This window comes from Dipodomys merriami, unplaced genomic scaffold, assembly GCF_024711535.1.
Source record: "Dipodomys merriami isolate MVZ:Mamm:240054 unplaced genomic scaffold, mDipMer1.0.p SCAF_22, whole genome shotgun sequence".
In the NCBI taxonomy this organism is placed as follows: domain Eukaryota; kingdom Metazoa; phylum Chordata; class Mammalia; order Rodentia; family Heteromyidae; genus Dipodomys; species Dipodomys merriami.
In genome coordinates this window covers 19,352,246-19,424,334 of record NW_027203604.1, presented here as the reverse complement: position 1 = coordinate 19,424,334, position 72,089 = coordinate 19,352,246, and the positions used below count along the sequence as shown (strand labels likewise).

The 72,089-nt window shown below is 42.1% G+C and overlaps 1 protein-coding gene and 1 pseudogene across 1 annotated transcript in view; both read right to left on the bottom strand.

Annotated features, from left to right (window-relative positions):
• LOC138834844 (cytochrome P450 3A9-like) overlaps positions 1–3,901 on the bottom strand; it is a 21,045-nt gene extending 17,144 nt beyond the window's left edge. Inside the window, exons 1-3 of the mRNA XM_070033610.1 lie at positions 3,702–3,901; positions 1,549–1,642; positions 414–466 (exon numbers count right to left, since the gene is read on the bottom strand). Of these exons, the coding sequence (XP_069889711.1) occupies positions 414–466; positions 1,549–1,642; positions 3,702–3,772 (218 nt within the window). The 5' untranslated portion in view covers positions 3,773–3,901. The remainder of the gene's footprint in view (positions 1–413; positions 467–1,548; positions 1,643–3,701) is intronic.
• A 10,427-nt stretch (positions 3,902–14,328) lies between these two features.
• Positions 14,329–42,128, bottom strand: LOC138834846 (cytochrome P450 3A9-like; annotated as a pseudogene).
• Between the last annotated feature and the right edge of the window lie 29,961 nt (positions 42,129–72,089).

Sequence of the window (72,089 nt, the reverse complement as noted above, 5' to 3'; positions counted from 1 at the left end):
TTCATTCTACTCACTTTAAAGAACTTGTGTAGTGCTGGGTGTTGGTGGCTCATGATTATAATCTTAGCTAATCAGGAAGCCGAGATCTGAGGAACATGGCTCAAAGCAGAAAAATCTATGACAGTCTTATCTCCAATTAACCACTAAAAAAAAGCCAGAAGTGGCTCAACTGGACAAGTGCTAGCTTTGAGTGAAAAAGCTCAGGGACAGTGACCAGGCCCTGAGCTCAGGCTCCAGGACTGTCACAACACGTACATATACAAATATTGGTCACAGGTGAGATCTTCATAAGGAAAAGCCTCCACTAGAATTCATAATTCATCAGTGTGGCTCAAGAGGCTCAATTCATCAGTGTGGCTCAAGATTGTCTAATCTTCACCAATTTACCCCACGGAAGTTTCCAGATTACTTACCCCCAGAGTTTTCCATATTTTTTATAACATTCCACATCAAAAACTATAACACCCTGGGAAGAGAAATAAAGGTAGCTATTACTTGTTTAAGACCTCATCCAAGTACATTCTCTCTGATCAAGTTCTAGAACAAGTTTGTACATACAGTATATCACTTCAATTTGCCTTTCATACAAGATTTGGCAGGGGTGGGGGGCGGAGGGGGAGTGGGGAGCTGGGCTGGCTTCAAACTGCATTTCCTGGGTCCTTGGTTCTCTAGTAGCTAAGCTTGTAGATGTGAGCCACAGTGCCCAGCTGATATGTCCAATTATTTTTCGCCAGTACTGGGACTTGAACTCAGGGCCTGAGCACTTTCCCTGAGCTTACTGCTCAAGCCTTGCACTCTACCACTTGGCCACAGCACCACTTCTGGCTTTTTTCTGTTTATGTGTTGCTGAGGAATCGAACCTAGGGCTTCATGCATGCTAGGCAAGCACGCTACCACTAAGCCACATTTCCAGCCCCCAGCATGTCCAACCTTTATCTTTCATCTCCTCATGCAACTTGTTTCTTGTTTACAAATGAGGTCCCTGGAGGTGGGATGTTCAAGTCACCTCTTCTGGCATAGAAAATTAATGTAAGACTCCGGCAGAAGTCAGAGTGCAAGTGAAGGCAAAGGGAACTTGCTCAATAAGAAAAGATAAGAGTGATGCCACCTCTACCCATAATACACCACAATTTAAACATTTCCTCTGAGGTTTTACTTCTGAAGGTGACAAAAGAAAGGGAGAGGAAAGAAAAAAGAAACCTTGCTGGTGGGAATTCTCAATTGTGGTATGTTAACTGTGTAAATAAAAGTCCCAAGGGCTATGAGGGACCCTTTCTGGAATTGGCGCTGCTAGGGAGAAAAATCCTTGGTGTTCACAAAGTCTAACTATCAAGTTCTCAACATGAGTGACAAGATGCTGCAAATTTAAGTGGATCTGCTGATGCCCAGTGGATAGTTGGGACGGCTGGACACAGAGTCCTGCAGTACATCTGGCCATACTCTAGGGGAGCACACACAGCTTTTGAAAGTCAGCACTTCTTTATAAATGGAAAGGAACCAGAGTTTGCAACCAGAAAAAGTAAAATGTAGAGCTGAAACAACACTCACCTTACGATAACCAAGAATAGTTCCAAAAAAGGGCAGAGGTTTCGGGCCAGGAATTCCCAACTTCTTAAAAACCCTATGTGGATAGGTCCCATATCTATAAATATTCAAAGAAATCCAGATCATAAAGATACACACACATATGTACACACATCCTGTACCCATGAAGGGTAGCCAGTTACTAACTTAAGAAGTAGGACAGTCAAATTGAGATGCCAACATGTAGTGAGTGATAACAAGAAACTCAAATGGCAATGATGACCCTTGTTCTTCACTTCCTTTCTTACAGCTCCAAACATGACAAAAACGAGCTAAAAGTAGCTGGAGTCTTTAGGCTCCCCAACCTACAGTGGATAGTTGGAAAAATCTACAACCTTGTTTTGAGTGATCTTGTAGATTCAAACTAGAATTTTCCAAGTCCTTTCATTTCCATGCGTCATTTGATGTGGACAGCCAGGAATCAGAAGTGGGGCTTGGAGCTCTGACCTTAAAGGAGAGGAATATTCATTGCATCCTCCTAAATCCTACCTGGGTGTTGTTTTTCATTATTGGCTTACCTTCTTCCTTCTCACCTCCACAGAAAGATTAAGATAGCCTGCTGGAGAGGAATATCAATATACAAGGGAGATTCCTGCTTATGCACACTTATTGCAGCTCTATTGACAATAGCCAAACTTAGAATCAACCAAGTGCACAATAACCAATGAACAGATAATCATATGCACACACACTATGGAATATTACTGTGCTAAGTGGAAATTATGTCATTTAGAGGAAAATAGAATGGGAAAGCATCCTCCTATTGGGTAAGATGTATCACGTTATGAAAGCCAACTATTGCATGCTATTGCTCATCTGTGAAATGATCATGATGATAATGATGATGAAGGTGATGATGATGGTGGTGATGATGAAGATGAAAATGATAGCAATAATAATAGGACATAAATAAAAGGAGGATTATCTGGGGGCATTTGTGGAATGGGGAAGGAAGGAAGGATACTGAGGAATGAAGAACACTGGAAGGTGTTACACATGTGTTACACGTGTTAGATTGTGTGTGTGTGTGTGTGTGTGTGTGTGTGTGTGTGTAAAGATAACACAATGAATGCAGTAAACATTGTTTGAAAAGATAGAGGGAGGAGAATAGAGAGGCTAGGATGGAGGAAGTAAATACGTTCAGAGTTCATTATACCAATGTATGAAATTATCATAATAAAAACCCCATACTAATGTATGTTTGTTCAAAAATAACAGAAAATGAAGTAAAACAATGTGCTTATAAGGCAAATTGTAAGCTCTATATGTAGATGGGCATCTGGTAGTTCACGTCTGTAATCCTAGCTACTCAGGATACTGAGATCTGAGGACTGTGGTTTGAAGCCACCTGGACAGGAAAGTCTATAAGACTCTTTTTTGAGGTCTTGGGCTTGATCTCAGGGACTAGAGACTGTCTCTGAGCTCTTTTTGCTCAAGTCTGATGTTCTACCCATTTGAGCCACAGTGCCACTTCCAGTTTGGGATAATTGAAGTCTCACAGTCTTTCCTGTCCAGGCTTGCTTTGAACCTCAATCCTCAGATCTCAGGCTCCTGAGTAGCTAGGATTTCAAGCGTGAGCCACCAGTACCTGGCTGTAAGACTCTTCTCTCCAATTAACCACCAAAAAATTCAGAAGTGGAGCTGTGGATCACATGGTAGAATGAGAGCCTTAAGCAAAAAAGCTCAAGAACAGTGCCCAGGCCCTGAATTCAACCCCCAGGTCCAGTATCAAAATGAACAAACAATAAAGACTGTCTATCCCAAGTATCCTGAGATCTCTTCAAGGGGGATCAGTTGTTCAAATACTGTTTCTGTTGAATTTGAGTCATTATTTCTGGCCCAAACATCAACTTTGAGATCCTTTCCAAACAATGCCAGTAAACTTCCCCCTCCACACAGAAATTTGAGAGTTCCATGAAAGAAGAATATTTATTAACTCTCTCATTGGATCTCTACAGGATAAATAATAACCTCATAAGGTGTAGGTTAAATTTGACTCTTGAGCTTTCCCATTCCTTCTTCTCTTCAAATCTTCCCAATAACAGACCATAGTAATCCTCACTCTGAATCCTAGGTTAGAGGGTGGTGGGAGGAGCAGAGTCTAGACAGTTACTCACAGATAGAGGAGCACCAGGCTGGTAGCCAGGAGGACCCAGGTTTCTAGGGAAAAGTTGGGGATCAAGTCCATGGTCACTCTCGTCCGGTAATTCTCTCCTCTGATTTTTCCTTTCAGCTCTGGGTTGTGCTGGCTGCAGAGTGGACTCTGCTGAGCTCCTCTCAGTGCCCAGCTCTGATGAGGGAGCTGAGGCTCCTGCAGTTTATGGGCTGGGAGAGGAGGCGGGGCTGATGGCACAGACAGTAGAAAACTTATCTGTGCCCACACCTGTGGGGTACAACAGGTGTCACTTTTGGAAGTGGACAAAGAATCATGGATGTGCTACTTTGAACTTTGGCTTCACATTTGATAAATGTACCAGTAAATAAATGCAATCATTAGGGCCGAAGGTTACAATTGTTTGCTAGAAAATGAAGTGCAGGCATTCACTCCTCTAAGCTCTTATCTCCAAGGTGGATCTTATTCCAAAATACTTGAAACTTCCCCCAAATAAACAACATCTACAGGTGTTTATGGTTGCAGCTTTTCTGCTGACACGGTTTGTTCTTTGAAGAATGGGTAAGTTTTCCACAGGTAGAGAGTAAACCCCAGGAGCTGAGGTTGGAGGTGTGGCTCAGGTGATAGAGTGCCAGCCAATGAGTGAAAGCGTCAGATACTAATATAAAATCCTAGTCTCAAACAAACAAAAAGAGCTAGGTTGCAAGGAGCAATCATTACTTGTGACCCTCCCTGATCCTAGGTCCCTGATGGGAGAGATGTCACAACTAGTTGTATAAGAATAATACTGGCTCATGACCTTTATTACCTATATGCTATATCTACTTAATCTGAGAAATGAAGGGTCAGGTGACAGATAAGGCCTCAAAGTTCCTAAAACACAAAAGAAATAGAAAACTTTTCATCTGGGTACATATATACTTCCTTGTTTCCCTTCTTCCTCTGGCAGAAACTGATACTCACTCTATCGAATCATTTGGCCTAGGAAATACCAGGTTTACCCAGCAATTTCAGATTGGATGTGAGGTTGCCCCTAAAGACTCATTGAATGCTCAGTTCTCATCATAGATTGCTGAGGGGCTTGGCCGAGAGGACTCCAACACCATGGTGAGGTTTCAGCTGGATGGGGGCCAGGAGATGGGGCCTGTGTGTGGGAAGACAATGCTGGGCAGCATTGCATCAGTACTGTCTCGCTCTGTCTGTGTGTCTGTCTCTCCTCTCTCTCCCTCTCCTCTCTTTGCATCGCTGTCTCTTTCTCACTCTCATCTCTCCCTCAAGCTCTTTGCTCTCTGTCCCTCTCCTTTATCTCTTTCCCTCTCTTTCCTTATATCTCTCTCACTGTCTCTCTCCTGCCTTCTCATCTCTCCCTCTTTTCACTTTTTTCCTTTTTTTCCAACTTTGTATTTGATCACATCAGTACACACATCCATGTGATGATGTTTATCCAGGAAAATTAGTTCAAAATGAACATTACAAGAAAATTTTCCAAGGTGGAAACAAATTTCATGATAACAGTTTCTTAGTACGCAGACAGGATATCTCAATCCTGGAGTTTTCTAAGTCTGGAGTTGAAAGGCTGAGAAATGTCTAACTATGCATAGGAGATGTTTTGTTTGCTGCTGTTGGTTTTGTTTTATTTTTTTGTTTTTTGTTTTGTGCCAGCTCTGGCACTTGAACTCAGGGCCTTTGGCACTGTCCATGAGCCTCTTTTTGCTCAAGGCTAGCACCCTACCACTTCAGCAACAGCAACACTTCTGGCTTTTTCTAGGTAGTTTGTTGGAGATAAGAGTCTCATGGACTTTTCTCTGGGGTTGGCTTCAAACCATGATCCTCAGATCTCAGCTAGGATTACAGGCATGAACCACTGGAGCCCAGCTCTCTCTATATATATTTTTTAAATTTCTTTTTCTTTTTATCAGTTGTGGAGCTTGAACTCAGAGCTTAGGCACTATCCCTGAGCTTTTGTGCTCATGACTAGCACTCCACTACTTTGGGCCACAGTGCCACTTCCAATGTTCATTCCTATCTGATAAGGCCTTCTTTCTACTCCTTCCTTCACTTCCCCAGTTACTTACCACATTTATTGTCATTCCTGACATTTACTCTGTGCAGATCTGAGCTGGGTCTATGGCCTTCGCTGAGCATTGAGTCTCTGAGGAAAGCTCAAATAACCACCAAAAAAAAAAAAAAAAAAAAAGCTGGGCACCAGTGGCTCATGCCCATAATCCTGCCTACTCAGGAAGCTGACTCCTGGAAGTTTGCAATTTGAAGCCAGCCAGGCACAAAATCCGTGAAACACTGTCTCTAACCAACAAATGTCTGAGTTGGGAGTATAGCAGATGAGTAAGCAAGTATGAGTAAGTAATGAGTAAGCAAGCAAGCTAACAAGAGTGTCAGGTTCTGAGTTCCAGCCCCATGACTGGCAAAAAAAAAAAAAGAAAGAAAATCAATACAGTTGCTCCAGGTCTTAGAGCTTATATTCTCTATGATGGAATTGTAGAATGAACAGGACTTGATGAATTCGTGTCTGGGCTGGTTCTTCAGAGCTGGGGTGTCTGGGATCATGTTCTCCATGAGGAAGAGGCTCAGACACTAATCCTTTAAGTCTCCCTTTGGGGAAGGGGATCCTTTCATCTAAAGAGCTATAGTCCTCACTCAGGTCAATGGGAGGGTTAAGATTTGTATTTTCAGAAGTACAACGCTTTACTCTCATGTGTGATCCTATTGGTTTTCCCAAAAGGTGAGTAGGGATGTTTATTTCTTCAATTTATGCTGATCCCCAAGGAGATCCAGCTGCCCACCACAGTGATGAGCTTCGCCACCTCTTTTCTCTTTCATCTCTGTCTGTCTTTCTCTCATCTCTATTTTCTGTCTTTCTCTCTCCCCTCTCATCTCTCCCCCTCTCTTTTCTCTCTCTTCTCCCCCCTCTCTCTTTCCTTCTTTCTCCTTCCAAACTACCATGAATTGAACACTTCATTCCACCATGGGGTTTCAGTCCTGCCTCGGTCTATGGGAACGGATTCCCTCAAAAAAAAAACAAAAACATTTTCTCCTTTACATGGTTTCTCTTGGGTGTTTTGTCACAGCAATGGAAAGTTACTAAGCTGATGTCTCCTTGGTAAAATGTGTTAATTCCCAACCAGAACTTTGGGTTCAGTTTCTTCCCCTGGGAGCTTGTGGAACAGCCTGAAGTCTCCAGGGTGATAGGCATTCACCTTTGGATGAAGCCTCTCCAGGGAGAAACGCCAGGTGAATAAATGCATACACCTATTTTATATTTTTTCCTTTTCTGAAAGCTGGTGCTCTACTGCCTGAGACACAGCTCACCTTCTGGCCTTTTGGGGGCTCATTGGAGGTAAAAGTATCATGGACTTTCTTGCCCACCACTATAAATTGTGATCCTCAGAGCTCAGCCTCCTGAGTAGCTGGGATGACAGATGTGAGCCACTAGCACCAGTGCATTTATTCATCTTAATTCAGGGCCCAGTGAATAAATGCCTTGGGTACAGTGCCAGGGATGGAGCAGTGTAGGGCACACGGGCAGCAAAGATGGCGCTAAGAGGGAGTTGAGTATGCAGACCCCGGTTTGTTTATGTTCAACAGCTCCTGGAAGCTTAGGTTCATGATAGGGTGTGACCTTTACAGTGATTGGTTTTTTTTTCCTCCCCTCCCATGCCACATGGTCTTTTGCTTTAAAAAAAAGTGCTTGCTGTGTGGTAATAAAGGAGTTCCTGCTTGACTTGACTCCCTGCTGCCTCTGATTGTCTCTGGGGCTAAGGGAGGCTGGGGACTGGGCGAGCTGCACAAGTACCTTTCCTTGGACTCCAACCGTCTTCCGCAGGAAGGAGGAAGACCTGACAGAGCAGGAGCCACACAGCCCTATTTCTCCAAAGCAGCTGAGTAGGAAGTATACATAAATGAGTCACACCTGTAGAATTTTGGTGATTGGTGGATTCCAATACAGTGGTAATGAAAGAAAAAAAATGGCAGTAAGCCTGAATATCAACAAGTCAGAACCTAGGAGGCAAGACCTAGGAACAGTAGGATTAAAGTCCAGTGAACTCCAGTACATTCCTGCCATCTTGCATTCGTTTGATCTGGCATTGTCAGCTAGGGCTCATGCTTGAGTAAGTACTTACATTTGTAGAAACCAAGACGCAGTGACAGCAAGAGCCTTCCAGAAAGCTGTCTAGTAATGAAGACAAAATGTCTGTGAAGTTAAGAAAGAAGGGAGATTGCAAATAGCTCAGCTCTACCAGTGTTTGATAGATGGTACTCCCCAATGGATGTCAGTAGAGGAAAATAGTGGGATTTAGGCCTGCAGCCACCCTGGAGATGAAATTCTGATTCCTCCATCAAATGACTTCTACGGAAGCTCCAAGATGTTTCCCACAATGAAGGGTGACATTTGTTCTTACTGGAAAGAATAGAGAATCTAAATCGTATGAATAGAAAGGGCACTGGCATGTAAGATATTCACCTTCACATTCTCCATCGGAGCAGTAGACAAGGAAATACATTACTGATGGTGAATGCTACTATATTTCAAACAGTGAAATATTGCATACTGGTTGCTATTGATGGCTTAATGAACTCACTCAAATCCCAAACTTTCCCTATATATGAAATGTTTGTCAGGTATGGGGCTTAAACTCAGGGTCTGGGCACTGTTCCTAAGCTTTTTGCTCAAGGCTAAGGTTCTACCAGTTTGAGCCACAACTCCATATCCAGTTTTCTGGTTGTTAATTGGAGATGAAATGTTATGGAATTTCCTGCCTAGGCTGGCTTTGAACCATGATTCTCAGGTCTCAGCCCCCTGAGTATGTCCCAAAAGAAATGAAATAAATAAATAAATAAATAATATTAAAATAAATGTTCTATACCAAATAAACAAACAGAACCAGCACTCTGCCTTAACCAACACAAAAGGTCTTACTCTATAGAAAGGATGATGAAAGGAGACAACTCCTTTGTGAATTTAATTATATATTAGTACTTGAAACACACATATGAAGAGCTGTACTGCACATGTCCCAGAATTTAGTGTTTGCCAGAAGAATGTTCTAATGACATTTGTTCTCTCACTGGCCCATATGCTCATTGAGAAGTATTGTGTATTGTTTTGTTTTTTCTGAGACTGGAACTCGAACTCAGTACCTGATGTGTTCACTCATTGGCTAATGCTCTCCCAACTGAACCATACCTTCCAACCCAGGCATTGTGTACTTTTAAAGATCCATTGTATACAGAGTACGCAGATGAGAACAATCAGATAAAATTCTGGGTTTCAGATACACAGATGAGATCATTCCTGCACATTCAAGGACAAATTAATCATGCAGGTATTAGACACATACATCTCACATGGACACTACTTTCCGGTCTCTTTAACAAAAGGTGACAGTTCAGTTAACACTCAGAGGGTAATTGTATTATTGATCCATTCTCTTGGTGGTACAAAGGATTTGTGCTGGTCACTCAAATGGCCCTTCTCATAGGAAGCCTGTCTTGATTTTCACTGAATGAATAAATTGTATTCAGTGTGTGTGTGTGTGTGTGTGTGTGTGTGTGCATGTGTGTGTTCTGATATACATATTAGATTCAAAGTTTACAAGTCACAATTCTGATTGCGCCAGGAAAATAAAATAAGGTTGCTTCATTTAGGTAGGTACCAGTTTTTCTCAGTTGTGTGAAATGTGATTTGCTGATTTTCAGGGCCTCATTTTGGTTACTGGAGAAAGGGAGAGACAGTTCTTATGAATTTCCCATAGCCTCTGTTAGTACTGGATGTAGTTAAGACCCTTATTTTCCTCCTTGCTGTGCAAGAAGGTTTGGTTGCATGTGTGCCATGTTCTCGATATGTATTTGGCACTAAGCATGGGGGAGTCTGAATCCTAGACCTCATGAACTACAGCCTTTCACAGGGTAGAGAAATATTAACCGAATAAACATCAAAAAACAAATATTGAAGGCTGGGTGGGGGTCACCTGAAACTAAACTGGTCTGACTCTGTCTTTTATCCACTTTTAGACAAGAGCACTTTACAACTTTCACAAGGACAGGATTAGTTAGATGTCCCAACCAGGCCCACAGCTGTTTGTGCACTGTCACTGCTCGGGCTGCTGTGGAAGGGAGGGGACGCAGCCTGAGGCCTGTGACTTTAGCCAGATTACTAAAGGACCAAACTAGGCCTGCAACTGCCTGTGCCTTGACTCTTGACTGCTGTTGCAGTAGGTCTGCGACTGGACCCAGCTGGAGGCTGGAACTTTTATTTCCCCAGAGATGTCCAAATGAACAACAAAGACACAGAAAACAAGGATCCATATAGGACAGAAACATGCTGGGTCAGCCTGGCCCCCAAACCTCCAATGCCAAATGGCCTGGTCCTCAGACCTCCGACATGGCAAGACACAGGGTAGTTCTCACCCTACCATGGCCAGATTCGGTGGGGGGGGGGAGGGGCTGATCCACAGTTTGTACCATGGCCAGACACCAGGTGGCCTGGTCCACAGAACCTCTACTATGGCCAGATGCCAGGTAGTCTCTCAGTCTACCATGACCACACAGAACCTGCTCACATTGTCAGAGGAAGAGGAAGAAGGGCAAGTTCTAAAGCACATCTTCTGCCCTTATCTCTTTAATTTCCAGAGGGATCAATCCCCAGATACAAGAAAAATATGCAAACAAAACACAGACACACAAGCAGACACTTACTCCAAAGTTCTCCTGGAGACAATTACCAGAAAACTTTAAAACAATTTTGGTAACAAGATATATCAGCATACAAATTAACCTTTAAACACTTGCTAAAAGTGGAGGGAGAGGGCACACCAAAATCTACCACATGGCCAAAATGGCAAAAAGCAAATCAGGATGGTAAGAGAATGTGGTAGAGCTCTGTTAAGTAAGTAAGCAAGCAAGCAAACAGGAGACAAACAAGCAGAAAGGGAGAAAAGCAGGGTCACGCAGAAACAGAGTGGGTGTACTGGAGGACAGACAGAGGGAGACAGACAGTTTTAACTAAGAGAATTTAAGTTAGGATGGCTAGCCTTGAGAGGAAACCTAGAAGAGGGTCCCTGAGACCCTGCCTGGATCTTAACTCTCAAGGGCACCAGCAGAGAGGCAGAGAGAAGGAGAGGGAAAGAAGAGAGAGAGAGAGAGGGAGGGAGAGAAGAGAGAGAGAGAGAGAGGAGATTGAACAACTACAAGAATAGGAAAGATTTTAGAGGAGACAGCTTGGGGGGCTTATAGCAGAGGAAAACTTGGTATGCAGGGCTAGACAAGGAGGTGGAGGATCTGAAGTAGAAGTAGAAGGCTTGAGTGTAGAGGCCTTGGACCCCTCTCTGTTTTGTTGCTTTGAGTCAATCAGCAGTAATGTCAAAATTGAAAGTACTAAGACCAGATGTGGGTACATAAGCGAGTTAATTTTGGAGGCTGTAAATCAGTTAGCCCGAGAGTTTTAGAAGGTTTGGCAGGACTATGGTAAAGGGTGTCTGGCTGTCAGCAAAGTGTGAGAGACTTGTGGAGCAAAAGAAAAAAATTCAGTGAAAAACACTGCATTTCCAGTTTTCGCAGTGACTCCCTGTACTGGGTTGAGCTGGTCAGACCATGGGTGTGCCTGCCCACTTCACAAGCACCAATAGAGAACCTCCCTCAAGGAGCTGTTCTACAGAACCATCTCAAACTAAACTCTCCACTCACTTTTAATCATGCCTTATATTCTTTTTTTTTTTTTTTTGTCAGTTTCAGGGCTTAAACTCTAGGTGATGTCCCTGAGCTCTTCAGCTCAAGATAAACGCCCTGCCACTTGAGCCACAGCACCACTTTGGAATTTTCAAGTGGTTCATTGGAGATAAGAGTCTCATGGACTTTCCTGCCCAGGCTGGCTTTGAACAGTGATCCTCAGATCTCAGCTTCCTGATTAGCTAGGATTATAGGCATGAGCCACTGGCAGCCGACTTACCTCTTAGATTCTTATAATGGTAATTCCCCCATGTGACTAAGACATGACCTGCAAAACCAGGACCTGAACATTGCCACCGCACTGCCACCAGGTGACCCAATTTCCATCATCATCTCCCAGTCTGTCATAGAAATGGGGGTGGGGGGCTTAATCTCAAAGTCTTGGTGCTCCCAGTGGGCACTACCACTTGAGCCACAGCACCACTTCTAGCTTTTTGTCTGGACTGATTTCCAAGAGTGATCCTCAGATCTGAGCCTCCTGAGGAACTAGCATTGCAGGTGTGAGCCACAGGTGCTTGACTTGCAGTAAGTTCTTTTGTAGCAGGAAATAAAACAAAACAGCAGCGCAAATTTGATTATTATTTCTTCCAAGTCTTCCTTATAGTCCTGAGAACTTTATTTTGTCTGCAACTTTCTAAACATTGACTATTTTGAATATTATGAACTCAGAGGCCAGGATTGAAATTTTTTTTTTCAGTTTGGGTATGCTTGATGGTTTCTCACCGTTTTCAATTAGGGTTGCCTTCTTGGTAGGAGACCCCCAAAATGGTGTGTATCCTTCCATAATCCATCAGATGTCCCAAGCTTGACAGATTCCATTCTGAGAGTTCTATTGGATTTGTGTGTGTGTGCCCATCCTGGGGCTTGAATTCTGGGCCAAGTTTCTGTTTCTGAGCTTTTTTACTCAAAGCTAGCACGCTACCACTTGAGTCAGAGCTCCACTTCTGGCATTTTAGTGATTAATTGGAGATAAGAGTCTCACAGACTTTCCTGCTTGGGCTGGCTTTGGACCACAATCCTCAGATCTCAGCCTCCTGAGTAGTTGGGATTATAGATATGAGCCACCAGTACCCAACTTATAGTCTATATTCTTGATAATGGCCATTTTGATTGTAGTTTTGCTTTACATTTCCTCATTGAGAAAAGATGTTGAATAGTTTTTCATACAACCACCAGCCATTTGCATTTTTAAAATTTTTTCCTTGAATGTCCCTGTAGTTCATTTGCTCGATATTGATTGGAATTCTTGCTCTTACAAAATTCAAACTGTTGATAGTTAATACATGCATGCTTGGTTATTAAAAAAAGTATCTATCTGTTTGTCTGTCAATCTATCTATCCACTTATCTGGAAAAGCATTCATGTACACTGCCATATTCTACTCCACTCTCTCATGTTTTTTTCTCTCTGAAGAGGTGACTTGCTTCATCAGCAGTGAGTGGTAAGTGCAGCCTCTCTTATCTTTGATATATTTTCTTATTTCATCCATTATGGGGCCAACTTCTATGCCTCCATGCCCTCCTTGAGGCACGGCTGCCTTTACCAGGCCGCCCATCTGCGTAGCTTCATTTCATCTTGCTTGGGTTCCCACATCCAGGCCAGGCTTCCCCTCCATGTGGGGGAGTTCCTGGTCCTACTTTATCTCTGACTTGAAGCCATCATGACTCCCTTCTCCATTGCACGGTGTACCCACCACCTTGGTGTGCTCTAGAAGCTTTGGGACTAAATTATGAGCAAACAAGGAAAACAGAGAAGAGAAAGCACTGAGTGAAAGCATTGGAACTGAAGGGGAGGAAAGGATGATGTTTGAAATAAGTGAGTGCTTTTAACATTGCTGTTGAATCAATTGACCAAGCAACTATCTTTATTCGGTGTTCATTATATTAACACAGCGAGGAGATGAAAATGGATTACAAAGGAATACTGGGGGGAGATGAGATAGAAACATTAGATCAAAACCTAATGCAATACATCTCAGTAGAGTGGTACAAAAACATGAGCTTAGAAATGGTAGCATCAGACGAGCAATACACCTTCAATGAGGAAGGACTCAGCAGATAATTCTGTGGATGATGAATAATCTAATTGGAGACTTGAAACAGATCCAAAGCAATCATTGGTTCTGATGATAAAAATGGAAGATCCTCTTTCAGCCCCTCCTGTGGGTGGAGGCCTCATAGTCATACTCCTTGCAGAATGGAGTTTGTTATCAGCTTTCTTGACACAATTCACATAGTAGAATGATGCAAATAAAACATTAAAGATAGATCTTTGCAACGGGGTCATCACAAGAGCTCTCCTTTTCCTAATTGCTGATAAGATTAGTGATAAATGCCTGCGCTCTGATCACAGCTCTGAGAACGACAAAGATGACAGGAGAGAGAAATACTAGAGAGACTAGAAGTCAGTTCCTTTATGACACCCAGTAGATAAAAACCCACACAGGAGGGAGGGAATGAGAGGGAAAGAGGGAATAGCTAACACCAAACAAAAGGAAAGAAATGTACATATCACCAGATTTGCAAGAAGTAGTTTATTGTCACAGTTGATGGAATTAATGAAGTTTATAGACCATGATCAGGACAAGTTGCTTTGTGAAGTTGAAATGTGTTTGTGACTTTAAGTATCACTATCCTACAGTACTGTGATATTTGCAAAATTTATGTAATCAGTTAATCTCAATAAACCTTAATGTAATTTAAAAAAAACCCCACACAGCCATTGAACAAGCTTGAAAATGTCCAGAATTGCTAATCAGGAATTCAGTGCAGAAGACCATGCCTGGTTACATTTCTGAGGGACTGTTTCCCCCATACAATCAACTGATTTTCTAGTGCTCTTGGAAACAATGTCTTTGGAGAACACAGCAGAAAAATCTTTGCAGAAAATCATGCTCCACTTACGGTCCCATCTCTTGACACAATCTTTAGGACAATGGGTTTTTCTGGTTGAAGAATTCCTGGATCACTTAATTTCAGAGGAATCTGCAACAGTCAAAGAATTATAATGAGAAAACAATCAGCTATGCACTTCCAATCATAGCAGCAAAGAAAAAAGATAAAGGTAATAATGATTGACAACTAGTTTTGACATTGCCTGTCTTGAATTCTTTCTACTCATTCATTAAGCTCTGTCAAGACTGGGGTCGGAAAAGTATTCTTTCATCTGTTCACTGGGGAAAATATAGGTATTTATGTTATGTTACTTTACTGATATAATTTTAAGAAAAAAAGAATGAGTTTAAAAAATTGAACCATCCAGATAATGGTGGCTCATGCCTGTAATCCTAGCTACTCAAGAGGCTAAGATCTGAGGATCACAGTTCAAAGTCAGCTCAGGCAGGAAAGTTTGTGAGGCTCTTAATTTCAGTTAACAACCCTAAAGCTGGGTATGGATCTGTGGCTCAAGTGGTAGAGCACTATCCTTGAGGGGAAAAGCTCAAGGATAGCACCCAGGCCCTGAGTTCAAGTCCCAGGACTGGCACAAAAAACACACAAAATTTAAACCAGATTCTTAGCCATTAAGGCAAGATATTTTTGAAAACTCATAAAAAGTTTCATTTTGGATTTGTTGGATCAGTCAAGGATAACCCTGAGAAAGTAGTACACATTTCAATTTCAGAAACAGTCTTCAAATTCTAAATAATCCAGTCATTCTTCCATTTGAGCCAATGCAGTTTAATGAGAGAGACTTCAAGAAGGACTTGCTTGTTTGCTTACTTTCTCTCTTCCTTCTTTTCTTTTTCCTTCCTTCTTTCCTTCCTATTGAAGAGGGGGGTATCTTGGGGTTTGAACTGAAGGCCTCAGCATTGTTACTGCACTTTTTGTCCAAGGCTAGCACTCAACCACTTGTGTCACAACTATACTTCGAGCTTTCCAGTAGTTAAGTCCATGAGATATGGGTCTCATGGACTTTCCTAACTTTGCTGGCTTTTAACCATGCTCCTCAGATCTCCAAATCCTGAATGGCTGGGATTACAGGCATGAGCAGCTGGTACCTGCTTTTCTTCCTTCTTCTCTCCCTCCTTCCATTTCTTTTTACTTTTCTATCATGTTCTTTTGATATCCCAGTGTAGTGGGAAATAGGGAATTTCTGAGTACTGCACTAAGTACTCCATACTGTGAGTAGGTTTTCAGTAGTGGAGGGGTGGCCTGCCTATCCCAGAACAGGGAAGACAAGCATGTCGTTATGAAAGTGAACACTCTCCAATCTGGAAAAGAGATGCTCTGGGAACCTATAGAGCATCTGTCCCATTTCATGTATACTGTGGCCCCCTTTTTCTTAAGGTTAAGTTACTTGGTTGCACACTTAATAGGAAATTGACACAGCTGCCCCAAAGCCATACAAGAAGCAGAAACTATCTATCTATCTACCAATCATCTATCTATCAATTATCTATCTCTCTATCTATGTTCCCTCTCTCTGGCAGGAATCACACTATCATGCAAGAGCAGAATTTTAAATTTGTGAGCCTTGGAAATAAGCCTCTATCCTTCAGGAAACAGCTGTAACCTTTGTCAGAAAAGAATCCTCTCAAATATCACAATGACAAGATCATCATATATAATGATCATATGCCATGCTTTCTAATTCCAATTGACAGGAAGTTCAAATGCACTCAGGTCCAAGATCCTCAGCAGAGCCATGGCATGCTAATCTGCCTATGTCGACACAAGCTTTCTACTTTGATTTTGCCAAATAAATTATCTAATTCCCAAATTGGGGAATCCAAGAAATGGAACAAAAACAACAAAGATTCTTTTGGTTCATCAAATATTGACAGATGAACAAATATATACTTGTATGACAATAGGCTTCTCAATTAAAAAAAAAATAGGCAAATCCCCAAATCTCCCATAAAGCCAGGCACCCTCAGCTCATGTGGATAATCCTAGCTACTCAGGAAGCTGATATCACACTTTCAAGTTTGTCCAGGATAGAAAAAGTCCCTAAGACTCTTTTCTCCAATTAACCAGCAAAAACCTGGAAAGTGGAGGTGTAGCTCAAGTGGTACAGCACCAGCCTTGAGCAAACAACACAGTGAAGACTGTGAAGCCCTGAGTTCAAGCCCCAGTATTCAGTCCCGAACAAATGTCATGAAGTATTATCTACCTAGGAAGTATACTGACCTGGATCTCCTTACAAGGTTGGAAGGAGAAATTCTGCATGAGTCTGACAAGAGCAAGTTTGATGTTCATGAGAGCAAACCTCATGCCGATGCAGTTTCTGGGCCCAGCTCCAAAGGGCATGTAGATGTAAGGATTGATGCTTCCCTTGTTCTTCTTGCTGAACCTGAAACAACAAAAGTGGGGAAAACATGAACATCTCAAGAACCCAGCTATTTGTGGCTGAACTTCAGACATCCCTAACCAGTACTAGATAGTACTGATCAATGAAATCCTGCTATGGTTTGTTCTCTTTCTCTCTTTATTTTTGTGGGTTATAGAGCTTAAACTCAGTACCTGGGCGCTATCCCAGAACCCTTCAGTTCAAGGCTAGTGCTCTACCACTTTGAGCCACAGTGCCACTTCTGATTGTCTGGTGGCTCATTGAAGATAAGAATCTTGTGGGGACTTTCCTGCCTGGGCTAGCTTTGAACTTCAATCCTAGGATCTCAGCCTTCTGAGTAGCTAGGATTACAGGTGTGAGCCACCTGGCTCCTTCTGTGGTTCTGCACGCAATAGTACAGCATGACTACATTAGTTCATCTTTCTTCTCTCCTTTTCTGCGCTTCCTCTAAGAAAAAATTTACAGGCACAGGGAACAACTAATACCATCATCATCAACAACAACTACAGAAATGTACTCATTATCTGACTTAGGAAATGGTAGCCTAGTTACTGTACAATACCTTAGTAACAACAATAAAATTGTATCTTAAAAATGTCTAACCAAGGAAGGAACTTCCTGAACAGAGTCCCAGGGTCACAACAAATTGGAGAGAGACTCGACAAATGGGACTACCTTAAAATAGTAAGCTTCTGCACAGCTAAAGCTATAAGCAACCAAGCTAGAAAGATAACCAACTAATTGGGAAAAAGTATTTAGCAAAAATATATCAGACATGGGGTTAATATCCAGTATATACAGGGAACTCAAGAAACTAATCCCTCCCAAACCTAACAAACCAACTACTAAATGGACAAGGGAATTAAAGAGAGACTTCTCAGATGAAGAGATAAAAATGGCAAAGAAACACATGAGGAAATGTTCACTATCCCTGGTTGTGAAAGAAATGCAAATAAAGACAATCCTGAGATACCACCTTACCCCAGTCAGAATGGCCTACATCCTAAAATCAGCCAATGACAAATGCTGGAGGGATGCGGAGAAAGAGGAACCCTATTACACTGCTGGTGGGAATGTACACTTATACAACCACTTTGGAAACAGTCTGGAGGGTCCTCAGAAAGCTAAATATTGACCTCCCTTATGACCCAGTCATACCACTTCTAGGCATCTATCCTGAACAACAGGAACCAGTATACAAGGACACGTGCACCTCCATGTTTATTGCAACACTGTTCACAATAGCCAGGATATGGAAACAACCCAGATGTCCCACCACAGATGAATGGATCAAAAAATTGTGGTATCTATACACAATGGAATATTATGCAGCCATCAGAAATGACAAAATAATGGCATTTGCAGGGAAATGGATGGAGTTAGAAGAAATCATGTTGAGTGAGGTAAGCCAAGAGGAAAGAGACAAAGGCACATGGTCTCCCTGATAAGTGGATGTTAAATCCAAAATGTTAGGTGATACGACAAAATTAACAGAACTTAAGAAACAAAGGACTTCCACTCATCTGGTCGAAACACTACTAAATAACCCCATGCTGCTGATCACATGTATGGTATATATGTGCACACCGGAGGGAAACCAGGAGGATGACACAGAACTAGAGGGAATCAGGGAAAAACATACACCAGTGGGACCCATCAGCTGCACTGGACACTGATCAAAATGAACTAAGCAACTCAATGGCAGCAATGGGAGGGAGGGAACAAATGGGAAAGAGGAACAGCTGATGCTATGCAAAACAAAAGGAATGTACATGTCACCCAATGTGGAAGAAATAACTGTACCACAAAGCTCATAGAACTCATCAATGTTATAGACTGTGATAGACAATTTGCTCCAGGAAAGTTAGAATGTGTTTGTGACTTTAACTGAGCATCACTATCCCACAAAACTGTGAAATTTGGGAAATTATGTAACCACAATCACAATAAAAAATTTGAAAAAAATAAAATATAAAAAAATGTCTAACCAACAAAAAGAAAGAATTGTAAACTATACATCTTTTCCTGTCTCCTCACCCTAGAATTTTCCAGATGCATGGACATGTAGAAGTGACATATTTATAGGCAACACTGCAGTTGCGTGTAGCACAATAAACAGTGGGTTTTCTTATCTACACTTTCCTTCTCGCTCCTTCAACCAGAGCGAGGGGCACACTTCATGCTGGCTCTAGAGACAGCACAGCCCACAAGACAAGGCCTCTGCCACCAGGAAGACCCCAGTTCAGGGACAATTGAGGTCAAGATCACACATCTTCTGATCTTAAAATCCCATTTTAAAATAGTTTACCAACATAACAATGAAATTATTTCTAGATTGTACACTGCGCCCAAAGCCTGCCCTTAGCTCCACATTTCCAGGAGAGCTTGCTCAATCAACACCAGAGGAAGGATGATTCAGGAGCTGCCCCAGGATAGCAGCCACACATGGGGCCATGAGGACCCACAGTCTGCTCTGGCCTCAGCGAGGTTTCCTGAACCATCAGGCCCAAGACATCTCAGGTCCTCAGTCTGCATTTCAGTGCTCACCCTGGAGGGTCAAGGACCAATGACTAATCAGTGCAAGACAACTATGTTTCCCAAAATGGGGTGGTATGGTGAATTTAGACAGCTAAAGGAAGGGAAAACCAGAGGGAATAAAAACCCCCAACACCTAAATGCAGAGAGTATAGAATAAATGATGGCAGATGCATACAATCATCCTAAATCTTCATACACACCCACCTGTCACCCACGTGCATACACACACACACACACACACACACACACACACACACACACACTTTGCCCTGTCTATGGAGGATTAGTTGCAACATCCAAACAAAACATAATCCATAGATGCTCAAGGCCCTGATAAGAAATGGCAGACTATTTGCAAAAGACGTTATGTCCTAGTGTATACTTCAAATCATCTCTAGATTACATACAATTACTCCTGTTAAATACATTCAGTATAATACTTATATTTTTCTGTTTTGTATATATTCAATACTGCTGTATATACTAAATACTGTTTCTTTTTTTTTTTTTTGTCAGTCATGGGGCTTGAACTCTGGGCTTGGGTGCTGTCCCTCATCTTCTTCAGCTCAAGGCAAGCACTCTACCACTTGAGCCACAGCACCACTTCTGGTTTTCTGGTAGTTTATTGGAGGTAAGAGTCTCACAGACTTTCCTGCCGGGGCTGGCTTTGAACCATGATCCTCAGATCTTAGCTTCCTCAGTACCCAGGATTACAGGTGTGAGCCACCGGTGCCCAGCTTGTTTCATATGTTTCAAAGGGTTTTGAGCCACAAGTAACTGAAATACAGGTGTAAATTACAGTCCTCTGTAATTACAGAGTGATCAATCAATCAATAATTCAGTCTGTCAGTCCTCTATCCAACCATGTACCTCTCTCTCTCTCCCCCCCACACACACATATGTTTATATAGTATATTAACACAGGATGGTAAGCAGTTCTTTAAAAGTAAAGTCCAGCTGGGAGCTGGAGAATCATGTCTGTCATCCTAGCCATTCAGGAGCTTGAGATCAGAGAAACTCATTTCAAAGCCAGGACTGGCAGGAAAAGAGATTCTTATCTTCAACCTAACCACCAGACAACCAGAAGTCATTCCATGACTCAAAGTGGTAGAGCACTAGCCTTGAGCGCAAAAGAGCTCTGGAACAGTGCCCAGGTCCTGAGTTCAAGCCCTATGACAGATAAACAAAAACAACAAAACAGAAAAATAAAACCCACTACAATTACATGCATAGAAGTATGCTCCTGGATATATATCCATAGATGTGACATCATTAACAAATGATTATTTCTAGACTTAAGAATTTGTATCCCTTTTTTCTGGTCCACTTTTACAATTTTGTCCAAATTTGTCATGCTTGTAATATTAAAAAAATTGCTGAAGATAAAGACATTTGTGCAAATCATTGAACAAGAACACTATGCCTTCTATGTTAAGGGGCCACGCACGTGCTGGAAATTACCATGTCAAGGAAGGCATCTTTCCCCCCAGCCCACTTACCTCTCAGGGCGGAATTCCTCAGGCTCTGGCCAGTACTTGGCGTCACGTTGAAGAGCGTAGGTTGGTACCATCACCAGGGTGTTTTTGGGAATAACCACTCCGTTGATTTCCACATCTGCCTTACAGACCCTCTCAAGTCGGCCAGCAATGGGGTACAGCCTGAGAACCTCGTTCACCACCATGTCCACATACTCCATATCCATCACGGCATCATAGGTGGCAGGTGCCTAACAAGTTTGGGATGTAGTCTGAACTCAATCAATGAAATTCTGCCAGTGTTATTAGGAGCTTTGAAGAATAACTCTTGTTGGTAAAGAATCTTAACTTTCACAAGGTGTTTAACTAATAATTACGTCCTAGGATCTGCTCGATGGTCCATGGAAAAACACAAGTAGGAGGGATGGCTATGCTAGTCCATTCCATGGGTCCCAAGCTCATTGTTGTCCTGTACTGCTTTTCTTTCTCCTGTGAGGGAATGTGACCAATAGCTGAAGACAATGACCCTCCAGTCAAATACACCAAAGTCAGTGTTACATCTCACCAGAGAGAGAACAGAGGTTATAGTGTTTAGAAAAGAGAAATCCTATTCCATTTAGTTGAAATAGCCTGCATGGCCACTTTTGTGATTATATAACATACATGGATACATTATAGTACATATATATTATATATACAATATCATATTTCGTATGCAATTCTATAACTAATCAAGGGAGAAACTAGTCCTTTTTGTAATTGGAAAATAATTATATAGTATAAATATATAGTATATAGTATAAATCATATAGTATAAATATATAGTATATATATAAGGATACTACCAGTAAACATCCTTTCAGTTCTAGTAAAAGTTCTAAAGAGGATACAAATGCACAGACTCAGCCCTATCCTCATTGCTGGACCAGTCCATTGTTGTTCCTTCAGAGCTTGATTGCGGGCTCAGAAGAGGAGGCCGTGTACCCTACTGACTGCCAGTCCAGCTGCCCACAGAATCTCAGTGGTGTCAAAGATGTGAGCACAGAGTGACAAATGTGTGGTTGCCACTCTGTGCTCTAATGAAGATCAGCTTAGATGCCAGATGCCTGGGGTCATAGCTTAGCTTCCTCAACTCTAACTCTGACCCAGGAGACTGAGTCTTGAGTCACCTGTGCAGCCTAGCCAAGTCCATCCTGGTATGAGCACAGCACGTCTAGCACCTATCAGCATCTAAATACTTAGTTCATATGTGCTTATACTTCTCTGCCATGAGATTTTTGCCTTTTTGGGTGGGCACTAGTACTTAAACTCTGGGCCTGGGCACCAGACCTGAGCTTATTTGCCCAAGGCTAGTGCTCTACCATGTGAGACACAGCTCCACTTCCAGATTTTTGTGGTTAATTGGAGATAAAATCTCACTGACTTTCATGACTGAGCTGGCCTTGAACCATGATCCTCACATCTGAGCTTCCTAAGTAGCTAGGATTACAGGCATGAACCATCTGTGCTTGCTGTAGCCATGTTATTTTTAATGACAGATCATGGATGCAGTTGGAAAAAATGAGCTTTTTACAACAATCATATTTCTTTGAGTAGCACTTAATACCTTTATTTCCCTTGCCTTTTAATTTTTTCTTCAAATTCTTCCCAAAAAATTTGAAGAAGCCTTCTGTGCTTACAACCTTGTACAGAATTCCTCACCAGAAGTGATAAGGAGACATTCTTGCAATGCCTCATCAGTTCCCGCCCTCCCCAGGTGCCTTGCCCTCACCTTATTGGGTAAAGTCCTGTCAACTTCCTCTTGCAGCTTCTTTTGGACATCAGGGTGAAGGGCCAATAGATACATAGCAAAAGAAAGAGTGAGGCTGGTGGTCTCATAGCCAGCGAAAATAAAGATAATTGATTGGGCTGCTAGCTCCAGGTCAGAGAGACCTAAAGGAAAAGAAACATACATTTTAGGTCAATGAAGTCAGTACACAATGCCACAATCATGGTTTATAAGACCACTAATTCCTAAGGATAAGACATAGAAAAGCAAGGTAATGTCACCTAGTCACCACATTTGACAAGAGCTAAAGAGACAAACTAAGTTCAATCCAGTTTCCCAAAGGTCTGCACTACCATTGCCCATCTTGTCTGTGTTCTCCATTTGTGCCACTTAGAGCTGGGTCATTTAAGAGACCATATTCTATCTAACAGGTGCCACCAGAGCAGTGTGACCCCATCTGTTTGATTGGGGGACATTGCATACACATATGGAAACAGCAAGACAAAACCCCCTTGTACAACTACTTAATAACAATAGAAAGAAAAGAACATGGAGGAGTTCCGGGAAGATGGCGGAGGAGAAGCTGGAATCTGAACAAGCTCTCACATAGAAAGCAGTTTTAGAGTTCCAGTGAACAGTCCTAAGCCAGAGAATCACACCAAGTGTGCCATCACAGGACAGAGATTTAGACAAGAGAGGGGAAGCCAAGGCAAAAAGACACATCTGAGCGCCTGCCAGCAGCCGCCGCGGCGGCGGCAGGGTCGCGGCGGAGAACACAGCCGGGGCCATAACTGAACGCTCACACAGAGAGTCCAGGACGAAGGAGCCAGACGCAGCGGGCAAGCGGATTCTACTCAACACCAGCAAGAACCGACAAGGAGCGGACATCTTCATCCTGCAATGTGCAGACCAGAGACGACCCAGGATCCAAGACTCCACGTGAGTAGAAGCCCGACGTCCTCACTCCTTCTTAGGGAGCAGAGGAGGGAAGGCCACCCCTCCCCCCCAGCACTGGTGATCTCCATCTTGGATACCGACAAAGCTCGGAGGAGCTGCCAGCTCCAACCCAGGCCTTGGAATAAAACGAGTCACTTAGCAGGTCACAAGAACTTAACGGCGAAGTGACCTGCCAGACTCAGCTCCATCCAGGGAAAAGTCACCCAGCTCAGGCACCAGCCATTGGATTGGCTTTCCTCACTGGGTAACCAGAGCCAGAGGCTGCCCCTCCCTCTAGCAGCCTCAACAATCAATTGAAAAACAGAAACCCTGAGAAAGGCTCCAGGCTGGGCTCTGTGAGTTTCTTTCACAAAATAGCCCCAGGAAAAAGCTACTGATTGTTGAAAGGCCTCAACTCTACCCAGAACCTAGCCTCACCACTGCATCCCCCTCTTTTGTGATTCTCAAAGCAAATCACCCTCCCAGTAAACGAATCTGGGAGGGGGATCTCAAAAACTTGGGTAAAGCAGAGCATTTTTCTGCCTGTTTGAACAAACTGACTTAAGAACCAATCAAGCCACAGGACCTCAAGCTGACCAGAGACTCCAACAAGAGACTGGTTACAGACAAAAGGGAGATACAGGATTCTTCCCACCCCTCCCAAAAAAAAAAAAAAAAAAAAAAAAAAAAAACCCAAAGAACTTTTTTTTTTTCTTCCTCTTCTTTTCTTTTTTTTTTCTTTTTGGTACCTTATATATATGTAAATTTTTTTCCTTTTCTAAAAATTTTATTAATCTTTAATTTTCGCCTTTTTTGAAAAAATAATTGTTTTCCAGTAACTTTTTTTTCCTCTTATAATTTTTATTTTAGGAATACATGAATGTGCGTTTTCCTTTCTTTTCTTGTCTTCTTTCTCTTTTTCTTTCTTTCTTAACTATCTTTTTGTTTTTTTGTCTAGCTCTACTGAACTTCTGATCTTTTTTTCTCCCTTTCTAATCCTTTTCACCTTCTCCTCTCTTTTGATCTTCTTTATGTGACTTAACTCTTGCCCTGCACATCCTCAGATAAACCCATAGTTAACTAGTAGACCCTATCCCCCAATGTGTACACACTTAATCCACAAATTTATTACTCAATTCAAAACCTCTGAGACTTAAATTCCTTAATAGCAGTACTACCTCTTTATACCTATATAATATTTTAAGCATTTTTTTAAGTTTTTCACTTCTCCTCTATGTCCCTACCCTTCTATTAATATACTCACATTCCTCTCTAAATAGATGGTCTTTTAATCTCCATAATAATATTAATTTTTACGTTTCTATTTTTTTCTGGTCTCTTTTCATTTCCCTTTCTTCTTTTTCTCTCTCTCTCTACATGCATCCTACCCAACCTATTTCCTGCATTGGGATTAGGACATAGTTAACTCTCCCTGTGCCTCCCCACACCAATCTATTCCTATTTTTTACCCACATCTCTCCCTAACCCTAATAATTTCTGGTTTTCCAAATTCTTCTCTGCGGTTCGAAGCCCATTAACATATAGTTGTTTGATGCTGAATAGATGTATCTGTTGAACTAGATTGTATCTGTAGACTATTGACTGTACAAATGCAAACTTTGGTTGATGGTTGCCTTAAGATAGTGTTCTAGCACAAAACTGGTGCTATTTTCATCTCAAATGGGCAGAGTAAGCCGAAAAAACACTAGAAAAAATGGCAAATCCGGGTATCTCAAATCCCAATCTTGATAATCAGGGGTAAGAACAGATAATGAATAATCCAGAGGAGAGTTCCCAAATAGCTCTACAAACACTGCTGGCAAACATGATAAATGAGAAGTTTGACAACTTACAAAGGACTCTGTATGAGCGTGAAAGGGAGAGAGAGGAGGCATCCCAAAAGCTTATACAGGAATATCATAAGCGTGAGGAAGCTACTCAAAAACTGATACAGGATTTGCATGAACAACTTGAGAATACTCAAAGAGAAAGGGAGGAATGGCATGAGCAGGCTGAGAACACTCAAAGAGAATTTCAGGAATCCCACGAACGAGAGGAAAGAGAACTACAGGAATCCCACGAATGGGAGGAAGCTAATCAAAGAGTAATACAGGAATTGAGAGACCAGGTAGAGAATACACAAAGATCACTAAAGGCATTCATGGAATCCATTAACAAAGAGCTGAAGGAAGTCAGGGAGACCACAAAGGGAATGCTGAATGGAACCCAACAGAAGGAATGGGAGTCCAAAGAAACCATAACCAATCAACTAAGTGATTTGAGAACAAACACTGAACACCAAATTAAGGAAGTAAAGAAATTCATACAAGACCTAAAACAGAGCTTCAACAAAGAACTTGAAGCCATCAAAGCTGACCAATTAGAAGGAAAAGAGATAAAAAACAAAGTAGAGAGTCTTGACAGCAGGTTAGACCATGCAGAAGATCGAATCTCAGGGATTGAAGACAGCCTAGATATTATAGAGAAAGAACATACAACCATCCAAGACAAGTCCAAGAAATATGATAGATCTATCCAACACCTGGAAGACACCATCAGAAGGCCTAATCTAAGGATAATGGGTGTAGAGGAGCACCTAGAAACAGAAGTTAATGGTCTAGGAAATTTGTTTAACAGGATCCTAGCAGAGAACTTCCCAAACATACAAAAAGATAGGCCTATTCAGATACAAGAAGCTTTTAGAACCCCAAATAGACCAGACCAGAATAGGACATCCCACCGTCACATTATAATCCACACAGGATCAACTCAGACCAAGGAAAAGATCCTTAAAGCTGTCAAGGAGAAAAGGGTAATCCCCTATAAAGGGAAACCAATTAGAATCACCTCAGATTTCTCAGCAGAGACAATCAAAGCAAGAAGAGCCTGGAATGATGTATGCCATGCCCTAAAAACAAACAACTATCAACCAAGAATACTGTACCCAGCTAAACTCTCCTTCATAACTGAAGGACAAATAAAAACCTTCCATAGCAAAGAAAAATTGAAACAATACATCTCCACCAAACCAGCCCTACAAAAGATTCTTAAAGATGTCCTACACATAGAAAACCAACAAGACCGCAATAAAGGCCAAGAAACTGCACCCAAACTGAGAATCCAAGAACCTTAGGAAGAACCCAGTTTTCACAGCCCCCAAGAAGGTGGATAGCATGGCAGGAACTCCCAAATACCTCTCAGTCCTATCTCTTAATGTTAATGGACTGAACTCTCCAATTAAGCGACATAGACTGTCTAGTTGGATTAAAATACAAGACCCTTCTATCTGCTGCCTGCAGGAGTCACATCTTGCCCGTAAAAACAAACACATTTTCAATGTTAAAGGCTGGAACAAAATCTACCAAGCAAACAGCCCCCATAAACAGGCGGGAGTTGCAATCCTAATATCAGATAAAATAGACTTCAAATTAAAATTCGTGAGAAGAGATAAAGAAGGTCGCTCCATACTAATTAAAGGATCTCTCCTTCAGGAGGATATTACAATTCTAAATATCTATTTGCCAAACAATGGAGCACCCAAATTTATCAAAGAAACACTACTTTCCCTCAAGTCCCATATAGATCCAAAGACATTAATTGTTGGGGATTTTAACACACCACTCTCCCCACTAGATAGATCAACTCAGCAAAAACTCAACAGAGAAACCGCAGATCTAAACGGCTGCATAGATCAACTAGACTTAACAGACATCTACCGAACATTTCACCCAGCAGCATCAGAATACTCAGCAGCACATGGAACGTTTTCCAAAATAGACCACATTTTAGGCCTCAAAGCAAACTTGACTAAATTCAGAAACATTGAAGTTATACCTTGCATCCTCTCTGACCACAAGGGAATAAAATTAGAACTCAACACCAAAAGCCACCAAAGAAAGTCTGGCATCACATGGAGGCTGAACAACACACTGCTGAATCATGAATGGGTCATGGAAGAGATTAGAAAGGAAATTCAAATGTTCATGCTATTCAACAAAAATGAACACACAAATTACCAGCTCCTCTGGGACACAGCAAAGGCAGTACTCAGAGGCAAGTTTATAGCTCTGAGCTCCTACATCAACAAATTGGAGAGATCTGAAACTAACAATTTAGTGACACATCTAAACCTCCTTGAAAAAGAGCAGCAAGATAAACCCCAATCCAGTAGACGGAAAGAAATAATCAAAATTAAATCAGAATTAAATGAATTAGAATCCAAAAAAACTATAGAAAGAATCAACAAAACAAAGAGTTGGTTCTTCAAAAAACTTAACAAAATTGACAGACCCTTAGCAAATCTTATCAGAAAAAGAAGAGAACACACCCAAATTAATAAACTCAGAGATGAGAATGGAAACATCACCACGGAAACAACCAAGATTCAGAACATTATAAGGGAATACTTCTCAAAACTTTATGCTAATAAGTTTGAGAACTTGACAGAAATGGACCTTTTCCTAGCAAATATTGACATGCCAAAACTAAACCAAGATGAGTTAAACTATCTTAACAGGCCCATATCAAGCTCTGAAATAGAAACAGCAATAACAGACCTCCCAGCTAAGAAAAGTCCAGGACCAGATGACTTTACAGCGTAATTTTACAAGGCCTTCAAAGCAGAGCTCACACCAATACTCCTCCAACTCTTCAATGAAATTGAAAGAGAAAGCTCACTACCGAACACATTCTATGAAGCCATCATAACCCTCATCCCAAAACCAGGCAGAGACTCATCAAGGAAAGAGAACTATAGACCCATTTCTTTGATGAATATTGATGCAAAACTTCTCAACAGAATTTTGGCCAATCGACTTCAACAATTTATCCAAAAAATCGTACACCACGATCAAACAGGATTCATTTCAGGGATGCAAAGCTGGTTCAATATACGCAAATCAATTAATATTATTCATCACATCAACAGGAGCAAGAATAAGAACCACATGGTTATCTCAATAGATGCAGAAAAAGCATTCGACAAGATCCAACACCTCTTCATGATGAAGGTTTTGGAAAAATTAGGAATCCATGGAACATTCCTCAATACAATAAAAGCTGTATATGACAAACCTACAGCCAGCATTATACTCAATGGTGAAAAACTAGAGCCATTTCCTCTTAACTCAGGAACAAGACAAGGATGCCCACTCTCTCCACTTCTCTTCAATCTAGTATTAGAATGCCTATCTACAGCAATAAGACAAGATGCAGACATAAAGGGGATCCAAATAGGGAAAGAAGAAATAAAACTCTCCCTCTTTGCAGATGACATGATCTTGTATTTAAAGAATCCCATAGACTCCACTCCCAAATTACTCAAGCTGATTCAAAACTTTGGCAAAGTAGCAGGTTATAAAATTAACCCCCAAAAATCAATGGCTTTTCTGTATGCCAACAATGAGAAAAATGTGGCTGAAATTAGGAAAGCAAATCCATTTGTAATAGTCCCACAAAAAATAAAATACCTAGGAATTAACTAAAGAAGTGAAGGACCTCTATGATGAAAACTTTAAAATCTTGAAAAAGGAAATCAACACAGAGCTAAAAAAATGGCAAAGCCTCCCATGCTCCTGGATTGGCAAGATTAACATCGTGAAAATGGCAATACTTCCCAAGGCTATCTACAAATTCAATGCAATACCTATCAAAATTCCACCCTCGTTCTTCAAGGAAATAGAAGAGGCAATCCAAAAATTCATATGGAACAATAAAAGACCCCGAATAGCAAAAACACTCCTCAATGGAAAGAACACTGCTGGAGGAATATCAATACCAAATTTCAAATTCTACTTTAAAGCCATAGTAATCAAAACAGCTTGGTATTGGCATAAGAACAGACCTCAGGACCAATGGAATAGAATTGAAAACCCAGAAATGAACCTACAGACCTATAGCCATCTAATCTTCGATAAGGGAGCTAAAACAATAGAATGGAAGAAAGACAGCCTCTTCAGTAAATGGTGCTGGCAAAACTGGTTAACTACATGTAGAAAACTAAAGCTAGATCCTTATATATCACCCTGCACCAGAATCAACTCCAAATGGATCAAAGACCTTGAAGTCAAAGCAGACACTCTGAAAACATTACAGGATGGAATAGGAGAAACCCTAGGTCTCCTTGGCTCAGGCCGAAATTTTTTGAATAGAGACCCGGAAACACAACAAATCAAAGAAAGGTTGGACAAATGGGATTGCATAAAGTTGCAGAGCTTCTGCAGTGCAAATGACATAGCTAGCAAGATCAATAGAAAGCCCACGGATTGGGAGAAGATCTTCACTAGCCATACAACAGACAAGGGTCTCATATCTAAAATATACTTGGAACTCAAAAAATTAAACCCCGCAACAACAAATCCTCAAAGAAACAACTGCCCAATAAATAAGTGGGCTAAAGACTTAAAGAGAAACTTCTCTGAAGAAGAAAGAAGGATGGCCAATAGACACATGAAGAAATGTTCAACATCCCTAGCCATAAAAGAAATGCAAATCAAAACAACATTGAGATATCACCTCACCCCAGTTAGAACGGCAAAAATCAAGAACTCTAACAACAACAGATGCTGGAGGGGATGTGGACAGAAGGGAACCTTACTTCATTGTTGGTGGGAATGTAAACTTGTTCAACCACTTTGGAAAGCAGTATGGAGGTTCCTCAAAAGACTTCACATAGAACTCCCCTATGACCCAGCAATCCCATTTTTGGGCATTTACCCAAATGTTTACAAACAAGACCACACTAAAGCTACCAGCACAACTATGTTTATTGCAGCATTATTTACCATAGCTAAGATATGGAACCAACCCAGATGCCCCTCAGTAGATGAATGGATCAAGAAAATGTGGTATATATACACACTGGAATTCTATGCCTCCATCAGAAAGAATGACATTGCCCCATTTGTTAGGAAATGGAAAGGCTTGGAAAAAATTATATTAAGTGAAGTAAGCCAGGCCCAAAGAAACATAGGTCCCATGGTTTCCCTTATTTGCAATATCTAGTATATGTATGAGTCAAGCGGAAAAGGTCAGATAATGTGATGTCAGGAAAATGAACCCTTAGATATGTATTTTAATGTTTTTTTCTTTCATGCATGTGTTTCTAATGCATTTATAAGATTATCTCTTTGTTGCTTTGTATGTCCCTCCCCCACAGTATAACCCCTGCTTTCACTATATTTGATGTCAGTATAACTTGAGGAGGAGATGGGGAAAAACCAGTTGTTTAAGGATACAGGTGGACCTGTTGCAACAATGAGAAGTACAAGTTGTCATGTCCAAAACGAGCTTTACAAGTCAGTGCGGGGGGGGGGGGGGGAAGGGGGGGAAGGAGAAGGATTGGGATTGGGGGGGAGGGGGGAGGCTGGGAAGGGATGTGAAGGGTAAACAAAAGGAGGAGGCTGCAATGCTTGGTAAGAAATGTACGCATTATCCTGCCCATGTAATTGTAACCCCTCTGTACAGTATGTTCACAAATAAAATAAAATAAAATAAAATGTATTAATGGCCAGGCGCTGGTGCTCACGCCTGTAATCCCTGCTACTCAGGAGGCTGAGATCTGCGGATTGTGGTTCAAAGCCAGCCGGGGCAGGAAAGACTGTGAGACTCTTATCTCCAATAAACCACTCAGAAAACCGGAAGTGGTACCATGGCTCAAGTGGTAGAGCTCTCATCTTGAGCTGAAGAGCTCAGGGACAGCGCCCAGGCCCAAAGTTCAAGCTCCACAACTGACAAAAAAAAAGAAAGAAATGTACTCATTACCTTGCTCATGTAACTGTAACCCCTCTGAACAGTATCTTCACAATAAAAAATATATTTTAAGAAAAAAAAAAAAAGAAAAGAACATGGAGGGATCTTTTCCATTGACACATATTCGAAGGATCTAAGGGAATCCTAGGATCTAAGGATGGAGAAATCAATAGGTTGCCAGGTTCAAATGGTGCATTCCTGTAATCCTTGCTAGTCAGGAGGCTGAGATTTGAGGATTGAAATTCAAAGCCAGCTTAGGCAGAAAAGCTCCAAGACTCTCATCTCTAATAAATCACCAAATGCCAGAAGTAGGGCTGTGGCTCAAGTGGATGAATGCCAGTCTTAAGCAAAAAATCTAAAGGATAGTTTCCAGGCCCTGAGTTCAAGCTCCAGGATTAGACAAAAAAAGAAAAGAAATCACTATAATCAATTTGGATGTTAAGAGGTTATTCATATGTAGTCCAGGAGTATCTTTTTACATTTAGCTCAATTTGTCTATGAAGCTACAATTTCTCTAAAATACCATGTACTTAAAAATATGGAGAAGAGCCAGGTGCTGGTGGCTCACGCCTGTAATCCTAGCTACTCAGGAGGCTGAGGTCTGAGGATCTCGGTTCAAAGCCAGCCCGGGCAGGAAAGACTGTGAGACTCCTATCTCCAATAAACCACCAGAAAACCGGAAGTGGCACTGTAGCTCAAGTGGTAGAGTGCTCGCCTTGAGCTGAAGAGCTGAAGGACAGCGCCCAGACCCAGAGTTCAAGCCCCACGACCAACAAAAAAAAAAAAATATATATGGAGAAGAAGAAAAGACTCATGAGCTCACATGAAAGGGTTTTCAGTGAACAAACATGAGAGAACTTGAATATGAAAATAATAATGATAGGAAGAGAATAAGTGTGTGTGTCTGTGTGTCTGTGTCTGTGTCTGTGTCTATGTGATTTCTGGGGCTTGAAATCAGGGCCTGAGCTCTGTCCCTGATCCTTTTAGCACAAGGCTAATATTCCACCACTTCAGTCACTGTTCTACTTGTGGTTTTTCAGTGGTTTTTGAGATCAGAGTCTCTTTTCTACCTGGGCTGTCTTTGAATAATGATCGTTGGATTTCCCCTTCTTGAGTAGCTAGGATGACAGGCATGAGACACTGGCACCTGGCTGTAAATGTAATATATAAGACCATGGTAATGAGAATGCAATTCCCTTTGGCTGCCATATATAAAAGCAGAGCGTGGATCTTTCTAAAATTCTGCAGAAATATACCTCTATGTGGAAAACTGACTTCACATTTTCCTCATGAGTAGACCCCAAAAGATTCCTTGTTACCTTTGTGGGACTCCATGTCTTTGGAATTCTGAGAGTTAATCATCAGCTGCAATAAATCCACTCAGTGCTGGAAAGAAGACAGATACATTTCAAAAACAGAAGGTAATCCATGAAATGAGAAGTAAATCAGAAGAGCAGAGCTTAGCCTCCCTCTGTGAATATACCCCATGTAACTCCACACATCTTTCTTTTTTATTTATTTTTCTTTCTTATTTGTCAGTCATGAGGCTTGAACTCAGGGCCTGGGCACTGTCCCTGAGCTTTTTTGTTCAAGGCTGACACTCTACCACTTTGAACCACAGCATCACCTCCGGGTTTCTGATGGTTAATTGGAAATAAGTCTCATGGCCTTTTCTGGCAAGGCTGGCTTTGTACTATAATCCTTAGATGTGATCTCAGCCTCATGAGTAGCAAGGATTACAGGTGTGAACAGCCAATGCCTGGCCGAAGATTGCCTGAATCACCATAGAACAAGAATATCTATTTAATACTTTGGTCAGATCAGGATCTTCTCCTAAAAGAAAGCCAGGTGTCCTGACCAACAGCTTTTGGTCTTTGCTCTCCCCAGCTCTGACATTCTCTGACTTCTAAGAGCAAACTCTTGGCCCAGGTAGGATGTGGCTTCTTCTCCCATCACATCTGTTTGCTCACAAACAACACCAGGACTTCAGTCTTTTTTCAGACTTCCTTTGTTGTTGTTGTTGATTATGGGGCTCTGGGCTAGGGCACTGTTTGTGAGCTTTTCAGCTCAAGGCTAGTGCTCTACCACTTGAGCCACAGCGCTGGTGGCCATAATTAGCCACCAGTTTTCTGGTGGCTAATTATAGATAAAGTCTCATGGACTTTCCTGCTCAGGCTGGCTTTGAACCACGATCCTCAGATCTCAACCTCCTGAGTAGCTAAAATTACAGGTATGAGCCACCAGAGCCCGGCTGTGCACATTCTTCTTAATGTAGAGTCCACAGATTCATCTCTTTAGAGCAAGCATCTGGAAACACATAACCATTCTGGAATGTTACAGATTTTTCAGTGACACTTGGAGGAACCCAGTACTGTCTTTCTGCCCTACAGACATCCTTGTTCTGATGTCTAAGCTGTAGGAATCAGATATTCAGACAAGCCTTCAGGGGCTCAAATTTAAACTAGACACACTTCAGTAGATGGCCTATAGCCAAGTGAAGCTTGGAAATAAAATAATCACGTGTGTGTGTGTGTGTGTGTGTGTGCGCGCGCACGCGTGTGTGTATACTAGGACTTGAACTCAGAACCTGGTTTCTTTCCCTCTTGTTTGCTCTAGGCTAACACTGTACCACTTGAGCCACTTCTGGCTAACTAGAGAAGAGGCTCACTGACTTTCCTGCCCAAGCTGGCTTCACACCATGATCTTCAAATCTGATCTCAGCCTCCTGAGTAGAGCGTATTACAGGCATGAGCCACTGGTGCCTAGCATTTATCTTTCAATTTTAAATTCTTTCTTTCTCATATATTTTATGCCTCCATTCCCAGCCACTAAATTCTTCATTCTCCCTTCCAATCTAAAAATTCTTGATCTCAACCTAGAGTTCTCTATCTAATTTTAGAAAAGGACAAACAGTTATATAAAACATACATCTAGAGCCAAATAACCTTTGAACGTCCTTAAGTAACCATCACCAGCTTTTACCTTTGCTTTATCTTTGAGGCGACTTTCTTTCATCCTTTCTACAGAAGTTCTTAGGAAATCTGTAACATCCTTTGGAAACATGCTGATATTTAATGCCTCATAAACAGATGTAAGGAATGGAAATAGTACTACAGCAGAAAACAAGAAATAGAAACACAGTGAAAATACAAAATGTGCTGTTTACACCATGGAATATTATTCAGCCATACAAAGAAGTAAGGTACTAATACATACCTCAAGATGGATGAAACTTGAAAGCATAATACAGAAGCCAGACACAGTTATAGAAAGTGAGAAAATAGGCAAGTGATCATTCAGGCCTGAGAGAAGTAGGAAAGTACAAGCTAAAAAGTACAGGGCTCCTTCCTTCTTTCTTTTCTTTCTTCCTTCCCTCTCTTTTTCTCTCTCTTTCTTTCTTTCATCAGCAACTTGAAATCAGCACCTAGACACTCTCTCTTGTTTGTTTTTTTTTGTCTCAAGGCAGGTGCCCTAGCATTTGTGTTATAGCTCCAATTGGAAATCAGGGATTCAGATTTGCCTGCCTCAGGCAGGCTTCAAACCACGATTCTCAAATCTCAGACTCCTGAGTAGCTGGGGCTATAGGTATGAGCCACTGCCAGGAAACAGCTACAGGGTTTCTGTTTTTGCCAGTCCTGGGGCTTGAACTCAGGGCCTGGGAACTGTCCCTGAGCTTCTTTGTGCTCAAGGCTAGCAAATCTACTTCTTGAGCTACAGCCCCACTTTTGGCTTTTTCTGTTTATGTGGTACTGAGGAATCGAACCCAGGGCTTCATGCATGCTAGGCAAGCACTCTACCACTAATCCACATTCCCAGCCCAGTACAGGGTTTCTGGTGAAAAAAAAATGTTCTGCAATTAACAGTGGTAATGGCCACATATATCTTTATATGCAGTGAAAAAAAAATCATTGAATTATGCAGCTTAATGAGATACTTATATGTAAGAATGAATGAATTATACCTCAATGAAGTAGGGTTTGGCTTTTTTTGAGGCATGGGGCTTGAACTCTGGGCCTGGGCACTGTCCCTCAGCTCTTCAGCTCAAGGCCAGCACTCTACTACTTGAGCCACAGTGCCACTTCCAGTTTTCTGAGTGGTTTGTTGGAGATAAGAGTCTCATAGAGTTTCCTGCCCAGGCTGGCTTGGAACCACGATCCTCAGATCTCAGCCTTCTGAATAGCTAGGATTACAGGCCTGAGCCACTGGTGCCCAGCTTCGAACTAGGTTTTTTTTTAACAAAGAAGAGAGAGCGAAAGATCCACGAACCTACTGAGAAAAGCAATGGATTAAAGAAATCAGCTTTTAAAAGCCTCTTGACTTTTTCCACAAAGATGTCCTGTGGGTTGTTGAGAGAATCGATGTTCACCCCAAATGATGTCCCTGTGATCACGTCTAAGCTGTAGGCTCCAAAGATGCTGAAGAAGAGAAAGACACAGGACAATTAAAACTTGCACTTCTTTTTCCCCTTTTTCCTTTCTGCTACATGGGCAGCAAAAAGTGGGAGTGAATTCCTGTGTCAGGCAAGAGATTAGGAAACTGTTCTCTGTCAGAACTGCTTGAGGGGTCATCAGAAGGATCCAGCATCCTCCACCCCCACCCCAAGGTCTTTACCAGGAGTCAATTGTTCCACAACTCTGGTGCAAGGGTTGACAGGAAAATTGGTTGGGTCAGACTCAAGGAACTCAGACTCAGAAAACAGACAGACAGACAGACACACACACACCAGACAAATGACAGCAGTAGAAATGCTATGTACATCATAGCTTGCAGCAGATACTGATGGATTGTAACAGGTAATAGACTGGGCAGGCCAAGGGTAGAGTAATTTACACACACATGCTCTCTCTCTCTTTCTCCTTCCCTCCTCTCTCTCTCCTTCTCTCTCTCTCCCTCTCTCCCTCCCTCCTCCTCTCTCTCCTTCTCTCCCTTTCCCCTTCTCTCCCTTTCTCCCTCCCTCCCTCCCTCCCTCTCTCTCTCTCTCTCTCTCTCTCTCTCTCTCTCTCTCTCTCTCTCTCTCTCTCTCCTTCCTCTCTCCTCAGATCTCAGACTCCTGAGTAGCTAGGGCTATAGGTATGAGCCACTGCCAGGAAACAGCTACAGGGTTTCTTTTTTTTGCCAGTCCTGGGGCTTGAACTCTCTCTCTCTCTCTCTCTCTCTCTCTCTCTCTCTCTCTCTCTCTCTCTCTCTCTCTCTCTCTCTCTCTCTCTCTCTCTCTCTGTTGGTCCTGGGGCTTGAACTCTAGGCCTGGGCTATCCCTGCGCTTCTTTTACTCAAGCTTTCTACCACTTGAGCCACAACTCCATTTCCAGCTTTCCTGAGGGTAGTTTGTTGGAGGTAAGAGTTACACAGACTTTTCTGCCTGGGCTGACATCAAACCGTGACCATCAAATCTCAGTCTCCTGAGTGGCTAGGATTACAGGCATACATCACCAGTGCCCAGCAAGTACTCACTCTCTCAACGCTACAGGTTTGCCTTTCTCTGCTTGTGGTCTCAGGTTTTTCACCAACCCATCAGAAAACTCACGAATGATGGGGAACATCTAGACACAAAACAAGAGAAGTTAAAAGAGAAGACTTACATCCCAGCGGCCATGACACCACCCCCCCCCCCTCAAAAGATGGAAAGGACATTCCATTTATGAGAATTCATGGAATTCTGGAGGACGTCCTCTTGGTAAAGCCCTCTGATCCGCCTGTCTGCCTGTCCCCTGATTCATTCTGGAATTTTTTTTTTCCAGGGCTGAGAACCGAACCCAGGGCCTTGCACGCGCTGGGCGGGTGCCCTTCCGCTGAGCTAAACCCCCAGCCCCTCATTCTGGAATTTTCCAGCACCACATTCTCAGGTTTGATTACCTCCTTCAGTTTCCCACTGGTGAAGGTGGGGGAAAGCAATGTTCTTATTCTCTTCCAATCTTCGTCCACAGAGATGGAGATGGATTTTTTCATAAAACCTGTTGGGCCAAAAGGCTAGACGCCAAAGAAAAACAGATTTTTGCTCTATGTCAATTGAAGATCTTGAATAGTTGTATAAAATTGGTGAATTGGCAGCATTTAAAGAACTTTCCACTGTCTACGTGAACAGTCGGTCCTCTGTAAGAAACTCAAAGTATATTTATCCCAAATGTCTAGTTCCATGTGAGGCCCCCAGCCACCTCATATGATTTCAGGATCTCATATTCTAGACACTTCTCTAGCAACATTTACCTATTGTCTTCTTTATAATTATCTTATAAACAGAAGGGTTTTAATCCAACATGTTGATTCATGAACACAATGTGTCTTGATCAATATTACTCCTTTCAACATTCTCCCCCACCCATTTCCACAGAGCTTATAATTCTTTCATAATAAAAACAGGGAAAATATCTATTTTGTTGATAAATAAATATTACAATGTGTTGTTTTTTTTTTTAATGGATGCCTACCCAGCGGTTTGTGAAGGTAGAGTAGCATTCTTTCACCAGCACTGTTTTGATCATATCTGGATCTGTAATCGCCAGCAAGGGCTGCCGACCATCGTATAACCTGTGTGTATACCAAACACAGCTGAGTGAAAAACCTAACCTGCCAGGCTCTGCACCTTGAGCCAGGACAAAGAAATCCAGACTGTGATCATACTCCAAGCTCCTCAACATATGCCAATAATAGCTAGGGATTTTGAACACAGGGGTCCACAGAATGAAGGCCAATATACTGAGGTACAGAGGAGACACCTAAAGACAAAACAGATCTTCCAAGAGCTTATAATCATTGCGACATTTGGTTAAGTTCAGGCAGTGCATACATGAGTTTTATCCATGCCAGTCACCACGGCTTTTAATATGTTAAAAATATTAAACATGGGGCTGGGAAGGTGGCTCAGTGGTAGAGTACTTGCCTTGCATGCATGAGACCCAGGGTTCGATTCCTCAGCACCATATAAGCAAAAAGAAAAAAGCTGGAAGTGGCGCTGTGGCTCAGTGGTAGAGTGCTAGCCTTGAGCTGAAGAGCTGAGGGACAGCGCCAGGCCCAAAGTTCAGGCCTCACAACCGGACCCCCCCCAAAAAAAATATTAAACATATCTGACACTGGTGTCTCACATCTGTAATACTGGTTACTCAGGAGGCTGAGATCTGAGGATCACGGTTTGAAGCCACTCTGAGAAGGAAACTATGAGACTCTTATCTCCAAATAACTACCAAAAAAGCCAGAAGGGCAGCTGTAGCTCAAGTGGACAAGTGCTAGCTTTGAGCAGAAAAAGCTCAGGGACGGTGACCAGGCCCTGAATTCAGGCTCCAGGACTGTCACAACATGTACATACACAAATAGTGACAGGTGAGATCTTCATAAGGAAAAGCCTCCATAGAATTCATAATTCATCAGTATGGCTCAAGACACTCTGGGCTGATAGTGTCCCAATAGAATGGATTATCTCATCTTCACCAATCTACCCCATGGAAGTTTCCAGAATACTTACCCCCAAAGTTTTCCATATTTTTTATAACATTCTACATCAAAAGCTACAACGCCCTGGGAAGAGAAACAAAGGTAAATGTTACATGTTTCAGACCTCATCCAAGTACATTCCCCTTGATCACGTTCTAGAACAAGTTTGTATATGCAGTATGTGACTTTGAAGTGGCTTTCATCCAAGCATTTGCGGGGAGGAGGGAGAGCCTGGGCTGGCTTCAAACTGTAATTCCCAGGTCATTGGCTGTCTAGGAACTAAGATGATATATTTAAGCACAGTACCCAGCAGACATGTCCAATCTTTTATCTTTCATCTCCTCATGCAACTTGTTTTTTGTTTACCAAATGAGGTCCCTGGAGGTCGGATGTTCAAGTCACCTCTTCCAGCATAGAAACTTAATATATGACTTTGCAAACAAAAGTCCCTAGACCTATGAGGGACCCTTTCTGGAATTGGCACTGGTCTGGGAAAAAATCCTTTGTCTAAATATCAAGTTCTCAACATGAGTGTCAAGATACAAGAAATCTGAGTGGATCCACTCACGGCCAGTGGATAGTCAGGTCAGCTGGACACACAGCCCTACAGTACACCTGGCCATACTCTAAGGGGTGCACACACAGCTTCTGAAAGTCCGCATTTCCTCTCCACCAACAGCACTTAAAAAAAAAAAGTATTGCAATGATACAGTACAGAGAGGTTACAGTTACATGAGTAAGGTAATGAGTACATATCCTATCAAGCATTGTTACCCCTTCCTTTGTTTTTACCCTACCATCCCTTCCCTCCCCACTTCCCCAACTCCTCCCTCCCTGCCACCAAGTTGTAAAATTTGTTTTCGACATAGTGTCCTGTACATCTCATTGTTACAATGGGTCAGCTGAACAGCACTTTTTATGAATGGAAGGAAGCCAGTCTTTGCAACCAGAAAAGCAAACTATAGACCTCAAGCAACACTCACCTTACGATAACAAAGAATAGTTCCAAAAAAGGGCAGAGGTTTCGGGCCAGGAATTCCCAACTTCTTAAAAACTCTATGTGGATAGGTCCCATATCTATAAATATTTTTTAAAATACAGATCATAAAGATGCACACACATATATATATACACACACACACACACACACAGTATACATATGGAGTGTAGTCAGTTACTAACTCAAGAAGTAGGACAGTCAAAATGGGATGCCAACATGTAGGCAACGATAACACCAGAAACTCAAATCGCAATGATTTCCCTTGCTCTTCAGTTCCTTTCTTACAGCTTCTGAGAGAACTCTGAAAGTCACAAAAATTAGCTAAAAGAAGCTGGAGTCTTTAGGCTCCCCAACCCACAGTGGATAATTGGAAAAGTCTACAACCTTGTTTTGAGTGATCTTGTGAGATTCAAACTAGAATTTTCCAAGTCATTTCATTTCCATGTGCCATTTGATGTGGACAGCCAGGAATCATAAGTGGGGCTTGGAGCTCTGACCTTAAAGGAGAGGAATATTCATTGCATCCTCCTAAATCCTACCTGGGTGTTGTTTTTCATTATTGGCTTACCTTCTTCCTACTCACCTCCACAGAAAGATTAAAATAACCTTCTGGAGAGGAATATCAATATACAAGGGAGATTCCTGCTTATGCATGCTTATTACAGCTCTATCGACACTAGCCAAGCTGTAGAATCAACCAAGTGCACAGTGACCAATGAACAGATAATCATATGCACACACACTATGGAATATTACTGTCCTAAGTGGAAATCATTTGCAGGAAAATAGAACTGGAAAGGATCCTATTGAGTCAGAAATGTCATGTTCCAAAAGCCAACTGTTGCATGCTATTGCTCATCTGTGAAATGATCATGATGATAATGAAGGTGATGATGATGGTTGTGATGATGATGATGATGATGGTAATGAAGATGACAGCAATTAAGAATGGGACATAAATAAAAATAGGTTTATCTGTGGAGATTTGTGTAATGGGGAGATTGGGAAGGAAAGGACTAAAGAGTATTGAAAGATGTTACATCTGTGTTACACATGCTAGATTTTTATGAGTTTATGTGTATATATATAAACATAACACAATGGGTGCAGTAAACACTGTTTCAAACAGATGGCGGGAGGAGAGAATGGAGGATAGAATGAAGGAAGTGAATGTGTTCAAAGTTTATTGCACCCATGTATGAAATTATCATAATAAAACCACTTGTATTACTAATGTATGTTCATTCAGAAATAAAAGTAAATGTAAACAGCCAATGAATTAAAACAATGTGCTTATGAGGTAAATATATATGTGGTGGTTCATTTCTGTAATCATAGCTACCAAGAATGCTGAGATCTGAGGATTATGGTTTGAAGCCAGCCTAGGCAGGAAGTCTGTAAGACTCGTGTGTGTGTGTGTGTGTGTGTGTGTGTGTGTGTGTGTGTGTGTGTGTGTGTGTGTGTGTGTGTGTGCACCTGAACTCAGGGGTAGGGCTTGAACTCGGAGACTGGGTACTGTCCCTGAGCTCTTTCTGCTCAAGGCTGATGCTTTGAGCCACAGCACCACTTCCAGTTTTGTAGTGGTTAATTGGAGGTAAGTCTCATAGCCTTTCCTGACCAGGCTGGCTTTGAACCATGATCCTCAGATCTCAGCCTCCTGAGTAGCTAGGATTTCAAGTGTGAGCCACCAGCACCTGGCTGTGAGTCTCTTCTCTTCAATTAACCACCAAAACATTCAGAAGTGGACCTGTGGCTCAAGTGGTAGAGTGATATAGCCTTAAGCAAAAAAAGCTCAGGGACAGCACCTGGGCCATGAGTTAAAGCCTCAAGTCCAGCACCAAAACAAACAATTGAGACCTTCTACCCCAAGTAATCTGAGGTCTCTCCAAGGGTGATCAGTTCATATTCTGCTTCTGCTGAATTTGAGTCATTAATTCAGGCCCAAACATCAACTCAGAGATCATTTCCAAATGATGCCACTACCCACATGCACACAGAAATTTGAGAGTCGGGACTGGGAAGGTGGCTCAGTGGTAGAGCGCTTGCCTTGCATGCCTGAGGCCCTGGGTTCGATTCCTCAGCACCACATAAGCAAAAAGAAAAAAGCTGGAAGTGGTGCTGTGGCTCAAGTGGTAGAGCGCTAGCCTTGAGCTGAAGAGCTGAGGGACAGTGCCCAGGCCCAGAGTTCAGGCCCCACAACCGGACCAAAAAAAAAAAAAAAAGAAAGAAAGAAAGAAAGAAATTTGAGAGTCCATGAAAGAGAAATATTTATTAAGTCTCTCTTGGGATCTCTACAGGATAAGCTTTAAATGTGTTGGTTAAATTGTCCCATTTGTTTTTCTCTTTAGATATTCCCAATCAACAGACCATAATAATCCTCACCCTGAATCCTAGGTTAGAGGGTGGTGAGAGGAGCAGAGTCTAGACAGTTACTCACAGATAGAGGAGCACCAGGCTGGTAGCCAGGAGGACCCAGGTTTCTAGGGAAAAGTTGGGGATCAAGTCCATTGTCACGCTCATCCAGTAATTCTCTCCTCTGATTTTTCCTTTCAGCTCTGGGTTGTGCTGGCTGCAGAGTGGACTCTGCTGAGCTCCTCTCAGTGCCCAGCTCTGATGAGGGAGCTGAGGCTCCTGCAGTTTATGGGCTGGGAGAGGAGGCAGGGCTGATGGCACAGACAGTAGAAAACTTACCTGTGCCCACCCACCCCACAGGTGTTGTGAGGCAGATATTCTGTCCTCATTGGGCAGTGGACAAGGAATCATGGATGTGCATACTTTGAACTTTGACTTCACATTTTATAAACGTATCAGTAAATAAATGCAATCACTGTTATCATTAGGGCTGAAGATTTATGAATTCGCTCATAGAAAGTCAAGTGTAGGTATTGGCTCCTCTAAGCTCTTATGTTTAAGGTGACTCAAAATACCTAAAACTGCACCCAAATAAATGATATCCACAGGTGTTTATGAATGCAGCTTCTGCTGACATGGTTTGCTCTTCAAAGAATGGGTCATTTTTCCACGGGTAGAAAGCAAGGCCCAGGAGCTGGGGTTGGAGGCATGGCGTATAGGGTAGAGCACCAGCCAATGAGGGAAAGCATCAGATACTAAGTTCAAGTTCTGGTCTCAAACCAAAAAATTAACAATGGAATAGGTTAGAAAGAGCAATGATTCTAGTTCTCACCCCTTGCCACCCCCAAGAATCCTGATGGGAGAGATGTCACAACTAGTTGTATAAGAATAATACTGGCTCATGACCTTTATTACCTATATGCTATGTCTACTTAATCTGAGAAATGAAGGATCTGGTGACAGATAAGGCCTCAAAGTTCCTAAAACACAAAAGAAATATAAAACTAGCATATAAGACATTCACCTCCACATTCTCCATCAGAGCAGTAGACAAGGAATACATTAGTACATTACTAATCTTACCATAGTTCAAACAATGAAACACTGCATTAATGGTTGCTGTTGATGCTTATGGACTCACCCAAACCCCATACTTTTCCTATATATAACATTAATTTTTATCAGACGTGGGGCTTGAACTCAAGACCTGGGCACTGTTTCTAAGCTCTTTTGCTCAAGGCTACCACTACCACTTTGAGCCACAGTTCCACATCCAGTTTGCTAGTGGTTAATTGGGGGGGGGGGGATAAGAATATCATGGAATTTCCTGCCTGGGCTGGCTTTGAACCACTATCATTAGGTCTCAGTCCTCTGAGTATGACCCACTAGTGCCCAGTATAACTTTTTTTAAGCTATTGAATCTCCATGGAACTAAAATTATACCATCTTCCTCCAAAACACTTATTTGGCTGCAATGCTTTAGTGATGAGAGCAATAATGACATTTTTGCGATTCTACCCATCTCCATGCCATGATCAAACTAGTTGAAATTTTATAACAACAAAGATGGGCTTGGCATTCCTTAAGACTAAAATAGGAAAGCTTAAAAACTAACAAACAGCTGGGAGCCAGTGGCTCACGCCTGTAATCCTAGCTTTTCAGGAGGCTGAGATCTGAGAATCATGGTTCAAAGCCAGCCTGGGCAGGAAAATCCTTGAGACTCTTATCTCCAATAAAACCACTAGAAAATTTGAAGTGGTGCTGAGTTTCAAGCAGTAGAGCACTCACCTTGGGCTGAAGAGCTGAGGGACAGCACCCAAGCCCTGAGTTCAAGCCCCACAACCAAAAAACAAACAAAACAAAACAAAAACCTAATGAACATTTTGCTATGGTTGAGATTTTTGCTCTATTTTTCATGCATTGAATTGAAAAATACCCAGGAAAAGAGTAAAATTTCTGCCCCATACTGGTGGCTCATGCTTGTAATCATGGTTGCTTAGGAGTCGAGGTCTGATGAACCTGGTTCGAAGCCAGCCCTGGCAGGAAAGGCTATGAGACTCATCTCCAATTAACCACCAGAAAACTAGAAGTGGAGCTTGGCTCAAAGTGGTAGAGCAATAGCCCTGAGCAATAGAGTCCAAAGACAGTGCCCAGGCCCTGAGTGCAAGCCCCATGAATGACAAAATATAAAGTAACAAATTAAATAAAGAAATATATAATTTTAAAATAAATGTTCTGTATCAAACAAATATATTCAGCACTATGTCTTAGCCAACACCAAATGTCTTGCTCCACAGAAAGGATAATGAAAGGAGACAACTCCTGTGTGAATTTAATTATATATAAGATAAGGACTGGATTATGAAGAGCCGCACTGCACATGTTCTAGAGTTTAGTGTTTGCCAGAAGAATGTTCTATTGGCATCTGTTCTCTCATTGGATCATATGCTCATTGAAGGCCTTGTGTATTCATTTGTTTTTGGTCTGAGACCGGAACTGACATGTTCACTCACTGTCTAATGCTCTGCCAACTGAGCCATGCCCTCCAACCTTGGTATTGTATACTTTTAAAGATCCATTGTATACAGAGTACACAGATAAGAACAATCAGATAAAACTCTGGGCTTCAGATACACAGATGAGATCATTCCTGCATATTCAAGTACAAATTAAACACACAACTTACATGGACACTATTTCCTGTCCCTTTAATGAAAGGTTGACGTTCGCTTTCAGATAACACACAAAAAATATTAGACTCAGCTGTCCCAGTTATTGGATTACTGATCCATGCTCGTGGCAGTGCAAAGGATTTGTGCTGGTCACTCAAACGGTCCTGCTCATAGGAAGCTTGTCATGATTTCCACTGAATGAATGAATTTCTTGATTAATACTGAATGGGTAAATTGTATCCACTGTGTGTGTGTATGTGTGCACTAATCTACATACTAGATTCAAATTTCATGAGTCACAACTCCAATTGTGCCAGGAAAATGAAAATAAGGTGGTTTCATTTAGCTAGGTGCCCATTCCTCACAGTTGTGTGAAACTTGATTTTTGCCAATTTTTAGGGCCCCATTTTGGTGGCTGGAGAGAGGGAGAGACAGTTCTTATAAATTTCCTATTTGGGGGAGGCATGGAGAATGTCAAGCCCTTAAGATTAAGACCCTTATTTTCCTCCTTGCTGTGGCATGTCGGTTTAGTTTTATGCCTACCATGTTCACACTATATACTTAGCACTAAACACAGGAAAGTCTGAATCCTCGACAGGGTAGAATCCTTTCACAGGGTAGAAAAACATTAACCAAATAAACATAATCAAATATAACAGCAGTTTTTGAAATTCAGGTGCACGATGTAGGCTGCTAGTGAGAATTTTCTTTGTAATTCCATTAAGAAAGCCATTTTCTCATCCTCTTTGCATTAAAGTTTAGGTATATTAGCAATGTGAATTTTATTAATTCCATTCAAATGATTTCATACCAAACAAGTGTCTTCTCCTTAGAAGATAGGTGTCATATTAGACTACATAGATTTCCAGTTTAATTTTTTAGCTGCTTGAATTGTGTTATTAGACACTAATGTGCTTTGCTCTGTTCTATACATCTTATGTGTCTCACCAACAACAAATCATATATCCTTTATAAAGCTTACTATTTGGTTAAAAAGACAATTTAGAGTCAGACTCTCAAGGACAGAAATGGCTATAGAGATTTGCCAAGTCAAATATTCCTGTAACCATTAATAATTACATAAGGGAGTAGTATGAGAAGAAAAAAAATGAACATAGTTGATAAATCAAAAAAACTGATAGACGTGAATATGATGGTTCATGTTTTAATCCTAGCTGTTTGGGAGACAGAAGGAGGAAGACAACAACCTAAGCAAAAGTTACTGAGATCTGATCTTGAAAACAAGTTAGCCATGTGCCTCATAGCTGTAGTCCCAACTACTAAAGGAACTAGAAGTAGAAAGATCATGGTCCAAGGTGGGCCTTGGAAAAAGTATTATACCCTACCTGAAAAGCATGATAAAGTAAAAAGGGCTGGAGGTTAGGTTTAAGTGGAAGAGCACTTACTAGGCAAATGCCTGAGTTTAAACCCCAATACCATCAGAGAGACAGACAGACATACAAAAAGGCAGACACACAGACAGAGATATTGATAGAGGAGCTACAACCTAAAGAATGTGCAGAACTGAATATATACTGTAGGAAAAGAAAGAAGAGGCCAGTTCCAGGCAAAGAATGAGGAAAAAATTGATAGAAATGAATACAAGAAATTCTCAGGATAGTGAGAACAAAAAAAAGAAGTCTGGTAGAGCAGAGAATACTTACTGGAGGGAGGATAGGAAATAAAACTGGCAGGAAGGGAGAGAAAAGGTGTGGAAATTCAACACACCATGGCATAGATTTTTAAATACACATTAAATTGACTGCCTAACGCTTTCAAACCTTGATCAACCTTGCCCTTCTGGGAAGTCCAAACTAAAATACTAACTTACAGTGTAGTGAATGGTTAAACCTAAAATGAGGGATTGTCTAAAATCAAGAAAGCCTATGTCATTCCATGAGAAAGCACAAAACTCATTGAATCCAGTGTATTTAACAACCCCAACAAGGATAATTGACATATTTACAAAACACAGATTTTTTTAAAGAGAAATCTCCACTTTTCCCACTTTTCTACACACACACACACACACACACACACACACACACACACACACACACACACAAACACACACACACACACACACACACACACCCCTTTTGAGGAGAAAAAACATTAAGGAACAAAATGAAAAAAATAAATATTGAACTGTAAATTGGGGGGAAAAAACGTGATAAACTAAAAGAACAGCTTAGGTCTAAAGATGCCAATACATTCCTCAACATCCAAATTTGAAATGAAAACTCATTTACATATTTGGGTGCCAGCAGATAACCACAACTACCCAGGAAGCTGAGATCCAGAGGATCATGGTTTGAAGCTAGCCTGGGCAGAACAAACACAAGTTTGTGAGAGTTCATTTCCAACATAACTAGCAAAAGCCAGGCTGATCGTGTTAAATGAAGTGAGCCAAGCATAGAGACAAATGGTGCATGTTTTCTCTCATATGTGGAAGCTGGACCTAACATACATGGGAACAAGATAAACTGTACAGGACTCTAAGCATTCACACACAGTAAGACCAAAGGAGGATACTCCTATGAGAGAAACACAAAGGTGCAATGGCTATGTGCCTCTGATCACATAAAATAATATTTATCAAAATGAACTCCAGGGCTGGGAATGTGGTTTAGTAGTAGAGTGCTTGGTTAGCATGGGCCCTGGGTTCAATTCCTCAGTACCACATAAACAAAAAAGCTAGAAGTGGTGCTGCAGCTCAAGTGCTAGAGTGCTAGCCTTGAGCCAAAGAAGCTCAGGGACAGTGCCCAGACCCTGAGTTCAGCCCCAGGATGGGAAAAAAAAAAAGAACTCCAGGAAAAGGGAAACAAGAGTTTTTTTTTTTTTTACTTTGTTACTATTTTTATTTTCTTTCTGTCTTGTCTTCTTTGCTCATTTATCTTTGGGTGTGTAAGGGAAACACAGAAATGGAGGGACAGGTGAACAAGTGCAGCAGTGGTACTCACTGGACATTATGTTAAAAATGAACTATACTGGAGAGGGGGACGAAGATGGGGATGGAACAGTAGGGAAACATCACAGCACTCTTCAACCAGAGATCAAGTTCCAATGCTTGGTTTCCCCAAGAGACCAAGAACAGCAAAAAGGCAAACACTCAGAGAAATACAGGAAGTGAAAAAAGAAAAGAAAAAACTTCATAATCTACACAAAGATGGAAAAGCCTGAAGACTCTTCCCCCACCCTTCACTGGTGCTGTGGCTCTGCGCCAAGTCACCAAAGCACACGGCCCGCAGCCAGTGGGGACCACAGAGCCACAGTGGTCCATAGCATGTCAATGCAGAAGACTCCCACAGACACAGACAGTGACAACAAGAGAAACCACACACAAGGTACTGCCAGATCCAAAGATCCCACCACCACCCGGCCCAGCTCACCATCATCTCAATGGAACGCAGAACACAGGGGTGACCAGTAACCTACAAGACATAGAAACCTCGATCTGCCACAGCACCACTGGACTGCTCCCAACCAGTTCCAGGATAAGAGAATACCCCATAGGGGATGCCCCCCCCACCTCCTTGGGAGACTAGCTCTGGGGGTAACCCCCAGAGACTGACCTGGATTCCTCCCCCTAGCACCCAGGTTACTGGTCCCACTAAAGCTGGGAAATGTGCAAGCGCCCCAGAAACCGGTGCAGCCCACCCAGCCTGCCAGGCTTGACCAAGAGCCCCCTGGGAGGGAACTCAAATGTAGCTGGTCCCTGGCTGTAGCCAAGAACTGTGCCTGTGGGCCCCAACAGCCAGCAGTGGAAGAAGTCTGACCTGTGTCCCAGGCAGGAGACCAGCAGCAACTCAGGTCCAGGAGTCCCTGGCTGAAGTCAGGAACCATGCCCGCAGGCCTCAGGAGAAGGAGCCCAACCTGTGTGTCCTGGGCTGGGGATTGGGCAGCTCAGGCCACCAGTACCTGGCTGAAGTCAGGAACTGCAAGTGGGCTTCAGCAACTGGTGGAATACATCTAGACCACCAGGTTTTGCCAAGAGCATGAACAGACTGCGCTGCTGAGGCTGCTGGTCCTTGGCTGAAGTTTGGAACTGCCTGTGGGCTCCATTAGGGGCTGAACGAGCCCTACTTGTGTGTCCCAGGTGGGAGCCCAAGCTGTCTAAACCACCTGCCCCTGACTGAAGCCAGGAACTAAGCACACATCTCAGCAGAGGGTGGAGTGTGTCTACCTACCAGAATCTAACAAGAGTGAGCCCTACGTGAGTCAGACTAGCAGCTGGAGGCTGGCCCTTCCCCCAACAGAACCGAGAGGAGGCGCAGTCTTTCTCAACCAGCCCAGGGCTGAGAACAAGCTTCAACAATTGACCCAGGAACCAACCCAGAACCAAGCAAAAAAAGCAGCCACCTATTGACCAAAACAGTCAGAATTTGTGATTCATCTCCAATAATCCCTGGATCCTCATGTGAAAATCACAACAAAAAATTACAAGATTCATCAACCGCCAAGACAGCAAACCATCCCCAAAGGCCAGCAGCCACCCAGGGAAGAACTCGAATAAAAGCAAAAGAGAAATGGAAGACAAGCCTTACATCCAAAAGTTGATAGAGGCAATGACTCAATAATTAAAGCAAAGCCACGCACCAGTGGCTCATGCCTGTAATCCTAGCTACTCCGGAGGCTGAGATCTGAGGATCTCTGTTCAAAGCCAGCCTGGGTGTGAAAGTTAGTGAGACCCTTATCTCTAATAAACCACTCAGAAAACCGGAAGTGGTGCTGTGACTCAAGTAGTAGAACACTTGCCTTGAACTGAAGAGCTGAGGGATAGCGCCCAAGCCCAGAGATCAAGCCCCATGACCACCACCACCAACAACAAAAAAGTATTAAAGCAAAAAATGGATCAGAAATTTAAAAAACAAAGAAACAAATCATCAAGAGATCCAGGACTTAAGAGCTGCACTCAAAAATAGATGTAGTACATACCTCTTTAAAAGACAAAATTAATACTTTGAGAACCGACATAGAAATCATAAATGGTGGCTTGGGAAGGTGGCTTAGTGGTAGAGCGCTTGCCTTGCATGCCTGAGGCCCTGGGTTCGACTCCCCAGCACCACATAAGCAAAAAGAAAAAAGCCGGAAGTGGCGCTATGGCTCAAGCGGTACAGCGCTAGCCTTGAGCTGAAGAGCTGAGGGTCAGCGCCCAGGCCCAGAGTTCAGGCCCCACAACCAGACCCCCCCCCAAAAAAAAATAAAAAATAAGAAATCATAAATGGTTCAATTTCCTCCAAGCAAACCACAATGGAAGCCAGTTAATAGAGTGAATGAAATGGAAAATAGAAATGCAGCAACTGGGGGGAAAAGACACAGATATGGAAAAAACACTCAAAGCGTGGTCCAAGAACAAGCTGGCAGTGCCAAGAAATTTAACCTTCAAATAATTGGGGTCACCAAAGGTGAGGAATCCCAGAACAGAGGGATGCAACACTTATTCAATAAGATTATTGCCAAAATTTACTCAATCTTAAAAGAGAAAAGTCTTATTTCATAACAGAAGCATACAGAACATCTTAGCAAACAGGGTCCTAGGAGGAACACTTCTAGGCACATCATAGTAAAAACACTAGATTTGAACAATAAACAATCTTGCACATGGCAAAAGCAAAGAAGGAGCTATACTACAATGGGAAAAAAATCAGTATCACTACAGATCTCTTCACATAGACACTGAATGCAAGGAAAGTACCATCCAAGCCCTGAGAACCAATAACTGCTAAACCAGACTGGTATACAGATTCAATAAGGAAACTAAAATTTCTAATAGAAAAACTAAATGAATTCATAATCAATAAGCCAGCACTACAAAGAATATTAAGAGGGGGATTACACTCTGAAGAAAACAATCAAGATCCACATCAGACAGATATCACTAGAATACCAACTTAGTAAGCACAGGAGGAAAGGAAAGAAGAAAAACATAGGAAAGCAGGAAAATGACAGGCAATACAATGCACTTCTTTATAATAATCATTAATATTAATGGACTCATTTCACCAATCAAAAGAATCTGAGACTGGATCAGAAAACAAGATCCATCCATTTGTTGTCTTCAAGAGACCCACCTCACAGACAAAGGTAAAAACAAACTCTAAGTGAAGGGTTGGAGGAAGATCTACCATGCAAATACCTCCAGCAAGAAGGCAGGAGTTGCCATCCTGATATCTGACAAAATAAACTTTTCATTAAAATCAATACAAAAAGACAAAGAGGGACACTACAATTTAATACAGGAAACAATCCAAGAAGAGAACATCACCATTATCAAGTTATACTCTCCAAAAATTGCTGTACCCACATATGTTAAGCAAATATTCTCAGACTTACAGGGAAAAATAGACCCAAATACAATAATACTAAGAGACTTCAATACTTCACTCTCACCAGGTCCACCAGCCAGAGGATTGGCAAAGAAGCCTCTGAATTAAATGATGCCACATCTCAAGTGGACTTAACTGACATCTACAGAGTTTTCCACCCAACAACAACCCAGTACACATTCTTCTCAGCAGTCCATGGAAATTTCACCAAAATACATAATATCATAGATCACACAAAAAATTTAAGCAAATACAAGAGGATCGACATAACCTGTTGCATTCTATCTGACCATAATGGAATCAAACTAGTTCTCAATAACAAAGCATACCGTAGAAATTACTCAAATATGTGGAAATTGAACAGCACACTTCTGAGCAACACCTGGGTCAGAGAAGAAATTAAAGAAGAAATCAAAAAGTTCCTACAATTCAATGAAAATGAATATAGTCACAAAGAAACCTGTGGGACATGGCAAAAGCAGTCTGAGGGGCAAATTTATTGCTCTCAGTGCACACATCAAGAAAATAGAGACAGACCAAGTAAATAATCTCATGATGCAACTAAAACTTCCAGAAAAGCAAGAAAAAATTGAACCCAAAGTTACTAGATGGAGCGAGATAACCAAAATAAGAGCTGAAATTAACAAGACAGACTAAGAAAACTACAAATAAAATTAACAAAACAAAAAGCTGTTTTTAAAAAAATCAGTAAAATTGACTGACCTCTGGCAAGATTAACTTAAAAAAGAAAAGAGGAGACCCAAATCAATAAGATCAGGGATGCAGGGGCTGGGAAGGGGGCTCAGGGGTAGAGTGATTGCCTTGCATGCATGAGGACCTGGGTTCAATTCCTCAGCATCACATAAGCACAAAAAGCCAGAAGTGGTGCTGTGGCTCAAGTGGTAGAATGCTTGCCTTGAGCTAAAGAGCTGAGAGACAGTGCCCAGGCCCAGAGTTCAAGCCCCACAACCTGCAAAATAATAAATAAATAATAATAAATAAAAGATCAGGGATGCCACAGGAAAATTACAACAAACACACAAGGCATCCAAACAATTATAAAGAACTATTTCCAGAATCTATACTCACTAAAGAAGGAAAGCCTAGCAGAAATGGATGAATTTTTAGAGAAATAGGAATTGCCCAAATGAGCCAATAAGAAATATATCACTTAAATATGTCAATAACAGCCCGGTGCCAGTGGCTCCTGCCTGTAATCCTAGCTACTCAAGAGGCTGAGATCTGAGGATCGCTGTTCAAAGCCAGCCCGGGCAGGAAAGTCCATGAGGACTCTACAATAAAAACCACTAGAAAACCAGAAGTGGTGCTGTGGCTCAAGCGGTACAGCCCTCACCTTGAGCTGAAGAGTGCAGGGACAGCACCCAAGCCCAGAGTTCAAGCCCTACGACCAACCAAAATAAAATATGCCAATAACTTACAATGAGATAGAGGAAGCAATCAGAAGTTTCCAACAAGGAAAAGCCCAGAACAGCTTGATTCACTATGGAATTCTATAAGACCTTTAAAAAGGAACTAATATTCATACTCCTCAAGCTCTTCTGCAAAATAGAAACAGAGGGAGCAATCCCAAACTCATTCTATGAAGCTAATATCACACTCATACCCAAACCAGGCAAAGATCCAACAAATAAAGAGAACTACAGACCAATCTCTTTGGTGAGCATAGATGTAAAACTTCTCAATAAAATTTTAGCCAACAGAATCCAGAAACATATAAAAAAAAGAACCCATACACTATGATCAAGTAGGCTTCATCCCAGAGATTCAGGGATGGTTTAACATACATAAATCAAAAAAAAATGTAATCCAACACATCAACAGATCCAAGGTCAAGAACCACAATTATCTCCATCGATGCAGAAAAGGCTTTTGATAAAATACAACATCCATTCATGTTAAAAGCTCTGAAGAAAATAGGAAGATAGAAGGAACATTCCTTAAAACAATGAAAGCCATATATGACAGAACAATAGCCAATATTATACTAAATGGAGAAAAAGTACAACCAATTCTCTTAAATCAGGAACAAGGCAAGGATGCCCACTCTCACCACTCCTCTTCGATATAGTTCTGGAATCCGTAGCCAGAGCAATAAGGGAAGAAAAGAATATTAAAGGTATACCCATAGGAAAGGAAGAAATCAAACTATCACCATTTGAAAATAACATGATATTATAACTTAACAATCCCCAAAACTCCACTCCCAAACTCCTAGAGCTTATAAACCATGTTGGCAAAGTAACAAGATATAAAATTAACCCACAAAAATCAATTGCCTTTCTATACACCAACAATGTACAAGCAGAAAGGGAAATCAGGGTAACAACCCCATTCACAATAGCCACAAAAAATATCTGGGAATTAACCTAACCAAAGATGTAAGGGACCTATTTAGTGAAAACTGTAAAAGCCTAAAGGAAGAAATCATAGAGGACACCAGGAAATGGAAGGACCTTCCATGTTCTTGGATAGGCAGAATCAATATTGTGAAAATGGCCATACTGCCAAAAATGATACACAAATTCAATGCAATTCCCAATGACATTCTTTACTGAAATAGAGAAAACAGTCCAAAAATTTATAAGGAACAACAAAAGACCTAGAATAGTTAAAGCAATTCTAGGCAAAAGAAACAATGTAGAGGGATCACAGTTCCAGATTTCAAGCTCTACTATAGAGCCACAATAACAAACAGGTTGGTATTAGCACAAAAACAGACCTGAAGACCAATGGAACAGATTAGAATATCCAGAAACAAAATCACATACCCATAGTCAGCTGATATTTGACGAAGAAGCCAAAGACAAACAGTGGAAGAAACACAGCCTCCTCAACTATTGGTGCTGGGGAAACTGGGCATCCACATGCAGAAAACTAAAAGTGGACTCCAGCCTGTCACCATGCACTAACATCAAATAGATTAAAGCCCTTAACATCAAACATGAGACTCTGAAACTATCACAGAGTAGAAGAGACACTTGAGTTTATAGGCACAGGCAGGAACTTCCTGAACAGAGTCCCAGGGTCACAACAAATTGGAGAGAGACTTGACAAATGAGACTACCTTAAAATGAAAAGTTTCTACACAGCTAAAGTCATAGCTACCAAACTAGAAAGACAGCCAACTAACTGGGAAAAAATATTTACCAGCAATATATCAGGCAAGGGGCTAATATCCATTATAGACAGGGAAGAAGAAACTAATCCCTCCCAAATCTAACAAACCAATCACTAAATGAGCAAGGGAGCTAAAGAGAGAACTTCTCAGAAGAAGAGATTTTTAAAAAGGCAAAGAAACACATGAGGAAATGTTCATCATGCCTGGCTGTAAAGAAAATGCAAATAAAAACAACCCTGAGATACTACCTTACCCTAGTCAGAATAGCCCACATCCTAAATCCAGCCAATGACAAATGCTTACAGGGATGTGGAGAAAGAGGAACCCTATTACACTGCTGGTGGGAATGTACACTCTACAAACACTTTGGAAAGCAGTCTGGAGGGTCCTCAGAAAGCTAAATATAGACCTCCCCTATGACCCAGCCATACCACTCTTAGGCATCTACCCTGAGCAACAGGAATCAGGATACAAGGACACATGCACCTCCATGTTCATTACAACACTGTTTACAATAGCAAAGATATGGAAACAACCTAGATGCCCATTACAGATGAATGGATCCAAAAAGTGTGGTACATATATACAATGGAGTATTATGCAGCCATTAGAAAGGACAAAATAATGGCATTCACAGGGAAATGGATGGAACTAGAACAAATCATTTTGAGTGACGTGAGCCAAGAACAGAGACACAAACAGCACATGGTTTCCCTGATTTGTGGATGTTAAATCCAAAATGCAAGAAGATATGACAAAGTAAACAGGACCCAAGAAACAAAGGACCTCCACTCAATTTGTCATATCATTTCTAAATGACTCCAGGTCCTTTTTTATTGAATAAGAGATTGTTATATATATATATATATATATATATATATATATATATATATACATATATATATATATATACATATATATATGGTTTTTATTGTAAAAATACTGTACAGAGGGGTTACAGTTACACGAGTAAGTAATGAGTACATTTCCTACTGAGCATTTTTACCTCCTCCTTTGTTTTTCCCCTACCATCCCTCCCTCCCCACCTCCCCAACTCCTCCCTCATCCCCCCCAAGTTGTAAATTTTGTTTTCAACATAGTGGACTCCATGTTCTTGACCACATATATCGTCTGTGTGTGTGCGTGTGTTTGTGTGCGTGTATGTGTGTGTGTGTGTGTGCACGCATGCACACACATCTGAGGGAAACTAAGAGGAGGGCATAAAATCAGAGGAAAACAGGGGCTGGAATACAACAGAGGGGCCCATCAGCTGCACTGGACATTAATGGAAACCAACTAAGCAACTCAAGGGTAGTGATGGGAGGGAGGGAATGAGAGGGAAAAGCTTACACTAAGCAAAAGGAAAGAAATGTACATATCACCTGATGTGGAAGAAATAGTTGTATTGTCAAAGCTCACAAACATTACAGACCATGATAATGACAATTTGCCTCTTGAAGGTTAAGAATGTGTTTGCGACTTTCAGTATTACTAGATCACAATACTGTGACATTTGTGAAATTTATGTGATCGCTTAATCTCAATAAAAATTATTTTTTACAAAATGAACTCTACCACTTGTGGGTGGGGATGGGAGGAAAACATGGGAGAGATCAAGGAAAGGGGTGACACTGCCCAGAAAGAAATTATCTGACTTAAGTAACTGCAGTCCCTCTGTACACCACCTTTATAACAATAAAAAAGAAATGTTCTCATCACCTGCCTTCTGATTAAGATGTACATCTTAATAAAAACAATAGCAGTAACAGTATTTCTAAAAAGAATACTGGGGAAAAAACAGAAGCTTTAAATTTTAGAGCTATAAAAGGAACGAAGGAAGGACAAACTTCCCTGGAGTGGAGTTCTGAGTCTGAGTCTCCTCAGTTACATGTGAGAGGGGTTGTCACTGCTGAGCGGTGTTGGGAAGCCGTTATCTCTACATAGCCCCGTTACCCAGATTGAATCCAGAGGAACCACATGCAGTCCCAGGGCCAGAAGTACTAAGAGTGATTGCCTCAGAAGCCATATATGGCACACCAAAGGCCAGAGCTCAAAGGAACAGGCCTACTGCATGGACTTGCCACCCCTGGAGCCTACCTGCTGCAGCAGCATGGTACAGCTGGGACTTACCTTCCACCTGGACATGCCTGCTGCAGGAACAGAGCACACCTGGAAAATGTTCTGCTTCTCGCCAAGCAACACACACTGATGTCTGCGGGTTTTGTTTCCTTTTTTGGAATATTTTACTATTTATTTTATTTGATGGACATTTACTCTTGCTTTTAGCTTTTGTAAAAAAAAAATTCCCTGAGTATATTGTCATTCTTAAAAATCCTACTGTGTTCTTTGCACACTATTATTCTTATGCTTTCTCATTCCATCGACTTCCAGCTTCCCATCTTCCTTCTTTTACCATTTCTTCACCTACCCTTCTTTTAAACCAATTCATTGTATATTCCCAGGCCTTTTACAGTTCCTGAGCAACTCATGCACAGCAGGGTGAGCGTCGATTTTTCTGCAAATTGACCTGTAGTTTCCGTGCAATCCTCACCAAAATGTAGGGGCATTTTTGTAGGCACAAACAAAGTTATTTTGAATTTGAAGGAGAAGGCAAAGGAACAAAAATAGGGAAACACTTCAGAAAAGATAAGAAATGATGTTACGGCATATAATATAATGATGCATGATGTTAAGGCATATATCTAATGTATATGTAAACACATAAATGAACAAATGAGGGCAGGTAAAACAAGAGTTTTATAATGAAGGAACAGTTCTGTACCTTAGCTGTGTATATCATAAGTATGTGCAGCTGATAAATTTATGTAGAGATACACACAAATGAGAGCCCATAAAACTGATGAACACTAGCATGCTAGTGGCTCACACCTGTAATCCTAGCTATTCAGGAGGCTGAGATCTGTGGATCTGGGTTTGAAACCAGCCTAGACAGGAGAGACTGTAAGACTCTTATCTCCAATGAACCACCAAAAAGCCAGAAGTGGAGCTGTGGCTCAAGTGTTAAAAGCACTAGCCTTGAGAAAAAAGCTCAAGGACAGTACCCAGGCCCCAAGTTCAAGCCCCAGGACAGGCACACACAAACAAAGCAAAACAAAAAACTGATGCATACTGATGAGGTCCTGAGTTTAAAATCCCCATGCCTTAAAAGAATATTCAAGAATTTAATACAGCAACAGAAACACAGTGGTACAAGGGGCAAATGGACTGCCCTGGTACTGGCAATGTGCTGTGATCTTTCCTTATTTCATAATAAAAACAGAATTAATAAATACATCTTAAAATGCTATTAAAAATAGATATCTCCCTGCTATGATGACGAACAGTCATAAAACATGGGTTGGGGAAACAATTGATAAAGCTCAACAGCTTCAACAGCTGGGGCTCTACCCACAAATGGTAGACTTTGGTCCTGATATTACAACCTTCACAGGCCCTACTCTGTAAAAACCAACATTAGCTCCTAGTTCAAGTGAGGGACTCAAACACAGGAGCCACCCGAGTGCACAAAATGTTGAGTAATGTGGCTCAGGCAAGGGTATCTGAATACAAAACAGTATTTCAAAGACACTGTCCATAAGTTATATTGGAATTATTATTATGACTCAATGGTGCATCCATGATAATTGTCTGTACTATTTGCCATGAACTTTTTTGTTTTTTGGTCAGTTATGGGGCTTGAAGTCTGGGCCTGGGCGCTGTCCCTCAGCTCTTCAGCTCAAGGCTAGCACTCTACCACTTGAGCCATAGCACCACCTCTGACTTTTTTTGCTTATGTAGTACTGAGGAACAAACCCATGGCCTCATGCATGCAAGGCAAGCACTCTACACCGTCCCAGCCCTGCCATGAACTATTTTTGTCAGTCATGGTACTTGAACACAAGGCCCAGGCACTGTTCCTGAGCTCTTTTGCTCAAGGCTAGTGCTCTACCACTTGGAGCCACAGCTCCACTTCCAGTTTTCTGGTGGTTAATTGGAGATAAGAGGCTCATAGATTTTCCTGTCCAGGCTGGCTTTGAACTGTGATCCTCAGATCTCAGCCTCCTGAGTAGCTAGGATTACAGACATGAACCACCAGCACCTGGTTTCCCATGGACTTTTTTTGGGGTGGGGTCCGGTCTTGGGGCCTGAACGCTGGGCCTGGGCGCTGTCCCTCAGCTCTTCAGCTCAAGGCTAGCGCTCTACCACTTGAGCCACAGCGCCACTTCCAGCTTTTTTCTTTTTGCTTATGTGGTGCTGAGGAATCGAACCCAGGGCCTCCTGCATGCAAGGCAAGCGCTCTACCACTGAGCCACCTTCCCAGCCCCCTCCCATGGACTTTTTACATGTTCAAAATACTGGATTATAAAGGGGATTACTGGGTCCAATAACAAATGGGAGGCAATTACTTTTGAGTAAAAGTCCTAAGTATTGTAAGGGGGCAGTCAGGTCTGGGACAGCCCTGGTCTCCAGTTGTGTGTTCCTGCTAGGGAGCACATGGTCTTTATGGGGACATTGCAGATCTGGGGCCAGACCCAGTCTTTATGATAATAAAGAGGTAGAAAAGGGCAAAGTCTTTTCCACTTGCCTGGAACACAGAAGCAAAAAAAATGATCTTTTCCAATGCTCTTGCCAGCAGCTCTGAAAGAGAACAGATACTATAATTAAGGCTACCCCACCTGAAGGTCCCCAGAGAACTTAGTAGTGAACTATATTCTACACAAATTGTTTTTTCTTTATTGACACCAGAGTTTGAACACAAGGCATTACATGTGCTCGCTTGGTTGGTGTTCTATTACTTGAGCCAGGCCTCCAGTCTGACTTTGTAGAGATGGAGTCTTTTCTGCCTGAGCTGGCTTCAAACTGCTGGATCTCAACTTTCTGAGCAGCTAGGATTATGTATGAGCCATGGGTGCCTGACTCTTACACAGGTTCTGTGTGTGTGTGTGTGTGTGTGTGTGTGTGTGTGTGTGTGTGTGTGTGTGTGTGTGTGTGTGTGTGTGTGTGTGTGTGTGTGTGTGTGTGTGTGTGTGTGTGTGTGTGTGTTGGTCCTGGGGTTGAACTTAGGGCCTGGGTACTGTCTCTGAGCATCTTCTTCTCAAGGCTAGCACCCTACCACTGGAACAACAGCTCTACGTTTGGCGTTTTAGTGGTTTATTGGAGATAAGAGTCTCACTGACTTTCCTGCCTGGGTTGGCTTTGAACCACAATCCTCAGACCTCAGCTTCCTGAGCAGCTAAGATTATAGGCATGAGCCACCAGCACCCAACCCTACACAAGTTCTTGAAAGTGAGTAGAACAAAGTAGAGAAAAAGACATTGTACATAATTCTATGGAAGAGTCTTACCTTAAAACTAAATGGGGAGAGTGTGAGGAAAGGGGTGACACTGTCCAAAAAGAAATATACTCGTTACCTGACCTATATAACTGTAACCCCTCTGTATATCACCTTTATAATAACAATAATTTTTTAAAAAACAAATGAAGAGAAAAAAAGAAAACATGTGAGCTTAAGCGTTTTTCAATTCTGCATTCTACATCTCTTAGTCTTTCTCCCAACTCAGCAGTATATGTTAAATACATGTTTTATATACAGCAGTTTTGGCTTTTAATTAACAGTGACATCATACATTTATGAGCACATATTAGAAGGGCTGAAATCATTCATTCCACGTTGGTAGCAGAGATCTAAGAGTGGAGAAAATGAGAAGAGAGAAAGAGCCACACAGAGGAGTTCAAGGGACAGGGGTGAGACTGGGAATCTGGGAGCCATCAAAGCCCACAGGAAAATTCTTTCCAAGCCACGTTATCCACCTAACTCACACCATGAACCTTGATACCTAGTGACATGAGGGCTATTTGGTAGGAAAAAGCCCCCAAATCTTCACAATAGAACGTTGGCACTCCGCAAAAGCTTGGTCTCATCTTGTCTTTGCCAATTCTTCCCAAACTGCTGGCTTGTAAATCCCCTTTGGGTGTTCCATGCCACCTCTCAGAATTATATGAATTCCTTCATAACTGTCACTCCTGCTTGAGTTTCTTCCTTTGGGGACCCATTGAGCAGTCTGACATTTCTACCATGATAGCTGTCACTCTTTGGCGACAGCCTTCTCCAGAAATCACCAGATAAAACTCACAGCTGTGCTTAAGAAATGTAAAAGTTGGGGCTGGGAAAGTGGCTCAGTGGTAGAGTGCTTACCTCGCATGCATGTCCTGGGTTTGATTCCTTAGCACTACATAAGCAGAAAAATCCAGAAGTGGCCTTGTGGCTCAAGTGGTAGAGCACTAGCCTTGAGCTGAAGAGCTGAGGGACAGTGCCCAGGCCCAGAGTTCACACACACAGCCGACAAAAAAAAAAAAAAAAAAAGAAATATAAAAGGCACACACACACACACACACACACACACACATTTTTCATCCTCAAATCAGTGACAAGTGTACATATGTCATGTTTAGATATGATGCCCAGAGTACAGTGGAAGCCACATAGTCCTTTTTCCACACCATCATCCCCTTCAGGGACAGGAGGAAATCGCATCAAGCTTGAAAATCAACAAAAATAGACCCTGGAAGCTGGAGAATTAACCCCTAAAAAGAAGATGAAAGTTTAGGGAATTCTGATGCCATTTCTGCCACTATTCATTGGTTTCACTGGGCACTGCCAAGCAGGAGTGTGAACAACTGCTTCCCCGGTTCCAAGAGTAGAAACTGAGCCCTGTTCACTTCTAGTGGCTAATATTTTTTATCACAACAAAATACTTTATAGAGGTAAGATTAAGACTTCTCCTGCTGGCTGGAGGCTGGGGCTCACATCTGAGATCTCAGGATCAAAAGCAGCCCAGGAAGATGAATTTGAGAGACTCTTGTTTCACAAATGTGAGTGTTCCTACAAACTGAACCTGAACTTGAGTAAAGAAATTAAGTTCTGGGCTGGGAAGGTGGCTCAGTGGTAGAGCGCTTGCCTTGCATGCCTGAGGACCTGGGTTCGATTCCTCAGCACCACATAAGCAAAAAGAAAAAAGCCAGAAGTGGTGCTGTGGCTCAAGTGGTAGAGTGCTAACCTTGAGCTGAAGAGCTGAGGGACAGCGCACAGGCCCAGAGTTCAGGCCCCATGACCGGACCCAAAAAGAGAAAAAAAAGAAATTAAGTTCTGACACATTTATGAAGTCTGCCACCCTGACCACATGTGGTGACATAGTTGGTTCAATAGACCATAAAAGGCCAGCAGTCCACACTGAACCAGCTCCCAAACTTGACCACATTTTCAGCAAAATAACTTGAACTCATATGTCTCTTGCTGATAAAAAGAAACTACAAACTACATTGTGCAATTTGGTGTTACTCTGTAACTTTGTCCTCTCTGAGATGCTGATTGAACTCTGACATAAAATGACTACTTATAGAACGATTGCCAAGAGTCAGACACTAAGCTGGCTACTTTCATCTCTACAAAGATTTTTTTTAAGGATGTAGGTCTCAAGCCCGCAACAGGTTAGTTTGGGTCTATCTTGGCTTTTGGAGGAAAGACAGAATCATCAGCCCCTATTTTATAAATTATACAACTCAAGCTATAGAAGTTTAAGTTGTGCAGGGCCTGCAAACAACCCATTCACAGTAGATTCATACAACCACTATCCACTGAACAGAATAACAGGTGTCTTTAGAGCCCACAGAAAGCCATGGAACCTGTGAACCCCACCCATCCCCGCTTCTCTGGTCCCTTTCTATCTCTGGCATGTTCTCATACATTTTTTACCCCTTGTGGTTACACAAAATAAAAATCCCAGAAATGTTATTGCTTCATACCCACTAGGATAGGATACTTATTTTAAAAATTACCTAAAGCCAAATTAGTGGTGTATATCTGTAATCCCAGAATCCAGGAGGCTGAGACAGGAGGATCATAAGTTCAAGGCCTGCCTGGGCTCCACAGTAAGATCTTATTTGGTTTAAAAAAAAAAGCTGACGCCATGGTTTATGCCTGTAATGTTAGCTTCTTAGGAGGCTGACAAGCATCACTGTTCAAAGCCAGTCCAGGTTGAAATGTCCCAATGAAATTCTTATCTCCAATTAACCACTCAAAACCCAGAAGTGGCACTGTGGCTGAAGTGGTAGAGCCTTATCCTTGAGCAAAAAAGGGCTCAGAGATAGTGCCCAGGCTATGAGTTCAAGCCCCACAACCAACAACAAGAAAAAAAATTAAAAGTCCCAAATTCAAAAACACAAAATAAAATAAAATAAAAAGTGTAGGTAAGAACGTGGAAAACTGGCTCAAATCTTGCTATGAGAATGCAAAATACAAACCTGTCCCAGAAAATTGCTTGATAATTCCCCCTAGAAAGTCAGACAAACAGCCATAGGCCTTATCAATACCACTTCCTGTACATGAGTTATTTAAGGAAATGCACTTCTTCATATAAACAAAAGAGCACAATGCCCAGCCTCAAACACCCATCAACAGCTATAAAGATAGACAAATGGCAGCTTGCTCAGGCCAAGCACAGTATTCATCCACAAAATGAATGAAATATGGATGCATGCTAATACACAGATGCACAAATACTATATTTTTTTAATTTTTTTTTATTGTAAAGATACTATACAGAGGGTTACAGTTACATGAGTGAGGTAATGAGTACACTTCCTCTTGAGCATTGTTACCCCCTCCATTGTTTTCCCCCTACCATCCCCTCCCTCCCTCCCTTCCCCAAGCTTCTTTTTTTTTTTTTTTTGATTGTGATTAAGTGATTACTTAATTTCCGGTAATTCACAGTATTGTGGAATAATGATGCTCGTTTAAAGTCACAAGTTCATTCTAACTTTCCTGGAGCAAATTGTCTATCACAGTCTGTAATATATAACGGTGCTCATATGTTATATACCATATATCTGATCAGCAGCATGGGGATATTTGGTAGTGGTTCAACCAGATGAGTGGGAGTTCTTTGTTTCTTAAGTCCTGTTAGTTTTGTCATATCACCTAACATTTTGGATTTATCATCCACTTATCAGGGAGACCATGTACTGTTTGTCTCTTCGTTCTTGGCTTACCTCGCTCAACATGATTCCTTCTAACTCCATCCATTTCCCTGCAAATGCCATTATTTTGTCATTTCTAATGGCTGCATAATATTCCATTGTGTATAGATACCACAATTTTTGGATCCATTCATCTGTGGTGGGGCATCTAGGTTGTTTCCATATCCTAGCTATTGCAAACAGTGCTGCAATAAACATGGAGGTGCACGTGTCCTTGTATATTGGTTCCTGTTGTTCAGGGTAGATGCCTAGAAGTGGTATGACTAGGTCGTAAGGGAGGTCAATCTTTAGCTTTCTAAGGACCCTCCAGACTGCTTTCCAAAGTGGTTGTATGAGTGTACATTCCCACCAGCAGTGTAATAGCGTTCCTCATTCTCCACATCCCCTCCAGCATTTGTCGTTGGCTGATTTGTGGATGTGGGACATTCTGACTGGGGTAAGGTGGTATCTCAGGGTTGTCTTTATTTGCATTTCCTTCACCACCAGGGATGATGAACATTTCCTCATGTGTTTCTTTGCCATTTTTATTTCTTCATCTGAGAAGTGTCTCTTTAGTTCCCTTGCCCATTTAGTAATTGGTTTGTTAGGTTTGGGAGGGATTAGTTTCTTGAGTTCCCTGTATATACAGGATGTTAACCCCTTGTCTGATATATTGCTGGTAAATATTTTTTCCCAATTAGTTGGTTGTCTTTCTAGCTTGGTTGCGATAGCTTTATCTGTGCAGAAGCTTTTTATTTTAAGGTAGTCCCATTTGTCGAGTCTCTCTCCAATTTGTTGTGACCCTGGGACTCTGTTCAGGAAGTTCCTTCCTGTGCCTATTAGTTCAAGTGTCTCTCCTACTCTGTCCTGCAGTAGTTTCAGAGATTCAGGTTTAATGTTAAGGTCTTTAATCCATTTTGAGTTGATGTTGGTGCATGGTGATAGGCTGGGGTCCACTTTTAGTTTTCTGCATGTGGCTGCCCAGTTTTCCCAGCACCAGCGGTTGAAGAGGCTGTGTTTCTTCCATTGTATGTCTTTGGCTCCTTTGTCGAATATCAGCTGGCTGTAGGCCTGTGGATTTATTTCTGGATCTTCTATTCTGTTCCATTGGTCTTCGGGTCTGTTTTTGTGCCATTACCATGCTGTCTTTGTTATTATAGCTCTGTAGTAGAGTTTGAAGTTCGGCATGGATAGCCCTCCCATATTGTCTTTATCCCCTAGAATTGTTTTGGCTATTCTAGGTCTTTTGTTGTTCCATATGAATTTTTGGACTGTTTTCTGTATTTCAGTGATGTACGTCATTGGGATTTTAATAGGAATTGCATTGAATTTGTATATTAGTTTTGGAAGTATTACCATCTTTACTATATTAAGTCGGCCTATCCAAGAGCATGGGAGGTCTTTCCATTTCCTAGTGTCTTCTGCAATTTCTTTCTTTAACTTTTTATAGTTCTCATTAAATAGTTCTTTTACATCTTTGGTTAGGTTAATTCCTAAATATTTTATTTTTTGGGAGGTTATTGTGAATGGGGTTGCTCCCTTTATTTCCCTCTCTTCCTGTACATTATCAGTGTATAGGAAGGCAACTGATTTTTGTGGGTTTATTTTGTATCCTGCTATTTTGCCGAAGTGATTTATGATTTCTAAGAGTTTGGGGATGGAGTTTTTGGGATCGTGGAGGTATAGTATCATGTCGTCTGCAAAAAGGGATAGCTTAACTTCTTCTTTCCCTATGCGGATCCCTTTAATGTCTTTTTCTTGCCTTATTGCCCTGGCTAAGGGTTCTAGGACTATATTGAAGAGGAGTGGAGACAGTGGGCATCCTTGCCTTGTTCCTGATTTTAGGAGAATTGGTTGTAGCTTTTCCCCATTAAGTATAATATTGGCTATTGGTCTGTCATAAATGGCTTTTATTGTTTTTAGAAATGTTCCTTCTATTCCTATTTTCTCCAGAGCTTTTAGCATGAATGAATGTTGAATTTTGTCAAAGGCCTTTTCTGCATCTGTGGCGATAATCATGTGATTCTTGACCTTGGCTCTGTTGATATGTTGGATTACATTTATTGACTTACGTATGTTAAACCATCCCTGTGTCTCTGGGATGAAGCCTACCTGGTCAAAGTGAATTTTTTTTTTATGTGTTTCTGGATTCTGTTAGCTAGAATCTTGTTAAGGATCTTTGCATCTGTGTTCATCAAGGAGATTGGCCTGTAATTCTCCTTTTTGGTTGGGTCTTTGCCTGGTTTGGGGATGAGTGTGATATTGGCTTCGTAGAATGAGTTTGGGATAGCTCCCTCCTTCTCTGTTTCTCTGAAGAGCTTGAGGAGTATGGGTATTAGTTCTTGTTTAAAGGTCTTATAGAATTCTGCTGTGAATCCATCTGGTCCTGGGCTTTTTTTTGTTGGAAGACTTTTGATAGCTTCCTGTATCTCATTATAGGATATTGGCTTATTTAATTGGTTAACTTCTTCTTTGCTCAGTTTGGGCAACTTGTATTTCTCTAAAAATGCATCCATTTCTGCCTGATTTTCTTCCTTTAGAGAGTATAGCTTTTGAAAGTAGTCTGTTAGAATTGTTTGGATATCTTGGGTACGTGTTGTGATGTTTCCCGTGGCATCACTAATCCTATTAATATGGGTTTCCTCTCTTCTTTTTTTAATTAATCTAGCCAATGGGCCATCAATTTTGTTTATTTTTTCAAAGAACCAGCTTTTTGTTTGGTTTATTTTGGTTATGGTTTTCTGATTTTCTAATTGGTTAATCTCTGCTTTTAATTTGGTTATCTGGCTTCGTCTAGTAGCTTTAGGTCCCATTTTTTCTTGTTTTTCTAGCTGTTTTAATTGCAACATGAGATTATTTACTTGGTCTGTCTCCATTCTCTTGATGTGGGCACTGAGGGCAATAAATTTGCCCCTCAGGACTGCTTTTGCTGTGTCCCACAAGTTTCTTTGTGAGGTGTTTTCATTTTCATTGAGTTGTAGGAAATGCTTTATTTCTTCTCTGATCTCTTCTGTTATCCAGGCATTGTTAAGGAGTGTGCTGTTCAATTTCCATGTATTAGAGAAATTTCTGTGGTATGCTTTGTTATTGAGAGCTAGCTTGATTCCACTGTGGTCAGATAGGATACAGGGGATTATGTCGATCCCTTTGTATTTGCTTAAGTTCCTTGCATGAACTATGATATGGTCTATTTTGGAGAAAGTTCCGTGAGCTGCTGAGAAGAATGTGTACTGTGTTGTTTTAGGGTGAAATACTCGGTAGATGTCAGTTAATTCCGCTTGAAGTATGGCCTCTCTTAATTCGGTAGCTTCTTTGCCAATCCTCTGTTTGGTAGACCTGTCCTTTGGTGAGAGTGGTGTGTTAAAGTCTCCTAGTATTATCGTATTGGGATCTATTTTATTCTGTAAGTTTGAGAGCATTTGTTTGACATATCTGGGTGCACCAATATTTGGGGCATATAAGTTGATGATGGTTATATCCTCCTCTTGGATTGTTCCCTTTATTAATATGTAGTGTCCGTCCTTGTCTTTCTGTACTGATTTTAATGAAAAGTTTATTTTGTCAGATATCAGGATAGCTACACCTGCTTTCTTACTGGGGGCGTTTGATTGGTAGATCCTTTTCCACCCCTTCACTCTGAGTTTGTTTGTATGTTTGGCTGAGAGGTGGGTCTCCTGAAGGCTACAGATGGATGGGTCTTGTTTTCTGATCCAGTCCTCAGTTCGTTTTCTTTTAATTGGCGAATTCAGCCCATTTATATTAAGAGAAAGTATAGAGAGATGCATTGTTGTCCCTGCCATTCCGTTTTCCTAAGTTTTTCTTCTTTCCTTTCCTCCTGTGCTTGCTCAGTTAGACTTTGAGTAACGCCTGTTTGGGGCAGGCCCCAGTTCCTGGCTGCTTTCTTCAGGTTGTGTCCCCCCTCTTAGAATTCTTTGTAATGCTGGCTTAATGTTTATGTATTCATTTAGTTTTTCTTTGCTATTAAAAGTTTTCAGTTCTCCATCGAATGTGAATGCTAGCTTTGCCGGGTAGATCAGTCTGGGTTGGCAGTTATTGGCTCTCAGGGCTCGTATGGTGCTTTCCCAGGCTTTTCTTGCATTCATTGTTTGTGTGGAGAGATCTGCAGTAATTCTTATTTTTTTCCCGTTGTAGTATAGCTCCTTCTTCATTTTTGCTGCATGCAGGATTGTTTCCTTATTATTCAGATCTATCATTTTTACTATAATGTGTCTAGAAGTGTTTCTCCTTGGGTCTTGCTTGTTGAGTGTTCGATAAGCTTTTGTGATGTAGTTAAGATGGTCGTTTTTGAGGTGGGGAAAATTTTCATTGATTATATTATTAAATAGGTGTTGCATTCCCTTGCTCTGGAATTCCTCACCTTCGTCCACTCCAATTATGCGAAGGTTAAATTTTTTAGCATTATCTGCTTGCTCTTGAATATCCCTTTGGTTTAATTTGAGTGATTTTTCCATATCTGTCACTTTTTGGTCCAGTTGGTGTATTCTGTCTTCTGTATCTGACACTCTACCTTCCATTTCATTCACTCTGTTGACAGTGGCTTCTATTGTGGTTTGCATGGAGGAAATGGATCCCTTTATGGATTCAATGTTGGTTCTCAGAGTACTGATCTCACCTCTCAATGAGGTATGCATTACCTCTAATTTGGCGTTTATCTCACTTGTTACTGAGGTTTGTGCAGCTTCTATTTTTGCATGCATCTCTTGTTTGATACCCTGTATCTCTTTGGATAGTTCATCCTTGTGCTCTTTCAACTTCTGATCAATTTCTCACTTTATTTCTTGAGTCATTGCCTCCAGCAACCCTTGGATGTAGCTTTTGTCTTCCATTCCTGCTTTGCTCCCACTGGGGCTCTCCCCTGTGTGGCTGCTGGCTTTTGAGGTGAGCTTGCTGTCCTGGGTGGTGGTAAACCTTGTGATTTTTCTCTGTGATTTTCGCATGGAGGTTCAGGAGACTGCTCTTCAATTTTGTTTTGGTGTGTCTGTCTTTGCTTGGTTGCTGATTCTGTATTGGTAGAGAGAGTCTGTGCCTGATCTGGGTTCTGTTGGGAGCCTATTTCCAGCTGCTATTCTGACTTACTTAGGATTCTCAGCTCTCTGCTGTAGATTGCTGGCAGTTCCCGCCTTTGGAAGGGTTGAGCAGCCTAGACTGCTTGTGTTTGCTCCTACGGGTGCTCTTGTGAAGAACAGATGCTCTGGATGCACTCTCCCAAATACTGGAGTCTGCTATGGGCTCCTGATGTGTTTTTGTTTGTTTGTTTTGGGCTGGTTGTGGGCTTGAACTCCAGGTTTGGGTGCTGTCCCTCAGCTTTTCAGCTCAAGGCTGGCACCCTACCATTTGAGCCACAGCACCACTTCTGACCCTTTTTGCTTTTGTGATGCTGAGGAATCAGATCCAGGGCCTCATACATCCAAGACTATCACTCTATTGCTGAGCCGCCTTAACAGTCTGAGCTCCTGCTTACTATCAGGTGCTGGCAGCCTGTGTTGCCCAATTCCCAGTCTAGGGTATATGGGTGGAGTTTTGGTGGGGTTTGGGCTTCTCTTGTCCTGGGCCTCCAGGTCTTTTGTTGTCACAGGCGTGCTTCCCAGGGAGTGTTGTTTCCTGGTTTTCTCCCCTCTGTTGAGGTGTATGCTCAGCTTTTTACTTCAATTGGGAGGAGTTGGTTGTGTTGTTCAGGCGCTGGATCCCCGGGCCTGGTTCCGCCCCCAGCCTGGAGCGTGCTTGTTAGGCCTGTGCTGATGTGTATACCACCTAGGTTATACAGCCTGGGGGACACAGTGCAAATTTCTTCTACTGTTGGTAGTCTTGACCCAGGGGCGCTGTTCCTGGCTTGGGCATTTAAGCTCCCTTCCAGGGGTGCTCTTGCTCTAGCCCGGCCAGCTGAGTGTGCTCCACGGGCTGGTGGAGCTCTCAAACAGTTCCCAGTTTTAGTGGGTCCTGTGGTCTGGGTGTTGGGGTAGGGAGTCTAGGTCAGGGTCTGGGGATTCCCTCCAGTTCTGGTCTCCCTTGAGGGATACACTTCCCCTGTGGGGTGCTCACCCTGGAGCTGGTTGTTTCTGTGTGGTGTAGGTCGTCAGTTGTTGTTGCAATCCGGGCTGGGTTGGGCGGTGGTGGCTCTGTGTGATTCTTTTCTGTCTCTGCCTCTGTCGAAGCTGTCGGGTCAAAAGTGTCCACGCTCAGGCAGCTTCTTCGCGGTACCTCTGGGGCCCAAGCGGCCCAGCCAGGTCGCTGTGATCGCGATCGGGCGGGCGGGTGGTCTGCCGACAGGTCCCTTTGTCGCGCTGCTGGTGCCAAGCAGCTTTGGCGGATGGAGCCTCTCTGCTCGGGTGGAGAGTGGGGGGGGGGGTGGGATCCTCATGGAGACTCCCGGCTGGTAGGTTTCTCTGTTCCTGGCGATCCGCTGTTCTGCAAACCAGTACCTGGTGGTCTGAAAGCGGCCCCCTGTGTCTCTGCTGTGTCTCTGGGGCTCCCGCAGCCCCCGCTGGGCCGGCTGGCTGGCGGCTTGTCGCACTGCCGCGCGGCCAGTAAAGGTTGGGGGAGGGGTCTTCGCTTTTCTCTGTTCTGAAATTCTTCTTTTCCTCTCTTTCTTTTTTTGTTATTCTCTGCCTCTGGTTTTTCTCTGAGTATTCGTCTTTTTGTTGTTGTCGGTCTCTTGGGGAGATTAAGCGTTGGAACTTGAACTCTCTTTTTGGTTGGAGAGAGCTGTGGCGTTTCCCTACTGCTCCGTCGCCATCTTGGTCCCCCCACAAATACTATATTTTGCACAGACATTAGGTCCAATGTTTTATTAACTCACTCATTTAATTAACATCTGCGGCTGTTGTATCAGCTGACATTGATGGAAGGGCTGACATCCATCAAAGTTCTTTGTACTCATTAACTGATTTGTGGAATGGTAACTCCTAAAGATGATAAAAAAGAAATGGAATTATTTTCCACTGAGTGATTTGTGATTCCACAAATCATTAACTGGTTTGTAGAAAGGTAACTCCTAAAGATGATAAAAAGAAATGGAATTATTTTTTCCACTCTCTTAGTTGAGGGAAGCCTGATAGCACATGAAATGTTTCTTCTTGGTAGGAAACCATCCCAGTAATTCTATGCTGCTTCAGGATTCATTCAAAACAGCACAACACACTCCACAGCCACTAGTCATCACATAGAAGGAACCATTTCAAATAGCTTCCAGGCTGAATTCACTGCATCTATCAATAACTCCATTGGATGGGGGTCTATTGGCATCTTCATGGTTCTGAGGAGAAAAACAAGCCCAGTGAAGCAAAAGAATTCTCCTTGTGTCACACAGAGGCCATCACTGGAGGATGATACAAACACAGGATGGCAGACACCACAGCAGGTGCTCCAATCCCAGAAACATGGGCATAAAGATGTTCTTTGCAATGGCACTAACATCAGTATAAATCTAGCTGAGTACCCATGACTCACACCTGTAGTCCTAGCTACTCAGGAGGTAGAGATCTGAGGGTTGCAGTGTGAAGCAGGGCTAGGCAGGCAAGTCCATGAGACTCTTATCTCCACTGAACTACCAAAAAAGCTGGAAGTGGTGCTGTGCTCTAGTGGTAGAGCACTAGGCTTCAGCAAAAGAAGCCAGGGACAGTGTCCAGGCCCTGAGTTCAATTACCAGGACTGACACACACTAAAGAGAATCTCATGAGTCTTATCTCTACTTTCTTTAAAGAAGAACCACATAATCTCTTGAAATGAACTGTGTAGTCTTTTCACCATGGCCTGGCCTGGCCATAATATAGTCTCAACTCTCCTTAGGACTCTTTTTCCTTCCCCAAGCAAGTCTAGCCCTCTACTGTATGGCATAGATGTTTCTGGAGCTGGGTGCTAGTGGCTCACTCCTGTAACCCTACACAGGTGGCTGAGATCTGGAGCATCTCAGTTTGAAGGTAGCCCAGATAGAAAAGTCTGTGAGACTTCATCTTTAATTAACCAGCAAAATGCTGGGCTGGAGGTGTGGCTCAGGGGCAGAGAATGAGCTGTGAGTGGGAAAGTCACACAAAAGTGCAACTCCCTGAGTTCAAGTCCCAGTAAACACACACACACACACACACACACACACACACACACACACACACACACACACACACACACTAAGACCTTGAAGAGGCTGGGTCTAACCAGAGCCCATTTCTCGTTATTTTATTCAACACTGAGCCCTTCAGTTCTGACTTCCTGTCTTGCCCCTTGACTTTCTTCTTCAGTCCATATACAGATACAGACATGCTTTGCTCAGCCCCAGGCATAATTAGGGATAGAGGCAGAGCAAACATCTGCATGGTGCTGGGTTTTCAGGCCCACAAAATGCATGAGGTTGAAATAAGAAATCATGGCAGCTTCCACTGAGATTTCAAAGGAAAGCCTAAGACCCTGCACTACAGTGCTGGAGTCCTGCAGAAGGCCTCCATGAGGCACTGTCTGGTGGAGCTGTGAAAATGGAGGTAAAATCAGGATCCTGGGAAAATAGACACTGCAGTGTGGGGCACCTGCCTGGGAAAGCTGCAGGCCCTGTACAAGGCCAGGCTGATCTATCAACCAAATGGCCTAGGACCAGGGAAGCCATACAGGTGAGGCTGCTCCAGGCTCACAAAGCTAGCTCCGGTGTGTGCAAGATGGGCACTCCTGGACTGTTAGGATTTAATGTCTACTCTGGGTCACATGCCTTTCTACCTTCCTAGTCCTCTTCTAGAACAGGATTCACCTGTTTGCAACTTGTTTACCATTTTGCCCTGGAGGTATAGGCCTTGTTTTACACTCTCAGGGCTGTCAGCTGAGTGTGTTTATTACAGGTGTTAGGTTAGACTTTGAACGTGGACTTCTGAGTGATGCTGGAATGAGTTAATGTTGGGTCTTCGTCCGTCCCACAAAAGACGGACGGGGTCCGAGGAAAGGTAAGCGCGGCGCTCGCCCGTTC